Raw genomic sequence first — 72,089 nt, forward strand, 5'->3', positions numbered from 1 at the left:
GAAATTCCCAACCAATTTCATCTTCAGGGAATCAATATGCAAGATTATAAAAGTGTGTGTAAAACTGATCAACAGATTCATCGGGAGATTTTTGTAATTTCAGAATCTCTTGATCAAAGTTTTTCCAATTAAAGTGAGTGAAAGCATGGTCTATCTCTGTGACTAGATGAGTAAGAGAATGAAGACATTTTTCGGCCAGTGTGGCACACCAGTGCGTCGGGTGCCCTCAAAGCGTGTAGAAAAACAATGCACATCTCATGTATTCTTCAAATAATCCATGTCTTTCGCATGAGCCTACAACGCCGACCGCGTGCCTAACCAAGGCTACCTAGCCTCCATGATCAAATGTTTAATGAGACAAATTATCTGAGATCTTTTCCGAGATGATGAAATCGTTTCAATAAGACATACATTCTGGAGGAGAAACTGAGTAGTTAGTCATGATATATGTGTGAGATTCCAAACAGATTTGAGGACTTAGCTTGTCATCTGGCCCTCCTTCTAGCACCAGAATGTTGATAGTGCTGGACCTACCAAAATGTCAAGGGGATCTCCCTGGTAAGAAGTCACAATTAGACCTCAGACCGTTTGGTGTAGGAGTCCCAGCAGTGGGTCATATAGCAGTTCCTTGACTACGATATCACATAGAGGAAAGTAAGATAACTCTGTTGGTAGCAAGGATGTGACCACTGCAGTGAGTCAAGGAAGGTGCATGAGAGGTTCCAACACATGTGGGTTGAGATGAGTGTGCCCCTTGACAACCTGCAACGGTACTCAGATGGGAAGGGAACACACGAGCGAAGATGCATCACAAGCTGGAAAGCAAGTCAGGTGGCAATCCAAAGTGATGTTTAAACCAATCAACACATTTCAGAAAGATTCATACATGCTCATATAGAATAGTCTATACATGCATGCGTAAGAAAGAAAATACATATGTTATTTAGAGTAAACAAGACAGCTAGAATACAATACAACATATTCATGAAATGTGCGGGCTCTTATTATATAAAGAAGTGTAAGTTCCGGTCATATAATACATCCATTTAAACCCTCTAGCTCCAATAGTGGAATGTTACAGCCACATCCACCTGCTCCTCCAAAGAGATATAATGAAGTGTAAGTTCCAGTCATACAATACATCCATTTAAACCCGCTAGCTCCAATAGTGGAATGTTACAACCACATCCACCTGCTCCTCCAAAGAGATGAACTAGCTTCGTGCAGTTGATAAGCCAAGGCATGTTACAATATTGTCCAAGCTTTCTCCAAGATAACCTTATCGGAAGCTTGGCTAACCAAAAGCCTATACAATGAGTTATGAGGTTCTATTTATAGCAAAGGGTGCGGTGACCCTTGACATTCCCCTTTGTGACCATTCATCTACCCTCATGACTCTTCATCTACTCTATGATTGTAACATCCAATTATCGACTCTTGACTTACACTTGACATGACGTTACATTAAAATGCACATGTTCCCATGTGAGACAAAAATAGCTTGAGCAAGCCATGCAAGACATCACTGACACTCGGTCCATTGTGATGAGACCAAATCTTTGACATGCTTGTGATGGTGAAGGTACTGAGCAGATGCTAAGCTTGGTCATCCATGATGGTTTGCATGGACCCCATGGTAACATCTTGCTAAAGCGAACTCTTGCCTCTGTTGCAACCAATGCATTTATTTAGCTCCTTCATCCAGCTCCTCTACTAACATGCGCATGGTCTTCTTGGGTGTGGCTGAACTGGCAACACGTTGATGCATAGTGTTTGTACTGATCTTCAAGTGTGTTCTGATGGTCATGCGCATCAACTCACCGAAGTACATGTTCTGCTCCATTTGGACTTGCTTCTTGTCTTTGCCTTGTTGAGTGAGGTGAATGGATTGGATCGCATATGTGCACACAATAACATGCATGCTGCTGAATCCCTTGCATGCAATCAACAAAAATACTCACCATGTTTGCTCCATGACAGCTGTTGGGATAGATCTATAACTTGTACGAGTGCAATTTCATCTATGAGTGCATGTTGTGCCCACCGTTGTTCTTGTTTTTACTGCAACTCATTCATTTGTCTATGCAGCTTCATGTTCTTCCTTGAGTTGTTGCTTTAGCACATGCAACTCCTTCTTTGTTCCATTCTTTGTCCTTCCGCGATCTTCATGTCATCTCATCACCTCATATCTTGAGTCTCCAAAGCTTCTTTCATCATCAGTGGATCTGCTTGAGCTTGAAACTTTGTTCTGCCTTTGTGTTGTTAACAACATTCCTCTTACATTTGTTGTGTTCGTTACATTCGTTGCACTCATTGCATTCGTTGCATTCGATGCATTTGGTATGCTACCTTCAGCTGCTGTTCATGATGCTTCTCAATTTGATGCTACTATTCTCATATCTTGATGTCCTTGTCTACGAACAACTTGATATCTTGTGAGTAGGTAAGCTCATAGACATTTGATCGACTGCATATCCAGGTGTGCTCTAAACAATGCCTTTGAATCTGCCCTCTTGTAAACCATTTTACTTGCACTGTCAAGAGGCAAATGAACACCTACAATACCTGGAGACATGGAAACACTCATGGAAAAATCTGTCAGTCGAAAACCAAAATGAACTTGAGAACTGACTTGCAACATACCTGTGTGACTGATCATGAAGGTTGCGCAATTTTGGCGAGAGGTCGGGAGACTGATTGCCAAGACTGCACAAGCCACAGTTTGGGTTTATGGGAGACTGACTGACTACTGGAACTTTGTAATGCATAGTCCAGTCTGGCTGCTGACTGCTGGTATTGCGCAATGCACAATCTCAGCTGGAAATGGCTGCAGGCTCAATGACTACATTGTGCAATTTTTTGGGCCAACAGTCATTGTCCTTCAGAAATGAGCAAAATAATCATGGAGGATAGGCACTAGATAGAAATGTGTATTTCCTAAGAGGAAAACAAAGTCTTCCCTCTCAGGATTGCGCAATGCAATCTTGGTGAGGTAGACTCTGGGCCAAGGCTGCCCAGAATCGCTGACAGTGAACTGAAGGCAAATATGAGTGCAACTGCATGGTGATACTGAGTGTAAGGATAAGTGAATGATCATGCATGCAAATGGTGAATGATAGATTCATAAAACAGAACAACATGCATGTGGGTGAGGTGAGTCGCTGAATCAGTGACCATTCGTGGAAAATAGCTTCATGCATGCGACAATAGTGAGACATCAACGAAAACTAAAACGGTGCTAGGACAAGCTAGTATACATGTAAACGAAAACAAGTGTTCAAAGAATTCAAGCAAACAATACTCACACAAACAAAAACACAAAAAGTGACAAAAATGCAACAAAAGGCATGGAAAGTAGGCTTACCCCAAAATAGCCGAGCTGAATGTGCCAACTACTCCTAGATGTGATGTGGGATGTCAGAGCTACAAGGTTGATGTGAGGAATGAGCTCTGGAGTGTCCAATTGATGAGTTGTCATAACATCGAGGTTGTGACATGCATGCCACAAATCTAGGGAAGGCGACACTTGGTGGGAGGTTTATGAAATGATCCTTTCACATAACCTCCAACAGCTAAAAATAGATCCCTGAAACAAGGGATGACTTTGCATGTTGCCTTGGGAGAAGCAGCCCATGCATGCAAGTCTGTTTTTCTCAGTCCGGAGTGAAATGGTCAACTCAGCTGCACATCCGAGAGGTTGTTCGACTACAGGGAGAAAATGCATATTTCTGGCCGGGAGTTGGGCTGGTTGCCTAGGAGATTTGCACAATTTTTGGGCAGAGCAGCTGACTGCTGCCTAGATTTACGCAAATTCTAGACTTAGCATCCCTTTTGGGGAAAATTACTCAATTTTCACTGTGAGTGTTGACTGTCAGAATTGCGCAATTCTGGAGCCCAATAGGCTGCTAGTAAGGGTTTCACAATTTATGGAAGGAAGGTTGGTTTCCATCCAGAATTGTGCAATTTCTTGGGGGCGATGCTCATCTTGCGGCTAGACCAAGTCCAAGTGATCAGCCTATGAGGGGAATGCATCAAGTTGTGATCAACAGGTCACCTTTATGCAAGAAAAACACTGAAGCTTGTGAACTTGACAAAGCAAGGCAAGCTGTTGTGAAAAGTTGGAATGGAGGCTCCAAAACGAAGCTAAGGCAAAATTTTGGAGGGTGGTTGTAGCCACTAAAACAATAAGATAAGTTTTTAAGGTGGACCAATAGACTTCCTTATTCCTGTAATGATTTTGGGCATAAATATTTATAACACAATATTTCACTTTTTTTTTTGTTTTCCAAGTTTTTTTTATCTAGTGCAACTATTTTTTTTGCTGAATGAGCTCCCAATTTTCTGTTTTCCATAGTGTGCATATTCCTCTTGAAGCTCTGGTCGCTAGAATTGAGGTTCCTTAATAATTTTTTGTTTTTTGTATCATTGTTTCAATTTCCTTTTCATTTTTCTTTGTCTCGTGAATCATAAAAATATATGGTTTCTATGAAATTATTAAATCTTTCATTGCATTAATTTTTGACATACTTCCGATTCCTCTGAAATTCTAGGAGACTATATTCATTATCACTTGATGTTATGGGTAGAGGGACATTTCCCTTTGTTGGGGTGGGAATTTTTCTTCTTGTTTTTTCAAGAAAGTATCTAGAGGTTGTTGGGTGCCTAGAGCCATTTCCTTTGCCACAACTTCATCTTTGATTTCTCTATTGGTTTTTCTTCCTGCCCTTTTAGGGTGGTTGAGAGAGGAGAGGAGATATTTGGAGAGGGTACGAGTGATTATTTGGTTGAAGGAGGAGTGATGATGGATTTCAGAGGGGATGGGAAAGGAAGGGGAGGGATTAGAGGGGAAGGGTAGAAGAGAAGGGGAGGAGGGGGGGGAGAGGAGATCAGGGTCTAGAAGGGAGCCAAAGGAATTAGAAACCAAAATACCTAATAAGGGGGGAGGGATAAAAGATGAAGGAGGGGTGTAGAAGGAGAGGGGGTATATTTAAATGGAATAGGCCTGGAAGGAGAGGAGGAGGGGGAGAGGGGGTAGGAGGGTCGAGGGAGGGAGAATGGATACTAAAGAGGGTTGGGAAGATGATTTATTTGTTGTCTTTTTCTTCTTGACTTGCTCCCATTTTGGTTCCTGGTTTTTTGTTTCTTTTGTTTCCTATTTTTTAGCACATCTATTTGAAAAATGACTATATTCGTGACATACCTTGCATTTGAATGGAATTTGTTCATAATCCAACTGTTGGATGTGAACCCAGCTATCAACTTTGATCTTGACTGCTTCGGTAGTCCTTTCCCCAAATCGACTTCCACACATATTCTTGCGCAGGCATGCATGTTTTCCTTTGGCTCACTTCTATCAATATATTTCCCCATTGCATTTCCTATTTCTTTAACAGATTCATCCCCAACAATGTAGAGGAAGATGCAGGAGCCTTACCCACACTCGCACTGTATTTGGTATGTCCAGCTCTGGATCGAAGTTTGGGGTCCATTTATTTAAATAAGGCACTCTTCATTCCATGAAATACGATCCATTTCTAAAGATTAAGTCTCTATCCTCTTTTGATTCAAAATGGAAGGTGAAGTAACCTCTTCCACAAAATCTGATCAAGATTTTCCCCAAGATGGAGGAGGCCTAGTTTCTTTCCACCCATTTGAGAACCGATTGGGGTGAGGGCTAGAGCCCAATAAATTGGCCAACCAATCCACGCTCAGAAAGAGACAAAGCTGCACGTCGAGGGAGGGAAGGGGGGAGGATAATTTCAGGGATTTCATCAATATTCTTCATAAACTTGGAAATTGAAGGCCTGTTTCGAGATGATCCAAGGGAGGAGATCAGAGAGGCAAATTCTTTTGCATTTTCTCCCATATGGGATGAAGATTTAGGAATCATAGTAAGAATCGAACCAACCTGCGAAGGAGATTCCAGAAGGGCCATCATTGGTTGGGTGTGGGATAGCAGGCCCCAGGAACCAAGAGAGGAAGGCACACGCAGGCTTTTAAAATTCCAAGGCGGTAAACTCAGCGCAACACACTCTTTAGGCATACATTTTTTAGCACATATACAATTTTGTCATTTTGATATTGGAAGGCTGTATCCTGAGCTCTATTTGCCAAAGAAAAAGATAATAATTTTTTTTATTATTATTTTAAAAATAAAATTAATAGAAATGCCTTTTTAATATTTTAAAAAAACTAATAATTATATAATTTTTAAAATAAAAAACTAAATTAATTATAAAATTTTTAATAATTATTATATTATTTGTGTGTAGTTTAAAAAGTGAAAAGTTATTTGTGTCTAAAAAATAAGATATAATTTGAAAGAAAAAAAAATTAAAAAAATTAAAAAAATTTAAATATCAATCTTATATCTAACACTTTAAAATATAACCAAATCATAATAAAAACTAAACAAAATAACATAACACTTTAAATTAATTTTTAAGTTATTTATAATAATAACTAGATAAATATCAGAGACAAAGTCCCAAACACGAGTGATAAATAGGGAATAACATCACTTTGGATCCTCTTATGGAATTGTCGTGGTTTTCCATGGTGTAAAGGTCCTATGTTAAGATGGATCCCGAGTGGTATTGATCTTATTATTTTAGTTGAAACTTGGGAGCATGATGAATCTAGGGTGCCTCACCTAGAACGATTCACTTTTTGGTTAGCCTGGAATAAGAAATCCTGCAGGAGAGGTTTTGGTGGTATAGCCTGTTATATTAGGAACTTTGTTTCCTCTCACATCCAACTTCATAAAACTGAACCCATCAATTAGTACATTTGGATCAAGATCTCTGATTCTACAACCAATAGGATCTTTCTTGCAATTTGTTATTTCGCCACTATCAACTCTACTTCCTATAAGAAAAACAACTTGGATAAGAATTTTCCTTTCAATACCTTAGGAAAAGACATCTACAACTTAAGGAATGAAGGAAATATCATTTTTCTTGGGGATTTTAATGCTCGAACTGCTACTAACCAATCTATTATGTTAAGTAACAACTCTAACCCGATCCTTTGTGGCTTGATGAGGATGGTAACTTAGCTACAAGATTAAAGAGAAAATCTAAAGACATAATCAAGAACTTATTTGACATTGAGTTCCTCAGACTTTGTAGTTCCGAGGACCTAGTCATTTGTAATGGTATTAATCAACTGCCTCTCTCCCGTCAAATGACTTGTCTCCATGGGCTGGGTAGTGTTTTCCTTTGAGATAACCTAAGGTCAATTAGTTATGCCAAATCATCTATAATGTTTTTTTGATTTTGATTTAGTTGGAAGACCAATGTATGAAACAAATTACAACAATAATGCTGAACCTTTTGAATAATGCTAACAAGTAAACAAAGAGCTACTATTTAATTCCCACAATGATTCAAGTTTAGTTGATTCAAGCAAAAGATGTAAGAAAATATGATTACTTTAGTTTCAGACAGAAGATTAAATAATCATAAGCTAGAAAACCTCCAATCAATGTTTGATGATTTAGCAAAACATACTTAAGATTATGAAGATACTGATCATTTGATGACACTAACTCTGGTAAACCTTTCTTATTCAACATACTGAATTTAGAATGAAACCTTCATGCTGCAATGTTCAAAGATTCACACTTTATTTTCAGCTGAGTCAATAGATTCTTCTTCATTAGGACTTTCTTAATCTCCAAAATAGTAGCCGTCCTATTTGGAATATTTATCTCTTGTAACTGTTGCTTAGTCTTAGGGTTTAATACTTTGATCATTCTTTCTTCTTCTTTGGTTTTTATCTTCAATGTTTCCCTTTGATTATCTATCTTTGTCCTACATCTGGCAATCAATTATTGTTGCTAAAAAGTAATTCGTATGGATGTCCATATGTCTATTATGGAGTGGCTTATGTCTAACCAGATGTCCTCTTTGGCCTAGGCCAAAGTGACTGCCATTATAGTCTTACTCTCTAATTGTTTAACCTTGAGTTCTAACCTGTGTGACTTTTGTATTTCCTCTACATACAAGGCATCATTCTTTACCTTCTGTGACTCTAGGGTTTGGAACTTCTAGAGTAACTTTTCATTTTGTTGTTTTTGTGCCTAGGGTCATAGGAAGTTGTGCTGCCTCTTTTTCCTGGAGAAGTTGTTCTATTTGCTCTTCCATATTCTTGATCTATATGTTTTTCTCAATAATGAGCTTCAACATCTCCTCCGTGTGTTTTTCATTTTCTGCCATCTCTCTGGTTTGTGAATCCTCAGTTGAAGGCAGTTTCAACTGTTTCTTTAAGGCTACTATCTCTGTATTCTTTTTCTTGAGTGTTTCCTCAATTGTTTTACAGTCTTGGGGATCATATCCAATTTTAACAATAATATCATCTAAATACTTTAATTTGTTATCTTTAGCTAAAGATGACAATTTTCAATCTTAAGTTGTGACTACACATTTGACAAGGCAATTTTGAGCTTAGAAAGAGACATGACAATTGTATTCATATATGAAAATAACATTTCACCTGATTGCCTATGCAAATCCATTTGATCAATAGGATGTATCTTGTTTACATCAAATGAAAATATGGTCTTCTTGTAATCTGTTGTGGATTTGGGAAAGGGAATTTGAGCTTCCAAAATTGCCATTTGCATCCTTCCTCTTTCACTTTCAAAGGTAGAGAGAAGTTTGTGCTGAGAAGTGGATGTCTGTTTCCAAAACTGACTGTACATTTGTGACTTACGATTTTCATTATTTTGTTTAATTTCCATAAATCTTGAGAAGATATTAGTATCTTCTAATGAGTTGATCTCAGTTGAATGAATAATCTCCATAGGTTCAGTTGAAGAAGTACAAGGGGGTTTGGGATCAATGGTCCCTGTTGATGAAATATCTTATAAATCTCCAAGATCAATTATTTATGGTGGCTTGCTTCCTGATGACATTGACAATCCGGTGTTCAATTTCTTTTGTAGTATAAAATACTCTTTAATGGATTATGTAGCTGACTGAGTTTCCTCTCTGGATCTTTTTGTTGAGTACTCTGAGTGACAGGAGTATTTCCCTGTGGAGTGGTTATAACCTGTTCATCTGCTTCTAAAAGAGTTCCTTCAGACCATTGCTCCTGGTTCATAAACTTCTCCAATTCTGGCCAGGGAGTATGGTTGTAAGGTGTTGCCTTCAACTAATCTCTCAGGGCTGAAATGATCCCAAAAGGATCATAAGACCAGGTGAAGCTTGGCTGGAGATTCATGTTCTTCAATAATTTGTATGCCTTTGTACCTGCAGACCTAATATTACAAATGAATGTCCCTACCTTGGGTTTGAGTTTGAACTGTGAATTTTTCTTACATGAGACAAAATGGACTTCATCCATATTTATCATATGTCTGATATATTCCAGTGAGAATATCCTCATGGGCACATACTTAGGCAGTTTGTATGGAGCTAACTCATTGCCATATATCCTAATTTTAGTTTAGTTCTGGTACAAATACTAGTCACCAGTGTTGGTCTATTCAGATAGGTGCAATGTGTTCTTAATTTCTTCTCGAATTCTCGGCATTTCATGGCTATTAAGTAATTGAAGAACTGGATGTACAAAAGAATCGATAAATTGAGAGAATGTAAACTTTGATGATGCTGCTTTAACTAAATTTTTTCAGTGAATCACTAATTGATTCATTCCTTGCTCATTTTTCCTGTCAAGATGAATGTGCAATGAATCTCCCTGTTGAAACAAAATCAAATGAACTATGACTAAGTTATATATGAACACTCCTTGTGTGGTAAAATTCATAATTTTCTCATGTATATTGTCAACCAGGAATTGGCTATAATTATACATGAAAGCAAATTAATATTCTTTATTGAAAATGGAAAAGAATCCAAGGATGGATTCATCAACAAGTTGATCATTTTCATAGCCTAAGAGGTATGAAATTGGGGAGATGATATGTCTAGTGGCTTTAGGGAACATAGAAGAAGAATAAGGTGGGTTTCTCTTAGGTAATTCAGCATCTTCTGGCAGAAAAAGTTCAAAAATAAGGGCTCTCTGTGGGAAGGTGAGTTTATTATAAAGGTTCATGAGAGCTACTGGTGAGAAATAACTAAGGGAGTCAAATGAAGGTATCATTAGCATTTGGTTTATACTCTGAGAAGTAATGGTGATCAATATTTTCCATCCTGAATCATTAATGTTCTCTGCACAGGATCATACCTGGCTTGACACCAAGTGATCAAATCAGGCAAATGATGAGTTTTGGGAAAGGAGAACAAGGGAAAAAGTGTTTTCCAGAAACGAATGGGATCTTATTTATCTGTATATTTTTGCTTCAGCCAAAAATGCAATTTGTGGAAATCGAATTTGCATTCATAGTCTGTGACTTTGAATAGGGAGTCTACAAGGGGAAGGTGATCCAAGTCAAGCAAGGTTATAGATGGATTCTCTTCAGCAGTTTTCTGTGTTTTAATTTTGGGGGCCATCTTGATGCAGGGGGGAAATATGAAAACTGATTTAACTGAAGGATAAATGATAGGGAAAATATACACAGGGTGAATAAAGCTTTTGATGATATGGATGGAAGCAGAAAAGTGGTAAAGGGTAGAGCCATGGGCTATTTATAAGTAGAATTGGACTTAATTTTCGGTTTAACATCTAACTGTAGGCAATTTACAGAGGATCAGGATTAATTGTCCAATGGGAGGGTAAAATGGTTAAATGAGGCTAGCAATGGGATAGGAGCATATAGCGCAATGTCTTTATGATGTGGCAGCTTGAGAGTGTGTGAGGGATAACGGACGGGTAACGGATTTATGACATGGCGGCTTCGTATGGAGAAGGGGATAATAGGCGGATGATATGGCATGGGAGCGAGGTCAATCATTGGAAGGCTGGAAACTGCCAGCGGGATTTTGAGGGGGGCTTGTGAGGTGGTTTATGGTTTTCTGCTTTGGGGGCCCAAAATGCTACGGGAGTGACATGTAGCAAAAATGGGCGGCCATTGAACCAACTTTTCAGAACCCCCCCCCCCCCCCCCCCCCCCCCCCTCCTTGCATTAATGGGAAACGACTGAAGGGAGGCTAAAATGTTGGAAATAATACTGAGATGGGGGGGGGGGAATCAGTATTATCTAGCAATTTAATAAATCTTCCTTATTTGATCTTTGAATTATTTTTGCATGTCAGTACCATAAAATAATGAGCATGAACAAAGAAAACAGATAGTCACACCAAAGAACACAAGATGTAAGGTGGAAACCCAATGTGGGTGAAAACCACCTGCTGCAATATGTCTCTATCTTCTTTCAAATTAGAAACTTCTTTTACAATGATTTTGTACTGGTGCAGTCCTTTACCAGTACGCAGGCTGCAACCTGCAGAGAGCTACAACTCTCTCTCTCTCTCGTTTTCCAGTCTACTCCTGGAAGGGAGCTACAACCCCCTACTTCTTTTCATAAAGCATCAGATGATCAACAAGTACATAACAGTTACAGTCCACTACAGATATCAGATCAGCAATAACAGAAGTAACCTAGAACACCTTATCAACATAGAGATTCAATCAACAAAACATCTTAAGACAGAGACACAGTTTTCCCTTCTGTGGCCTGCGACTAGACGCAGCTAACCTTCTGCTCCCCTGCATCCACACGCAGATATCCTTCTACTGTGCTGCGTCCCCACGCACTGTTCCTTCAACTACTCTGCGTTCTGTTGCTTCAGGGACGCACCCAGAAACACTATCGCGCCGCGTCTTTTTGCTACAGGGACACACCTGAAAACACTATCGCGCCGCGTCTTCTTGCTATAGGGACGCACCCAAAAACACTATCGCGCCGCGTCCTTTTGCTTCAGAGACGCACCTGAACCTTGATCGCTCTGCGTCCCCACGCAGATCTCTAGTCACTCAGCTGCGTCCAGACGCACCTGAACTTCGTTTGCCCTGCGTCCCCACGCAGATCTTCAGATTCTGCACTGCGTCCCGGCGCGCTTTCCTTTCACTTTACCTGCGTCCATTCGGGTATGAATGATTTCAAGACTTTAAGTGTAACCCAAACAGTCAGATCTACAGATCTGATCTTGCGCCAAAGAGATCTCAGTCCTTCAGTAGATTCGCCTTTTTGATCTAGACCAGATCTCACCCAATAAGATATTCAACCAAAGACATACACAAACCAAATGATCTCCTTTGCTTTATATAGATAAGCTCCTCCTCAAAACATGGAACAATACCACGAGCCGACACCATAATAACACAAAAACGTCGGCTAGATACCAAGAGTAAAACACAAGAAACCCCCACGTGGGCTTTTCTCTGCCTAGAAAAGTGTGCACTGGGTGGACGCACCTGCTGAATGGCTGGCCTGCGACTCTGGATGCGGTCCCTGCATGGTGTACCTGCGGGTACGCACCTTCTGAACTGATATCCTGCGTCTTTCTTAATTTTTCATAAATTGAGAGCCTTGTCATGGGAGTTGCCATCAAGTACAACATCTGTAACATATAGCCATACCAGAAAACATAATGCCAACAATCTCCCCCTTTGGACTTGATGGCAACCTTACAAACTTCAGCTTCATTCTCCCCCTTTGACATCAAGGGCAAAGGGGTATGCTCCTCCTAAGATCATGCTCCCCCTGAACCAGATATGTAACAAAGAATCATAATCCTCCATGAAAGAGATAGAGACATATTGCAGCTATTTCCAAGATCTCCTTCTGACCATCCTCCATAATGCCAACAATGCATTATATGCTCCCCCTGAACCTGTACCATCAATCAGAAAAGGTTCAACAATAAGATGATGCATCAACAACCCCCAGCTTTTGCCTGAGGCACTCAAAAGTGTCCCTGGGCAATGGTTTGGTGAGAATATCAGCAACTTGTTCCTTAGAAGGAACATACTCCAACTTAACCTTCTGTTCAAGCACTTGTTCCCGGAGAAAATGATATTTGATTGGTATGTGCTTGGTTTTTGAATGCATAACCGGATTCTTTGAGATGCTGATTGCACTTGTGTTATCACATAAGATGGGGATAGGTGGTGTACAAGTGATTTGAAAATCCTGCAAAGTCTGCATCATCCAAAGAAGTTGGGTGCAACAAGATGCAGCAGCAACATATTCCGCTTCAGCTGTAGACAAGGCAATCGAACTCTGTTTCTTGCTGAACCAAGATACCAGTCTGGAACCCATAAAGAACGCACCACCACTTGTGCTTTTCCTGTCATCCACGCTTCCGGCCCAATCTGCATCTGTATAAGCATGAAGAGTAAGATCTGTATCTCTAGGATACCATAATCCATAATTTTGAGTCCCTTGAAGATATTTGAAAATTCTCTTCACTGCCTGAAGATGAGTCTCCTTCGGATTTGCCTGAAATCTTCCAACTATTCCAACTGCATGCATGATGTCCGGTCGGGTACCTGTCAAATATAGTAAACTTCCAATCATAGATCTGTAGGTTGGTTGATGTACTGCTGCAGATTCATCATTTGCACTAAGACTACATCCTGTGACCATGGGTGTACATACTAGTTTTGCATCTTCCATGCCATATTTCTTTAAAATCTGTTTGAGATACTTGGTTTGAGATAAAAAGATTCCTCCTTCCTTTTGTTGGATTTGTAAACCAAGGAAATATGTCAGTTCTCCTAGCAAGGACATTTCAAATTCTTTCTGCATGACCGAGGCAAAGCTTTGACTCATAGCTTCTTCATTGCTGCCAAAAATAATGTCATCTACATACACAACAAGTATTAACAATTTGTCATTTTCAACTTTTATATAAAGATTGCTATCTGCTGAACCTTTTGAAAAACCTTGTTGATGAAGATATTTGTCCAAGCGGTAGTACCAAGCCCTTGGAGCTTGTTTGAGACCATAGAGAGCCTTTTTCAATCTGCATACAAGATTTGGATCATTTCCAAGAATGAACCCATCTGGTTGTTCAATGTACACTTCTTCTTCTAAGTCTCCATTCAGAAAGGCTGATTTTACGTCCATTTGAAATACTTTGAAGTTTTGAAAACTTGAGAGAGCAAGGAACATTCGGATGGCCTCAAGTATTGCAACAGGAGCAAAGGTTTCATCAAAGTCTATTCCTTCTTGCTGCGCATACCCTTTACAAACAAGTCTGGCTTTGTTTCTAATTACTTCTCCATTTTCATTCAATTTATTTTTGAAGACCCATTTTGTTCCGATAACATTTTTATCCTTTGGTCTAGGAACCAGCTCCCAAGTGTTGTTCTTTTCGATTTGCTCAAGTTCTTCATCCATTGCTTTCACCCAACATTCATCTTTGCATGCTTCTTTCACATTTTGTGGTTCAGTAGAGGAGAGTAATGCCAAATAGCTTTAGGCTTCTGCAACTGTTCTTCTTGTTTGTACACCTGCTTCTTTCTGCCCCACAATCTGAGATTCTGGATGATTCTTCTGAACATATCTGGATGGAGTCTTTTCTTCTATTCTTGTTTGCTCCTCTGGCTCTTCTTGAGGTTCTTCTTCTTCATCATTCTATCTTTGAGGGTAGCCTTCATCTTCTTCGATGTCTTCATGATGGACTTGCCTAGGAATGTATCCCTTCTCATCAACCACTACATCAATGTTGTCAACAATTCTGCCAAGTCTTTTATTGTAGCACTTGTATGCTTTGCTATATGGGGAGTAACCAAGAAGAATGCCTTCATCTGCTCTAGGTTCAAGTTTGCCAAGCTGCTCATCAGTATTCTTGATATAGCATTTGCTCCCAAAGAGTTTGAAGTGCTTTACTGAAGGAGTCCCGCCACTCCAAAGCTCATGAGGAGTTTGAGTGCTGTTCACCCGGACATTTTTTTTGTTGAGTATAACAACCGCAGCATGTGCAGCTTCACCCCAGAAAGTTGCAGGAGTTCCTGATTCATCAAGCATAGCACGAGCCATTTGTTGGATTGTTCTGTTCATTCTTTCAACAACTCCATTTTGCTGAGGAGTTCTAGCTGTAGAGAATTCTCTCCTTATCCCATGTTCATCACAGAAATCGAAAAATTCATTTGAAGTAAATTCCCCACCTCTGTCGGATCTGAGGCACTTAATTTTGTGACCTGATTCATTTTCAACCAAGGCTTTGAAGGATTTGAATTTTTTGAATGCTTCATCTTTGTGCTTCATAAGTCCTAACCAGACAAACCTGGAGAAATCGTCAATGAATAATATCAAGTATTCCTCTCCTCTAGGTGTTCTTTTCCTGAATGGACCACATGTATCTGTATGTACTAGCTTAAGAGGCATGCTAGCTGATCCTTCTTTCTCTGGAAAGTTAGTTCTGGTTTGCTTTCCAAACTGACATGATCTGCATATGGTGTTGTCAGGAATTTTGATATCTGGAAGATCGCGAACTGCCTGATATTTGCATGCTTTCCTTATTTGTGAGAAGCTTAGATGTCCCAACCTTCGATGCCATAACCAGTGTTCTTCATCCTTGCTCAGATAGCATTGTTGTTGTCCTTCTTCAAATATGTACAGATTATTTGGAGTTCTTTTGCCTTTGAGTACTGTTTTACCTGTATCAAGATCACGAACAAGACATCCATTCGATCTGAAAATAACCTGGGTTCTTTGATCACACATCTGGCTGACACTTAGAAGATTATGCTTCAATCCATCAACATACAAAACATTTCCAGCTTTGACCTTTTCTTTTAACTGAGCAATGCATTTTCCTTTTATAGTTGCAGGAGTATCATTTCCAAAAGAGACTTTCTTTCCCTTTTCTAGAGCAGAATAAGATTCAAGTTTTTCTTTATCACCTGTCATATGCTTCGAACATCCACTGTCAATGTACCATAGATTTTCCTGTCCCTCTGCATAAAATTCTATTCCACATCTTTCTGTTTGAGGTTCCTTTATTCTCCATGTTTTGGTGCTTGAGGCTTGCTCCTTTTTCTGCTGAAACCTGCTCCTGCATTCAGATTCTTCATGACCAAAGTTATTGCAAATAGAACATTTGACTTCATTTTCAAGAACCGAAAAGTTGTTATAGGTTCTTTTTGTAATCCCTGTCATACTTCTTTGTTTTTGAGCTTCCCTAGTCATGATTGTTTTATATGCAACACATTGAGCTGCTTTGTGACCAAAGTTATGACAAGAAAAGCATTGTCCATTGAAGAAACTTCTGCGGTTATCGAATCTACCAGCCAACTGATTGTAATTTCTATTTTCATCTATTCTTGGACCAAATTGAGAAGATTTTACCTGTGGCTGGTTCACCCTTAAGATGGAATTCCCTTGATAGTTTCTGTTTGTAATTCGTCCCTGCTTTACCTGATGATCTTCATTGTTCTTTTGCTCATTTCTTCTTGTTGCATCAAGATAACTCTTTGAGGTGGATGCTTGAGAGGTTTCTCCATTGTAGCCCAGACCTGTCTTGTTTAGAGGAGACCGCTGCACATTGATAATCTTATCCAAAGTTTCAGATCCTTTGACAAACTTAAGATTAATAGCTTTTGTTTTCTCAATCTCTTTTCTAAGACCAAAAATTTCTCCTTCTAGTTTTTCAAGTTTTTTTTCCTTTTCATCAATTTGAAATTGTAGAGTATCAATGATCACATTCTTTTCTTCTATACATCTCTTGAGTCTAGTGATTTCATCATAAAGGTTATCCACATTTATAGCATCCATATAATCATCATCTTCAAATGCCATTAATAACTTATATTCATTACCTCGTTCATCTTCATCACTGTTTGATAGACCATCACTATCTTCATGGGTGTAGTAGCTTTTCTTATTTGCACTTTGTTTCTTATTCCATCTAGCAGGTTCCTTTCCTTTATCCTTATAAGGACATTTTGCAGCATAATGACCTACTCTTCCACAAGCAAAGCATTTGAAAGGTAGCTTACCTCTGAACCTTCCAGAACCCCTTTGAAGATTTCTGACAAAATTTGATTCTTCTTCCTCTTCTTCTGGAACATGGCTTGCTTCATAGTAATCTTCTTTGCCTGATGCCTTGAAAGCAGCTTCCCTTCTGTCTGATGGACCTCCCTTTCTCATTTCATAAGCAGTTAGAATTCCATGTAGCTGAGACATAGTGAGAATTCGGAGATTTTCCTTTTCTTCTATTGCAGATACTTTAGATTCGAACTTGGGGGATAATGATCTTAGAATCTTTTCAACTACTATAGCCTCTTTTATTTCTTCACCCAAATTTTTCATACAATTAACAATCTCATCTACCCGAAGAAAATAATTAGCCACACTTTCATCATTATACATCTTGAGAGTCTCATACTGAATCCTGAGAGTTTGAAGTTTAGCTCGCTTTACCTGTTCATCTCCTTCATAGCTCGTGACCATTTTGTCCCATATCTCTTTTCCTGATTTGAAGTGCATTACCTTCATGAATTCCATTTGGGATATACTTCCTAATAGAGTACTGACTGCTTTTGCATTTGTTTCATACTTCTTTTTCTCAGCTGGATCTGTAGGAGTAGCTGAAGGAAAAGCATAGCCTGTTTCTACAATGTCCCAAACTTCTGTACCAAGAGATTGAAGATATGCAGTAACTCTTAGCTTCCAATAATTGAAGTTTGTCCCATCAAAAACCGGTGGCCTGATTGATGCTTCTCTCTCGTAGTTGCTCATGATGAACGATCTACCTTCAAGCGATCAAGCTTCTCTGAAGGTCCTGCTCTGATACCAATTGTTGGAAATAATACTGAGAGGGGGGGGGGTGAATCAGTATTATCTAGCAATTTAATAAATCTTCCTTATTTGATCTTTGAATTATTTTTGCATGTCAGTACCATAAAATAATGAGCATGAACAAAGAAAACAGATAGTCACACCAAAGAACACAAGATGTAAGGTGGAAACCCAATGTGGGTGAAAACCACCTGCTGCAATATGTCTCTATCTTCTTTCAAATTAGAAACTTCTTTTACAATGATTTTGTACTGGTGCAGTCCTTTACCAGTACGCAGGCTGCAACCTGCAGAGAGCTACAACTCTCTCTCTCTCTCGTTTTCCAGTCTACTCCTGGAAGGGAGCTACAACCCCCTACTTCTTTTCATAAAGCATCAGATGATCAACAAGTACATAACAGTTACAGTCCACTACAGATATCAGATCAGCAATAACAGAAGTAACCCAGAACACCTTATCAACAGAGAGATTCAATCAACAAAACATCTTAAGACAGAGACGCAGTTTTCCCTTCTGTGGCCTGCGACCAGACGCAGCTAACCTTCTGCTCCCCTGCGTCCACACGCAGATATCCTTCTACTGTGCTGCGTGCCCATGCACTGTTCCTTCAACTGCTCTGCGTTCTGTTGCTTCAGGGACGCACCCAGAAACACTATCGCGCCGCGTCTTTTTGCTACAGGGACGCACCTGAAAACACTATCGCGCCGCGTCTTCTTGCTACAGGGATGCACCCAAAAACACTATCGCGCCGCGTCCTTTTGCTTCAGAGACGCACCTGAACCTTGATCGCTCTGCGTCCCCACGCAGATCTCTAGTCACTCAGCTGCGTCCAGACGCACCTGAACTTCGTCTGCCCTGCGTCCCCACGCAGATCTTCAGATTCTGCACTGCGTCCCGGCGCGCTTTCCTTTCACTGTACCTGCGTCCATTCGGGTATGAATGATTTCAAGACTTTAAGTGTAACCCAAACAGTCAGATCTACAGATCTGATCTTGCGCCAAAGAGATCTCAGTCCTTCAGTAGATTCGCCTTTTTGATCTAGACCAGATCTCACCCAATAAGATATTCAACCAAAGACATACACAAACCAAATGATCTCCTTTGCTTTATATAGGCAAGCTCCTCCTCAAAACATGGAACAATACCACGAGCCGACACCATAATAACACAATACCGTCGGCTAGATACCAAGAGTAAAACACAAGAAACCCCCACGTGGGCTTTTCTCTGCCTAGAAAAGTGTGCACTGGGTGGACGCACCTGCTGAATGGCTGGCCTGCGACTCTGGACGCGGTCCCTGCATGGTGTACCTGCGGGTACGCACCTTCTGAACTGATATCCTGCGTCTTTCTTAATTTTTCATAAATTGAGAGCCTTGTCATGGGAGTTGCCATCAAGTACACCATCTGTAACATATAGCCATACCAGAAAACATAATGCCAACATAAAATGCTACCTCTGTCGTAGATCTGGGGGATGTTGATCGTACCTGTTGAAAAGTGCTAGGAGTTTATTTGGCACTGATTTAACGTTTTGTTGTTTTGTGACTTTAGACAATTTAGCGCCCTTTGCTTTTAATAACCTTATGTTAAAAGAAATTAAACTTAAAAATGAAAGCTTAACTTTATAATAAATTAAAACACATTTTTGATGGCGCATTTAAATTGGCTCCCTCAAATTTATTTGGTTTTCAACTAAAGCAATGTTTTTTTATTTTGTTTGCTTGTCTAACATTTTATTTGATTTTGCCTTCCTTTCTTAGGGAAATCTAACCTATCATTTTTTCTGATGTGGACATGAAATAAAGTATTCCTAAGATTTTGTTTTGAATTTTTATTTTTTTCCATATCCTAACTTAACATTTTATCATATTTTATCTTTTATTTTTCTAATATGCTAACTTATCAAAACCAAAATTATTACAGCATTGGCTCCAGCTGGGGAATGCTTCCCCCTGTGGCATACAGAGAGTAAGCAGATCCAAGTGCCTTGTCCTCGGGCTATGGAGTCTTTGCTGAAACAGATACTCACTTGCAATTTTCAAAAATGAGTAACTCTCTGAATATTTATAGATGATGCATGACCAAATGAAGAACTAGTACTGAATGTAATGTTTCAAGTATTTCCCATTGACTGGAAATGAGGAATACTCTCCTTCCAAGTTCTGTAGGATAAATGTATTGTTCCCTTTGACTTCTGCAATACTTAATGGAGCAAACCAAAGGTTGTCAAATTTTGCATGCTTTCCTTTATCTTCTCTCCTAGTATCCCATCTAAGCACTAGGTCACCTTTCTTGAAATTCCTTTCTCTAGCCTTTTTGTGAAAAAGTTCCTTCATTTTATTCTGATATTTCTTTAGCTTATAATGAATTTCATATTTGTATTCATTTCACTCAATAATTTGATTAATCCTTCTTTATAAATTATCGTTTTCTTCATAATATTCTTGGAGGAATTTCATAACATGTAAAGCTAAATGAGTAGGAAAAACTGCTTCCTTACCATAAACTAATTGGAAAGGAGACTTGCCTGTTGATCGCTTAGGAGAAACTTTGTTTGCCCAAATGGCATGAATAAGATGGTTGTCCCAACTCTTTTTATGGTCTTCAAGAGTCTTCTTAATGACCTTAACTAAGGTCTTGTTGGAGGACTCTGCTAGCCCATTACCATGTGGATAGTATGGTGTAGAATGGTGTAAAAGGATTGCATATTTTTGGAAGAACTCAATCATTTTAAGACTGTTGAAAGATGTTGCATTATCTGTAACGATCTATTGAGGACATCCAAATCTTGATAGGATGTTTTCTTCAAGAAACTTAATGACATTAGCATCAATTGCATTTTTCACAGGTATGACTTCTACCCATTTAGTAAAGTAGTTTGTAGCAGTTAAAATCCATTTGTGTTGATTGCTTGATTGTGGATGAATTTCCCCTATAAGTTCTAATCCCAATTGTAAAAAAGGAGCATTAAATGATACTAGGACCAATGTAAGTGCTGACAGTTTTTGTTTTCCTACAAACAATTGGCATGGTTTGCAAATTCTTACACTTGCTCCAACCTCTCTGAAAAGTGTGGGCCAATAGAAACCTGCTTTTAAAATTTTGTAGGTTGTTGCTCTCCAAGCATAATGTCCACCACAAAACCATGTATGAAATTGATCTACTATAACTTCTATTTCATTCTCAGTTAAAAAAAGAAGAAGGATATTAATAGGGTCCTTCCAATACAAATTAGCATTGATAATGCAATATTTTATGGATTTAAGATTCAGAGATTTGCACCACTTTAAATCAAGATCAGGTGGACATTGAAAATCCCTCAGAAACTACACAATATCATAATACCAATCAGAGAGTAGATATTTTTGATATATATGAACAAGAATTTATTAGTGTGGAGGAGGAGGTTCTTATGGATTTTCCCCTTCTCTAAGAGGATGAGGTTCTTGTGGATTCTCCCCTTCTCTAAGAGGAGGAGGTTCTTGTGGATTCTCCCCTGATATTTAGGAAAAAAAAATTATCCCCAATACTTTACAGTTGGATTCAACTAACAATTTGGCCAAGCCTTGGCCTTTCACTAGCTTTTTGGTTTTAATTTCAAGGTCAAATTCAAGAATCTTTGCAATCCATCTCCCTCTTCTCCCATCAGTGTCAGGCTGGGTCAAAATAGTTTTTACAGCATGATTGGGAACATAGGTTGTAATGTGGGAATGTAAGACATAGTTATAAAGGATTTAAGAGCTTGGATCAAGGCATAAGCTTGATTTTCAATAATATCATACCTGAGTTCAGCATCTCTCATGACTTTGGAAAAGAAAGCTATAGGCTGGTCATCAGAGTCTTCATTCTTTTGTAATAGGACAACAACAAGAGTGGTTTCTGAGGCAAACGAGAAAATACTGAAAGGTTAGCATAATTAGGGCTAGCAAGAGTTGGGGCTTCTGAAATGGATTTCTTAATTTGATCAAATGAAAATATAGAAGAGACAATCCATTTAGCTTCATGATCCTCTTTTAGCATATCAGTTATGTCCTTGACAATTTCAGCATAGTTTGGGATAAATCTTCTAAGAAAATTAGTTTTTCCTAGAAACATTTGGACTTCCTTTTTGTTACTAGGTAATGTCAAAGTTTGAATTTAAGATACTCTTTTGGGATCAATCACTACCCCTTGCTCTAAGATGATATGTCTCAATACTTTTCCTTCTTTAATAGCAAAAAGTGGCTTATTAGGGTTCAGGGATATTCCAAATTTTCTGCACTTGTCAAAAACTTTCATCAAGTGCTTTAGATGTTTCTAATCAGAATTAAAAAAAACTGTAAGATCGTCAAGATAAATAACAACAAATTTCTTTACCTTCCCAACAAACACTATATCCATAGCTATTTGGAATGGTGCTCCTACAATTGATAAGCCAAAAGGAATCCTAGCATACATGAATGTACCCCAGGGTGTAGTAAAGGTTGTCTTTTCTCTATCTGCTTAATCTACCATAATTTGATTATAACCAAAAAAGACATCAAGCAGGGAAAGTCTATTTGTTCCTGAGACCTTTTGAAGTAGCTGGTCCATATTTGGTAATGGATAGTTGTCTTTTAATGATGCTTTGTTTAAGTTTTTAAAGTCTACACAAAGTCTAATCTCTCCATTCTTTTTTCTAATAGGAACTAAATTGGAAATCCAACTGGAATACCTTAAAGGAAGAATTATCTGAGCATCTAACATTTTCTTAAACTCTTTTTCTATAGTAGGTAGAAGAACTGGATTAATCCTCCTACGTTTTTGCTGATGAGGTTTTTCTTTAGGTTTTAATGGTATTTTATATTCAATGAGAATAGTATCATAAGTGTTCAAATCTGCATAGGGCCAAGAAAAAGCATCTTTATATTTTCTGAGCAACTTAAGATATTCAATTTTAACTTCAGGGGTTAAAGACACACATATTTTTATATTCTTAACTTCTTCATTGGTTCCAATATTAGCTTCCTCAATGTCATCTTGTGGAGAAATATATTTTGGAATTTAGGTCTGAATTATCATTTTCCTTGGAGGTTTCGTTTGCATCCATCTTATCCTCATCAATTTGCAGAATAGAAAATTGATCTATACGTTGGAAAAAAGATTATATCTTTTCATCATCTTCAAATCCAATGCTTGAGATTGTCTAGAATGGATGGCCTATATTTGACTTGGATTTGGTACTACAGATGTGTTTGACTTGGGACCTTAAATGAGCTTATAGAAACAACTAAGGAGTCTTCATGAATATTCTCGTTTCTAGGAACATAAGTTATGTTAAATGCATTAAAGAAATTTTCTATTGAATCCCAAACTTCATTTATGTAAGGCCTAAGCCTGGGATGCTTTGTCTGGCAAAGATTCCTAACATGTCTCACAATGAGTTTGGAATCAATGAAGACACTTAAATTTTGTACCTTTAAGCTTCTAGATAACTCTAATCCTAGAAGGAAAGCTTCATACACTTCTACATTGTTGGTAACTTCAAAATAAAGCTTGCATGATTCAGTGATATTTTCCTTTTCTAGTGAAATCAAAATTACCCCAGTGCCAGCTCCATCTTTTGTGCAGGAACCATTAAAGAAAAGTTTCCATACATCATCTTGAAAAGGCTTAGGGTTTTCGATTATATCTTCAATTTTAACTTGAGAATCTTGTATTGTATTTGAGGATAACTAAAAAAAACCAAAGTATTGATCAATTGCATTAATGGGATGGTTTCTTGGTTGTCCTGTTTTACACACAGTATGAACAAATCTAACTTCTCTATACAACCTCAGTTGTTCCCCTCCATAAACAGGAATAGTAGCATAAGACATGTCCGTTTGAAGGGTCCCTCCTAACTTGGCACAACAGGACCTAGAAAGGAGCATCCCAAATTTTGGAGGAATATTAGTCACAACTATGTCTAACACTATGATTTTCACTGGTATATCGGCAAGGGTAACAACTAAGTCTTTTATCAATCCTAGGTAGGTAAAAATTTTAGAATCGAAAGTGTAAAGGTCATGATAAGATATGGTAATATCAAGATGTATATGTTCCATGATAATTTTGGGCATTAGGTTATGTGATGCTCTAGAATCAAGCATACAATTGTACAACATGGAATCATGGGCTTTCAAGGTTACATAGAAAGGAGGGACAATCTCATCAATCATATCTACACTAGGACCAAAGACTACTGATGGTTTCTCATCCTAAAGGCTAATTACATCTCCCTCAGCATCTACACTTGTGTTTTGAATCCATTTTGTGACTTGATTCTTGTATCCAGGGTTCTTGGAAAGTTCAAAAACTGGAATAGGGATTTTTACTCTCTTAAGCTCCCTTTCAACATTGAAGGTGGTCAAAAGTGTTTTATCCATGAGAGGAATTTCACTTGACTGGTCCATGATTTGAATTGGAATAGTTTGGGTTTTAATAGATTTTACTTGAGGTTCAATGGTAACATGATCTTTTGGAGCTCTTCCAAGCCCTGCCCTAGGCCTTAAGTCATATCTCCTATTTAGCTCAGCAATTAGAAATTTTGAGAAGGCTTGATATTTGGAGATTTGTGAATTTTTAGCATCTTGTTGAGATATTGAATATTGTGTAAGGGGGACAATGGAATTATATACAAAAGAGTGATCTAATTTATTAATGTTGGCATTATGACACAGGCTTGGCACTATGACACAGGTTTTGTCCTTTATGGCAACTCACTCAAATGGCAGATCACTGTTCAGGCTCTCAGAATGAAAGATGTCCTTTGATGAAGTCGCGTTTACATGTGGGATTGCCGATCAAAAGTCGCGTATGTGTATTCATGCACTTTCATGCACGAAAAAGCGCGTACGTGTGGGAAAACTTATTTTTGGTCCATGGTATTTAGTCCTTGGTATTTGACTGTATGGTTTTGGACCATAGTATCTCGTCTGAAGTGTTGAACCCAGGTATTTGGTCCAAGGTATTGATTCTTTATGGTTTTGGACCATGGTATTGTAAGGCCTAAGACTATAAAAGGGAAGGAGATCATTAGGCATATATATTGACTTAAGCATTGAATATCTGATGAAGAGCTAAATTTGAAATACTAGTCATTAGGTTATGGTGCATAGCTCAATTTGAATCAAGGAGGAACTTGAGCACAAGAAGAAGGATAAGTACTATGGATGGGTCAAGATGTTAAGGCTTAAATAGTAGTATCTTTGTGTGATTTTGATCTGTTATTTTTGGCACATGACCTGATCTATAAATCTGATAATTTGGGTATAATTGATCTCTAAATAAATGAAAATGATGAATTATCTTTTATATATCTGTACATAGGTTAAGCGAAGCAAAGGCGTGTATACATGCTGGTTTTGTAATTCAAGATAGTGTATACGCAGGTTGGCCTTAATTCAGAAGCGTATGCACGCAGGTTGTACACATTGAAGTAGCGTATGTCTCTTGTTTTAGCTACTTCTGTTTGTTGCTGTAGTGGTCTAGGTTCAGAATTGGTGTCTGGTTAATATTAATATTTTCTGGGTACATCATTCAAAGAAGTGACTATTTGATTCAGTTTTGTTTGGTGCAAAGGAGATTGGTTGATGCAGATATAAATGATGTTTGATTGATGTTATTCATGGATCCAGTCTGAAAATTTATGAAACGGGGTCCATGGAATAAAATAGAAGGTTGTAGCCTTCTGTAGGTCAGCACCTACGTACTAGTACCTCGGCTAGTACAAGAGCTAAGGGGGTTGTATCTCCCTTCCAAGAGAAGCTGGAGAATGAGAGAAGGTTGTAGCCTTCTACAAGTAGCAACCTGCGTACTGGTATAAGACTGCACCAGTACAAAATCATTGTAAAAAGAAGTTTCTAACTAAAAGAAGATAGAGACGAATTGCAGCAGGTGGTTTTCACCCACATTAGGTTTCCACCTTATATATTTGTGTCCATGTGTGTGATGATCTATTCTGTTTTACTGCTCCTATTTACTGTTCTTATGATTAATGAAGTCCTGATGTACTGATTAAAGATCAACAGTTAATGAATCTTAAGTTTTTTGATATACACTAGTTTCTTTAGACACATTAGCGTATATATGCCGTTTCCCATAGTTGAAGTAGCATATGAAAATCTGATTGTAAAATGAAAATAATTGATTTGATAATATTGGTTCACCCCCCCCCCCCCTTAGTATTATTTCCAACAATTGGTATCAGAGAAAGTCCTTCAGAAGAGGCTTCATCGCTTGAAGTATGATCTATCATCATGAGCAACTACGAAAAGGAGGCATATATGAGGCCACCAATCTTTGATGGAAGCAATTTCATCTATTGGAAGGTAAGAATCACAGCCTATCTTCAATCTCTTGGTATAGAAGTTTGGGATATCGTGGAAACAGGATACACATTTCCATCAGCAACTCCTACAGATACGGCTGGTAAGACGCAATATGAAACAAATGCAAAGGTTGTCAATACCCTATTAGGGAGTTTATTTCAATTAGAATTTTTCAAGGTTATGTAGCTCAAAACCACAAAAGAAATATGGGAAAAGATCGTTCTGAGCTACGAAGGAGATGATCAGGTAAAACGTGCAAAACTACAAACTCTCAGAATCCAATATGAAAATCTCAGAATGCACAATGATGAAAGTGTGGCTAATTATTTCTTACATATAGATGAGATTATTAATTGTATGAAAACCTTGGGTGAAGAGATAAAAGAAGCTACTTTGGTTGAAAAGGTTCTAAGATCTTTGTCTTCTAAGTTTGAATCAAAAGTTTCGGCTATAGAAGAAAAGCAGAATCTTCAAAGCATTACCATGTCACAGCTGCACGGAATCCTAACTACTTTCGAAATGAGAAAAGGGGGACCATTAGACATGAGAGAATCTGCATTCAAAGCCTCAGGAAAATGAGGATACAATGAGTCAGGACATATTTCAGAAGGAGAGGAAGAATCAAACTTTATCATGAACCTTCAACGGGGTTCTGGAAGATTCAAAGGTAAGCTACCTTTTAAATGCTTTTCTTGTGGAAGAGTTGGTCACTATGCAACCAAGTGTCCTCATAAAGATAAGCTTGACAAAGGTAAGGAACCAGTTAGATGGAACAGAAAACAGAATGTAAGTAAGAAGAGCTATTATACACATGAAGACAATGATGGATTTTCAAATAGTGATGAAGATGAACAAGGTAATGATTATAGACTTTTGATGGCTTTTGAAGATGATGATTTCTTGGATGCTATAGATGAAGAAGGTCTTTATGAAGAAATTTATAAACTTAAAATTTGTTTAGAAGAAAAGAATATGATTATAGATACTCTAACATTCCAGCTTGCTGAAAAGGAAAAACACAACGAAAAGTTAGAATGTGAAATTGTGGGACTTAGAAAAGATATTGAGAAAAGAAAAGCTCTTAATCTTAGATTTGCTAAAGGATCTGAAATTTTAGATGAGATTATCAAAGTGCAGCGTTCTCCTCTAATCAAGATAGGTCTTGGGTATATTTAAGAAGAATCTCAAGCACAGAAGCCATCTACCTCCAAAAGTTATCTTGAAGCAGCAAGGAGAAGTGAACAGGTTGACAATCGACAGCAAAGGCCCAATTCAGATCACCAAGTAAATCAGGGACAATTTACTTCAAGAATGAACAGAGATCACCAAGTAAATCGAGAGCAATCTGCTTCAAGGATGAACAGAAGCTACAACCAACCACAACTAAATCATTCTCAAATTACCTCAAGAATGAATGGCTGTGGAAATTACAATCACCTGGACAGAAGGCTTGATAATCGTAGGAATTTCTTCAATGTCCAATGTTTCTCTTGTCATAACTTTGGACACAAAGCAGCTCAATGTGTTTCCTACAATACCATCATGACCAGAGAAGCACGAAATCAAAGGAGTGTGACTGGAATCATGAAAAAAACCTACAATAACTTTTTTGCTCTTGAAAATGAAATAGAATGTTCTATTTGTAACAACTTCGATCATGAAGATTCTGAATGTAGGAGTAGGTTTCGGCAAACAACTCAGAAGGAGCAAGCTTCATTGAGTTCCAAAACATGGAGGAAGAAAGAACCGCAACCAGAAAGATGTGGTATAGCCTTATATGCAGAAGGGCAAGAAAATTAGTGGTACATCGATAGTGGATGCTTGAAACATATGACAGGTGATAAAGAAAAACTTCAATCATATAGTGCCTTAGAAAAGGAAAAGAAGGTCTCATTTGGAAATGACACCCCTGCATTCATAAAAGGTAACGGTTCTGTTCTTTTGAAAGAAAAAGTCAAAGATGGAAATGTTATGTATGTTGATGGCTTAAAGCATAATCTATTGAGTGTCAGTCAAATGTGTGATCAAGGAAATGAGGTAATATTTCGATCAAATGGATGTATTGTTCGTGAGCTTGATACAGAAGAAATAGTGATCAAAGGCATAAGAACACCAAATAATTTATACATACTCAAGGGAGGACAACAACAATGCTATCTAAGCAAGAATGATGAACACTGGCTATGGCACAAAAGGTTGGGGCATCTAAGCTTCTCTCAGATAAGGAAAGAATGAAAATATCAGGCAGTTCGTGATCTCCCTGACATCAGAATTCCAGACAATACAATATGAAAATCATGTCGGTTTGGGAAGCAAACTAGAACTAATTTCCCTGAGAAGGAAGGATCAACTAGTAGGCCACTTGAACTTGTCCATACTAATGTATGTGGTCCAACTAGGAAGAGGTCACCTCGAGGAGAAGAATAATTCATATTGTTCATTGATGACTTTTCAAGGATGTGTTGGATAGGACTTCTGAAGCATAAAGACGAAGCTTTCGAAAAGTTCAGAGCATTCAAAGCCTTGGTTGAAAACGAATCAGATCATAGAATCAAATGCCTCAGGTCTGATCGAGGAGGGGAATTTACCTCGGATGATTTTTTTGATCTTTGTGAAGAACACAGAATAAGAAGGGAATTCTCTACTGCAAGGACTCCTCAGAAAAATGGAGTAGTGGAAAGGATGAACATAACGGTTCAACAAATGGCTCGTGCTATGCTTGATGAGTCTGGAACTCCCGCAACCTTCTGTGGTGAAGCTGCATTTGCTGTGGTTACTATTCTCAACAAGAGAAACATCCGGGTGAACAGCACTCAAACTCCTCATGAACTTTGGTATGGTAAGACTCCCACAGTTAAATACTTCAAAATTTTTGGAAGCAAATGTTACATCAAAAGGACTGATGAAAACCTTGGCAAGTTTGAACCTAGAGCAGATGAAGGCATTCTCCTTAGTTACTCTCCCCACAGCAAAGGATATAAGTGTTACAATAAAAGACTTGGAAAAATTGTTGAAAGTATTGATGTAGTGATTGATGAAGAAGGAAACATTCCTAGGCAGGTGAAATCCGAAGTTTTCGAAGATGATGAGGACTACCCTTCAACATCAAATCAGACTTATGATGAAGAAGAAACCCATGAGGCACCAGAAAAATAGATAAGGATAGAAGAAAAGACTCCATCCAGGTACGTTCAAAAGAATCATCTAGAAACTCAAATTTTGGGGCAGAAAGAGGCGGGTGTACAAACAAGAAGAACTATTTCAGAAGCTTCAAGCTACCTAGCATTGCTCTCCTCCACTGAACCACAAAATGTAAGAGAAGCATGCAAAGATGAATGTTGGGTCAAGGCCATGAATGAAGAACTTGAGCAGATTGAAAAGAATAACACTTGGGAGTTGGTTCCCAGACCAAACGATAAGAATGTCATAGGGACAAAATGGATATTCAAAAACAAGCTGAATGAAAATGGAGATGTTATTAGAAACAAGGCAAAAATTGTTTGTAAAGGGTATGCTCAACAAGAAGGTATAGACTTTGAAGAAACTTTTGCACCGTTTGCTAGAATTGAAGCCATAAGAATGTTCCTTGCTCTTTCTAGCTTTCAGAAGTTCAAAGTTTTTGAGATGGATGTGAAATCTTCCTTTTTAAATGGAGACTTGGAAGAAGAAGTGTATATTGAGCAACCAGATGGATTCATCCTTGGAAATGATCCAAAACTTGTATGCAGACTTAAGAAGGCACTCTATGGTCTTAAACAGGCTCCAAGGGCTTGGTATTATTGTCTGGACAAATACCTCCATCAACAAGGTTTTTCAAAAGGATCAGCAGATAGCAATCTATATGTAAAAATTGATAATGATAAATTGCTAATACTTGTTGTGTATGTTGATGATATCATCTTTGGTAGCAATGAAGAAGCCATGAGTCAAAATTTTGCTTTGCTGATGCAGAAAGAGTTTGAAATGTCCTTGCTTGGTGAGCTGACATATTTTCTTGGTTTACAAGTCCAACAAAATAAAGACGATATCTTTTTGTCAAAACCAAGTACTTCAAGGAGATCTTGAAGAAATATGGAATGGAAAATTCAAAACTAGTATGTACCCCTATGGTAACAGGATGCAGCCTCAGTGCCAATGATGATTTAGTAGCAGTACATCAACCAACCTATAGATCCATGATTGGTAGTCTGCTCTATCTGACAGGTACCCGACCAGAAATCATGCATGCAGTGGGAATAGTTGGAAGATTCCAAGCAAATTTGAAAGAAGCACACCTTCAGGCAGTTAAAATAATTTTCAAATATATTCAAGGGACACAAAACTATGGATTATGGTATCCTAGAGATACAAATCTCACACTTCATGCATATATAGATGCGGATTCGGCAGGAAGCGTGGATGACAGAAAAGCACTAGTGGTGGTGCATTCTTTGTGGGTTCTAGATTAGTCTCTTGGTTCAGAAAGAAGCAAAGTTCAATTTCTTTATCTATAGCTGAAGTAGAATATGTGTCTGCTGCATCTTGCTGCACACAACTCCTTTGGATGATGCAGATTTTGCAAGATTTTCAAATCACTTATACTCCACCTATCTCTATTTTATGTGATAATACAAGTGCCATCAGAATTTCAAAAAATCCGGTCATGCATTCAAAGACCAAGCACATACCTATCAAATATCATTTTCTCCGAGAACAAGTGCTTCAACAAAAGGTCAAATTGGAATATGTTCCCTCCAAGAAACAGGTTGCTGATATACTCACCAAACCACTACCCAGGGAGACATTTGAATACCTCAGACAGAAGCTGGGAGTAGTTGATGCATCATCTTGCTGTTGAAACCCGTCTGTTTCAGAGAAAAGTGGTTGTACGTGAGTTTAATGAGGAGAATCCACGTACATATATTGGTTTATGTGGATACAGTCGCGTATATGTTGGTTTGAAGACAAATAGTGGGCCTGGCTCAGGATGAATGGAGTCTGATATGGGTCTGACAAAGACCATCTGGCACAGGTTCAAGGGGAGCATATATATTCTTCTAATAATGCATTGTTGGCATTATCCTAGAAGATCTTGGTTCAAGATCACAATGTTTTGGTTTCAGGAGGAACAGGTGCAAAAGGAGCACATGGTTGCTGGTCTGAATGATGATTGACAGATGCTGCTGATGATAGTTGTTGATAACTATCATAGTCTGGTTATAGATATTTCGTCTCTATGTCATGTATTTCTTTTCTTATCAAGGTCATGTAATGGCCTACTTTGGTTTCCCCACTATGCCTGGGATGGATAATGTAATGTTATTGTTTTATCTTGTGTAAACTTTTGGTGTATCCCCACTTGGTTGGGTGAATGAGTCAATCCCCATTTGGTTGGGAGATGGATGTATATATGAGTCCTTGGTGGTAGGAAGGTCATTTATGATGTATAAAGTTATGTATCTTCTTATAGAACATCTTCTTGCAGACCTTGCCTACAGTCAGGGGGAGCATGGACAGCACAGCAGAGCAGAGATTTCAGCATGAACTTAGGGGGACCATAACCCTTTGCCTTTGATGTCAAAGGGGGAGATTGTTGGCATTATGACACAGGTTTGGCACTATGACACATATGTTTTCCTTGATGGCAACTCACTCAGATGGCAGATCACTGTTCAGGATCTCAGAATGAAAGAAAAAGATATATATGCAGGGGTCCTTTGACAAAGTGGTGTATAAACGTGGGATTGCTGATCAAAAGTCGCGTATGTGTATGCACGCACATTCATGCATGAAAAAGCACGTACGTGTGGGAAAACTTATTTTTGGTTCATGATATTTAGTCCTTGGTATTTGGACCTATGGTTTTGGACCATAGTATCTCGTCTGAAGTGTTGAACCCAGGTATTTGGTCCAAGGTATTCATTCTTTATGGTTTTGGACCATGGTATTCTAAGGCCTAAGATTATAAAAGGGGAAGGAGATCATTAGGCATATATATTGACTTAAGCATTGAATATCTGATGAAGAGCTAAATCTGAAATACTGGTCATTGGGTTATGGTGCATAGCTGGATCTGAATCAAGGAGGAACCTGAGCGCAAGAAGAAGGATAAGTACTATTGATGGGTCAATATCTTAAGTCTTGAATAGTAGTATCTTTGTGTGATTTTGATCTATTATTTTTGGCACATGACTTGATCTATAAATCTGATAATCTGGGTATAACTGATGTCTGAATAAGTGAAAAGGATGAATTATATTTTATAGATCTATAAGCAGGTTAAGCGAACCAAAGGCGCGTATACACGTTGGTTCTGTAATTCAAGATAACGTATGTGCAGGTTGGCCTTAGTTCAAAAGTGTATGCACGCATGTTGTACACATTGAGGTAGCGTACGTCTCTTGTTTTAGCTACTTCTATTTCTTGCTGCAGTGGTCTGGGTTCAAAATTGGTGTCTGGTTAATATTATTGTTTTCTGGGTACAACATTTAGAGAAGTGACTATTTGATTCAGTTTTGTTTGGTGCAAAGGAGATTGGTTGATGCAGATATAATTGATGTTTGATTGATGTTATTCATGGATCCAGTCTGAAAATTTATGAAACGTGGTCCCTGGAATAAAAGAGAAGGTTGTAGCCTTCTATAGGTCAGCACCTACGTAGTAGTACCTCAGCTAGTACAAGAGCTAAGGGGGTTGTAGCTCCCTTCCAGGAGAAGCTGGAGAACAAGAGAAGGTTGTAGCCTTCTGCAGGTAGTAGCCTGCGTACTGGTATAAGACTGCACCAATACAAAATCATTGTAAAAAGAAGTTTCTAATTAAAAGAAGATAGAGACGAATTGCAATAGGTGGTTTTCACCCACATTGCGTTTCCACCTTATATCTTTGTGTCCATGTGTGTGACGATTTGTTATGTTTTACTGCTCCTGTTTACTGTTCTTATGATTAATGAAGTCTTGATGCACTGATTAAAGATCAACAATTAATGAATCTTAAGTTTTCTGATATACGTTGGTTTATTTAGACACATTAGCATATATACGCCATTTCCCATAGCTGAAGTAGCGTATACAAATCTGATTATAAAATGGAAAATAATTGATTTGATAATACTGATTCACCCCCCCTCTCAGTATTATTTCTAACAATTAATATCTTTAGTTATGGTCACGGTATTGTTATTAGACTATTGATCATCAATTAATAAAGGTGTAGGAACCTGCTGATCATTATCGGGTCTTTGAAGAACTTGCAATTAAAGGGTTCTTTTGTATTAACCTTGGTTTTGAGCTGGGGTCCTAACAAAAGTTTGTGGGATTGTTCTAGGTTGTGTTTCAATTTTTGAAATCCCTTTAGAAAGGTTCCTAAGAAAAAAAGTAATTTCATCAATTTTCTGATCTTCAAGTTTATATTTAGAGGAGGATGAGTCATCTATCTTAGCTGTCAGTTTTCTTTCTTCCTTTTCAGCCTCAGCCTTAATTTTACCAGAAGCCAACCTGTTGGCTTCTACCTCTATGGCATTTTTCGACGTATATTCTAAAGTATTAGAAAATCTTTCTCTTAGCATGACCACAAAGTCATCATCAAATGCTTTTGAAAATCAAACCTTTGCAGCTGCTAGTGGTGGTTTAAAATTAGTAGGAATTTTATGATATATTTTGTTAAGCCTTTTAATGAATTCAGATACTGCTTCACCAGGGTTTCTTTTAGTTCCTCAAATTCAGTAATAAAGTAAACATGATCTTTATTTACCCCCCATTGGTTTTTTAAAAATAATTATAAGCTCATTCCAAGTTCTGATAGAGTCAGCTCTGAGTTGCCTAAACCAGATTCTAACATTTCCTTTTAGAGATTGTACAAATAATCTCATATAAACATTTTCCTCTTCAATGTTCATATTGTTAGCAAAATGTAAGAAGGCTGATACATGATCTTTTGCCGAGGGACCTTGTTCTCCATTAAATCTTGGCAAGTGTTTTAGGTATCCATCAAGAAAATTTCCTAATTTTGCAGGAAGTACTAGAGCAGCATACCTTTCTTGCACAATGGGCTGAAAATTACAGCTGGAGGAGTTGGAGGTGATTGAGTGGATGTTGATGAGGAAGAGGAAGATGATGAGGTTGAAATTGAATCGATAGGAGTATTAAAATGTGGAGGAGAGAAAGAGGGGGGAGACCTTTTTAAGGATATGAAAGGGGTCTTTATAACCAACTTATGAACTCCTGGTGGTAACTCTCCTTTACTATCAAATAAAGGATTTGAATAGACAGAAAATGTATCTTCAAAATTAGTTGAGGTTGGTGGAATTGAATAAGGAGTTGAAGTGATGAAGTCTTAAGGTTTGAATTCAAGTAAATTCAAAACTAATTCTTCCTCATATAAAGGTGATTTGGAAGGGATGGAGGGGACTTGATATGATTCAAGTGACTGTATTAAAAAGGCTAATTGAAGATCTACCCTTTTAGAATGAAGTTCAGAAACCCTAGGAGGTAGTTCAGTCCAATCAGGATGGGATGGTATTGATGAGAAAGGATCTACAAATGAGGAATCTTCAAGGTGTAAAGTTGAAGAAGAAGAAGAAGAAGAAATTCTATGCCTTCTCCTTAAAATGGCTCCCCTAATGAGTCTTTCTGGGTCTAGTAAGGGGTTAACAATCTCAGGATCAGAATGTGATCTAGTGTGCTTAAAATGAGTCATCTTTGACTAGTGAAACCTCTAGGTGAAATATTTTGACCTATACCTTATCATTTATTCACCTTAAAGGAAAGGGAAAATTGTTGCCCCAGGGAAAATCTGGTTTTCAATCCTTCTTTCCCTGGTAACGACGCCAATTTGATGTTTTCCTTTGAGATAACCTAAGGTCAATTGGTTATGCCAAAGCATCTATAATGTTTTGTTGATTTTGATTTAGTTGGAAGACCAATGTATGAAACAAATTATAACAATAATGCTCAACCTTTTGAATAATACTAACAAGTAAACAAAGGGTTGCTATTTAATTCCCACAATGATTCAAGTTTTGTTGATGTCAAGTAGAAGATGTAAGAAAATATGATTACTTTAGTTTCAGATAGAAGATTAAATAATCATAAGCTAGAAAACCTTCAATCAATGTTTGAAGATTTAACAAAATATACTTAAGATTATAAAGATACTGATAATTTTATGATTTAGAGGGAGATACTTAAACAAATAGTTCAGTAACCCATTCTCTTTTAATGATTATAACTTTAGAAAGGAAATAAGAATAACTGAAACACAATCAGACTTACCAAATTACCTTTATAAAACTTAAACATATGCAGAATACATAATGAAAGATGTACTGGAAAAACTTACAAGAGAAACAAACTGTGTGGAACAAAATTCAGAATCCTCTGCTTTATTATTAATGATCCAGAAAAGCTGTGTACATGGAATGCTTACAAGATGCTTATGCAAGGGTGCAACCCTTAATAACTCATAAAAGAGAGTTATTTATACTAGCTTGGATAGTAAACAAAATATCCTAAACTGATTATAAAAATAGCCTGAAAGAAAATAAGAAAAGAAAATTGTTAAATGATGTGTCCCTATTAGGCAGGAAGTTGTTCATGATTGTTCCTTCAAAAATTGTTGTGTTGTCTTCTTGTTGGGATGGAAATTTAATCAATTGCTTCACACAATTGATCCCACCTCACCTCGCTTGGTATCCCCAGATTTACCATTCTTCTAAATATCTCATCAACTTTGGTGTATCTTTCAAAATTGGGTTTAGTGAGAAAAATATGTCCAACTTCATATTTGATTGTGAGGTCAAGGCTCAAAGCTTACAGAAACTCTTTGCCACTAATCTGTCTTTTATCCTTGCAAATTGACTGTTGTTTGCTGCAATAGTATATAATTTTTCACAGTAATCGTCCAATTTGACTAACTGATCATTTGATGACACTAACTCTAGTAAACTTTTCTTATTCAACATACTTAATTTAGAATGAAACCTTCAGACCGCAATGTTCAAAGCTTCACACTTTGTTTTCAGCTAAGTCAGTAGATTCTTCTTCATTAGGACTTCCTTCATCTCCATAATAGTAGTTGTCCTATCTGGAATATTTATCTCTTGTAATTGTTGCTTAATCTTAGAGTTTAATACTTTGATCATTCATGCTGCTTCTTTGGGTTTTCTCTTCAATGCTTCCCTCTGATTATCTATCTCTATTCTTCATCTGACAGTCAATTCTTGCTGCTCAAAAATAATTTTTATGGATGGTCATACCTCTATTATGGAGTGGTTGATGTCTAACTAGATGTCCTCTTTGGCCTGGGCCAAATTGTCTGCCATTAGAGTCTTACTCTCTAATTGTTTAACCTTGAGTTCTAACCTGTGTGACTTTTGCATTTCCTCTACGTACAAGGTATCACTCTTTACCTTCTGTGACTCTAGGCTTTGGAACTTCTTGAGTAACTTTTCATTATGTTGTTATTGGTGCCTCTAACTCCTATGATAACCTTGCTTTTTCAACTGTTGCTGATGATGAAGCAATTTTAGTGGGGGATGAACTTGGCTTTTTACTTGCTATGGGAATTGTTGTTACTAGGGTCACAGGAAGTTGTGCTGTCTCTTTTTCCTTGAGCAGTTGTTCTATTTTCTCTTCCATATTCTTGATAAGTATGTTTTGCTCAATAATGAGCTTCAACACCTCCTCCCTATGCTGTTCATTTTCCGCCATCTCTCTGGTTTGTGGATCATCAGCTGAAGGCAGTTTCAATTGTTTCTTCAAGGCTGCTATCTATGTATTCTTTTTTTGATTATTTCTTCAATTGATTTACAGTCTTGGGGATCATATCCAATTTTAACAATAAGATCTTCTAGAGACTTTAATTTGTTATCTTTAGCTAAAGACGATAGTTTTTCAATCTTAAGCTGTGACTACACATTTGACAAGGAAGTTATGAGCTTAGAAAGAGACATGGCAGTTGTAGTCATTGTTGAAAATAACATTTCACCTTATTGCCTATGCAAATCCATTTGATCAATAAGATGTATCTGGTTTACATCAAATGAAAATATGGTCTTCTTGTATTTTTCTATGGATTTGGGTAATGGAATTTGAGCCTGAAAAATGCCATTTGCATCCTTCCTCTTTCACTTTCAAAGGCAGAGAGAAGTCTGTGCTGAGAAGTGGATGGCTGTTTCCAAAACTGACTATACGTTTGTGACTTAAGATTTTCATTCTTTTATTTAATTTCCAGAAACCTTGAGAAGATATTAGTATCTTCTGATGAGTTGATCTCAGTTGACTGAATAATCTCCATAGGTTTAGTTGAAGAAGTAGAAGGGGGTTTGGGATCAGTGGTCCCTGCTGATGAAATATCTTCTAAATATCCAAGATCAATTATTTATGATGGCTTTCTTCCTAATGAAATTGACAATCCAGTGTTCAATTTCTTTTTTAGTATAGAATACTCTTTAATGGATTTTGTAGCTGACTGAGTTTCCTCTATGGCTCTTTTGTGTTGAGTACTCTGAGTGACTAGAGTATTTACCTGTGGAGTGGTTATAACCTATTCATCTCCTTCTAAGAGAGTTCCTTCAAACCATTTCTCTCGGTTCATAAACTTCTCTGATTCTGGCCTCGGAGTATGGTTGTAGGGTGTTGCCTTCAATTGAACTCTTAGGGCTGAAATGATCCCAAAAGGATCATAAGACTAGGTGAAGCTTGGCTAGAGATTCATGTTCTTCAATAATTTGTCTGCCTTTGTACCTGCAGACCTAGTATTACAGATGAATGTCCCTACCTTGGCTTTGAGTTTGAACTGTGACTTTTTCTTACCTGAGACAAAATGGACTTCATCCATATTTATCATCTTCCTGATGTATTCCAGTGAGAATATCCTCATTGGCACATACTTAGGCAGTTTGTATGGAGCTAACTCACTGCCATATATCCTAATTTCAGTGTAGTTCTGGTACAGATACCAGTCACCAGTCTTGGTCTGTTCAGATAGGTGCAATGTTTTCTTAATTTCTTCTCCAATTCTGGGCTCTGCTTGGCTATTGAGTAATTGAAGAACTGGATGTACAAAAGAATCTATAAACTAAGAGAATGTAAACTTTGATGATGCTGCTTTAACTAACTCTATCTAGTGAATCACTGATTTATTCACTCCCTACTCATCTTTCTTGTGAAGCTCAATGTGCAATGAATCTCCCTATTGAAACAAAACCAAATGAATTCTGACAAAGCTATATCTGAACACTCCTTGTGTGGTAAAATTCATAAATTGTTCATGTATATTATCAGCGAGGAATTGGCTATAATAATTATACATGAAAGTCGGTTTATATTACTTACTGAAAATGGAAAAGAATCCAAGGATGGATTCATCAACAAGCTGATCATTTTCATAGCCTAGGAGGTATGATAGCAGGGAGATGATATGTCTAGTGGCTTCAAGGAACATAGAAGATGGATAATGTGGGTTTCTCTTAGGTAATTCAAAATCTTCTAGCAAAAAAAGTTCAAAAATAAGGGCTCTCTGTGGGAAGGTGAGTTTATTATAAAGGTCCATGAGAGATTCTGGTGAGAAATAGTTGAGGGAATCAGATGAAGGCACCATCAACATTTGGTTTATACTCTGAGCAGTAATGGTGATCAAGATTTCTTCATCTTGAGTCATCACTATTCTCTGCATAGGATCATACCTGGCTCCACACCAAGTGCTCAAATTATGGAAATGGTGAGTTTTGCGAAAGGAGAACAAGGGAAAAAGTGTCTCCCAAAGACGAATGGGATCTTCTTTATCTATATATTTCTGTTTTAGCCACAAATTCAATTTGCAGAAATCAAATTTGCATTCACAGTCAATGACTTTGAATAGGGAGTCGGCAAGGGGAAAGTGATCCAAGTTGAGAAAGGCTGTAGATGGATTCTCTTCTTCGGCAGTTTTTAGTGTATTAATTTTGGGGGCCATCTTGTTGCAGGGGGGAAATATGAGAACTGATTTAACTGAAGGGCGAATGATAGGGAAAATATACACAGGGAAAATAAAGCTTTCGATGATATGGATGGAAGTAGAAATGTGGTAAACGGTAGAGCCATGGGCTATTTATAAGTAGAATTGGGCTTAAATTTTGGTTTAACATCTAACCGTAGGAAATTTATTACAGAGGAGTGGGATTAATTGTCCAACGGGAGGGTAAAATGGTTAAATGAGGCTGGCAACGAGATAGGAGCATATAGTACAATGACTTTATTACGTGGCGGCTTGTGAGTGGGTGAGGGATAACAGACGGGTAACAAATATATGACGTGGTGGATTTTGTATGGAGAAGGGGATAACAGGCAGATGATATGGTGCGAGAGCGAGGTCAACTACTGGAAGGCTGGAAACTGCCGACAAGATTTCAGGGGGGTGGTGAGGTGGTTTATGGTTTTGGGTTTTGGGGGCCCGAAATGCTACGGGAGTGACATGTAACAAAAATGTGCAGCCATTGAAAGAAATTTTCGGACCCCCCCTCGCATTAACGGGAAATGGCTGAAGTGGGGCCGAAATGCTACCTCCATCGTTTATATGGGCGGCGTTGATCGTGTCCGTTGAAAAGTGCCAGGAGTTAATTTGGCATTGATTTAACATTTTGTCATTTTGTGACTCTAGACTATTTAGCACGCTTTTCTTTTTATAACCTTATGTTAAAAGAAATTAAACATCAAAATGAAAGCTTAACTTTATAATCAAGAAAAACACATTTTTGATGGCGCATTTAAACTGGCTACCTCAAATTTATTTGATTTTCAACTAAAGCAATGTTTTTTCTTTTGTTTGCTTGTCTAACATTTTATTTGATTTTGCCTTCGTTTTTTAGGGCAATCTAACCTATCATTTTTTTTGATATGGACATGAAATAAAATATTCCTAACATTTTGTTTTGTATTTTTCTTTTTGTCCATATCCTAACTTAACATCTTATCATATTTTGTTTTATTTTTTTCTAATATGCAAATTTATCAAAACCAAAATTGTTACAAAAGGTAGGAACATCATGGATTATGTGATTTCTGACATCCATGTCCTCAACCATATTACAAAATTTGAGCTTTTTAATGGGTACGAGCCTGACTCTGACCATGGACCTTTATCTTTAACCCCAATATTGTTATGCATACCACCCACATGCAGGATAACAGTGAAAGGAAAGGTCACATCCACTTCAATAGAAGTCATGTAGACCTTTTCTTAAAGGATTTGGAAAAGGATTTGGGCTTCCTAACTTGTAATAACATCATTGATAAAATCTATTACCATTTTACTACTACCCTCTCCACCACCATTAAAAAAATCTCTACTAAGAATTCGTATAAGAAAAATAATAGAACTTCCAATCCTTGGTATGACAAAGACTGTAAAACTACCAAGAAAGAAATCAAAGATGCCCCTAATGATATCATTGAGATCCAGAATATAAGTATATACAAAGCTTTCATTAAGAGGAAGAAGAGGTCATATATTAATAAGAAAAAATACCATCTTCTCCACCTTTATAAAGTTGCACCCATAAAGTTTTGGTGGAATGTGCTTGTTCATAAAACTAAGGATAATCATTCTACCCCCCTACAAAATTGGGATGGATATCTTAAGAAGTTGTATGACTCTCTGGACACCATGAGCACCATCTTAAACACTCCTATTAAGCATGATATTTTTTTTTGAAGACGTTGAGTCTGGGATTAATAAGCTTGCTAATGGGAAAGACAAAGATATTGAAGGTTACCAAGCTTATATCTTTAAAATGGGAAAATCTATCATCATTCCTCATCTCCACAAGCTTCTCAATTTGGCTGTAAAGCATGGCTTCGCTAAGTTTTCGATGCAAAGCCTTATTGTGTGTATCTTCAAAAATGGGTACAAAACCGTTCCCTCTAACTATAAGACCATTATGGTTAGCCACATCCTAACCAACCTTTATGGGCTCATTCTGGAAAAAAAGCTTAGCCTTTGGCTTGAGAACCAGGGTAAAAGAGCTAAAGGGAAAGCTAGTTTTAGGAGACATCACTTGACCATCAACCACCTTATCACCCTGTTGTGCTCTACAACAACCCCCCATTTCATATCATTTTTATTCTCAAAACTATAATATGAAATGGGTCCCTTTTTATTTTAATTGGTATCAACTTAGTATTATTCAAAAAGGTCCGAAAACAAAATGAAAACATTACAAAACCTTTTTGATAAACCAATTATTCGGTCTTATAATATATAAATGATTAATCTTTTATCAATGGGATAAAGCGATCGCAAGATCGCATGTCGCAATGACAAAGGAGGCATAACTTAAAGACCCATTGGTTTTCCCCGACGCGACAACATGCAAAAGGCTATCGTTCCAATGTGATGCGATATCGCCATCGGAGATCGGGGATATACCATGCATGCTTTTCAAAGTGCTTAGTTAATAGTCCCGATGCGATATGATATTGCTATCGGTGATCGGGGATTCCAAAAGGAACCAATATAACGATTTAAGTTTTCCCCGACGCCCAATTGCGATAAAGCCAAAAGCGCGAATTTTAAAGAATTGTAAAAACAGGGATATTACGATTAATTCGTATTAAAGGCCTTATCTTCCCAACAGCGATTCACCTGCACTCAACCGCCAAAACTTTCAAGGCACGCTTAAACAAATCATTCGGCCAATAAACGATATGATGAGCATTTAAAGGATTGGCAAGTTTTAACGGCCATTTAATGAAATAGTAAGTCTAAAAATCTTTTCATAGATTGTATGCGCGGCCACATTAAGTTAATCCTTCACCGTGCATTTATCAATATATCTCGCTCATATTTGGTTTGCGCTACCAATTCTCTGTATTACGTTCATTTTCACTCCTGTGCAGAACTCTTCCAAAGCAATAGATTCAAGCAGAATGGGGAAGAAGTCTAAGAAAACTGCAATCGCTTCCGCTTCGCCAGCCACAGGACAACTCATCGCTGATCTAGGAACTAAGAAGAAAGGATTGATATCCGACACTACATGTCTAGGACTCGGCAAAACTACTTGGCAAAGTACCTATAATTTGATTGAGGCCGAAGAACCCGAGGTGACAGCAGTACAAGCCACAATAGATACCACTCGAAAATCTGATGCTACTCTAAAGGATTTAGCCGACTCTTTCCTTCATCGGATAGCAGCTCGGGAACAAATTCTCCCATATACGGATGTAGTGAGGTGGGCAATTGAGGAAATCCCAATCACAGACAGAACCTTTTGCACCAGAGATGGGAGAATCTTCGGTTCATTTCAATCTAATGATTTGAGGCAAATGTATCATTTTACTGTACCAGAGAAGAAGTACAACAAGGCATTTCTGGAGAAATTTTGAGATAAGAACGAAATTGAATCCGAACCCATTCGAGATTCGAGGCAAAATCCGACAAAACACAAGCATGAATCTTCGGGTAAGTACTCTGTTGATTCTCTATGTTCTCCTTATTGTTATGCTGGGATAATGATGTGTAGATTGTGGGGGTTGCACGATTCCGCTAATTTCACTATAGAAATGGTTCCCTTGATGGAAGCGGCATGTAATAGTGAAATAATGGATTGGGCAACTATACTGTCAGATAAGCTAGCAACCGCAGTTCTTGATTTTAGAAGCAAAACCCGCATCACTGAAAGGCTTATTCCCCCATTCTACTACAGTGCTTATATATTAGACACCCTGTGTTTTAATTCCGAATTTCCCGTGCTCGGATGGAGGTGGACTTCAGAAGACCCCATGCCCATTCACATATACCATAAGAAGTTGTGGAAAACTTACTACAAACACCATTTATACCAAGTCTGCAATGGCTTTATGTTACCCATTCATTATTCTATTTTTGATAAACCTGCTCCTAAGATTTCCTACCAAGCAGGGGTTGATTTGACATCAATAGGAAGATGGTTCGGAGAGGAAAAGTTTACTTATATAAGAATTTTCAGCAGCCAAGCTAAACCTCATGTCCTTCCTTTGTACATACCTGATAAACTGCTGGCTAGGGAGATAGCCTATCAGATTATCTCCGAAGGAGTTACACAAACGCTAAAGAAAAATAAGAAGCATGTCTGGCCCTCTTTTCCTCTGAGATGTGGTGTCTACACTTTGCATGATTTCAAACATGCAGAGAAATAATCTGAAAAGATGAAGTCATTAACTCTAGCAACTCTCCCTAATAGGCGATTTGATCCAAACAAAGTCACCTATAATGCACTTGAACAGGCCAAATTGACAAAGTTTGATCATAAAGAAGATAAGTTTGATGACCTGTTCTCCTTAGCCGATTCGATGTCCCAGGTTAAATCGCTGGCCAGAATGGAATACAAAGATGATGGGTTAGTTGAATTCAACAGACTTAGAGAACAGAGGTTGCAAACTCTGCCTCTAGATCTGTTAGCAACAACCCCAACGACAGAATCAAGCGAGCCTGAGCAGCGACTCACTAAGGAACCTCTTGTTACATCAAAAGAACAGGAGGAAGTGCATATGAAAAAACAAGAGGAAACCCAGACGAAAGAGCAGGAACAGAGCAGCATAGAGGTGAATGTAGATACTCAAATTGACCCGAAATTGCTCCAGGAATGGCAGCAATTCGACTCAATCATCAACAATCTTGAGTGCTCTAAGGAAGCCGAGACATCAAAAGCGGCTAATACATAGGAGACAACTTCAAAACAGGTTCCAAGTGGAACCAGCGGCCTACCCAGTTCGAAAAGAAGTAGACATAATCCCAAAGGATCCCTCCGATCAGATTATTTTGCAAATAGAAGAAATTCTTCCCTTAGATGTCTTCTATAGCCGAAGACATAAGGATTTGGTAAAACGATAGAGGAAGAGGAGAAGGACTGATCAACCTTCCCTATTCCCAGAACAAACAGTGACGGGCAACGTGGTTTGGAAAGAGGAATTTCACCCCTCTTATGACCTCACAAAACTATCCCAATATGCTGGAGCCTATTCGGTAGCAACAATAGACAAGGCATCAGAGGAGAGAAATTTATTAAAAACGAAAGACCAGGAGATCTTTTCACTACAAGCACAACTATCAGAGGCACAGCAGAAGGCGGAGCAAGCAGAGCGGCAATTCTTTACACAACAACAAATAAATAATCAATTGACAAAACAATTGTAGGAAGAGAAACAGAGGATTGATTACAGTGCAGTTCAAAATCAGAAAGAGTTGTCTGAGGCATTGGCGCAACTAAAAGCAGCGAATGAACAAATGTTGAAGTCAAAAGATGAGCAAATTGCTCAACTATCAGCCCAGCTAGAGAAAACAAAGAATTTTCCACAGATAGCTAGATTCAAAGCAGAGGCATTAAAGATAAACAAGGCACTGATAAGACAGATAAAGCTTTTATGTCAACAAATTGCCCAGGCGGAACTGTTATGCGATTTGACGACATCAATAAGTGAAAAATCGGAAAAAACTAGAACAGAGTTGGATCAAGCCGATGAAACATTAACTAATTTTCTTGAGTGGAAAGATACCGATCAGGGACAGGCGGCTAATTTACCAAAGATTTTAGAATCACATAAGGAGATATTATTTACAGAATGGAAGTCCCAGTTAATGAAAGCAGAGAGAGCAATTTCAAGATGCAAATCAACCACAAGTAATTTGGTTGAATTGGTTAATAATACTCTCTACTTGTCTAACATGATTTCTCAATGTACTCCAGGTAAATTAACAGCGGCTACAACATTGGAGCAGTCATGTTATCTGGAACTAGAGAAAAATGGGAGATTAATCACAGGAATTAACAGTTTGACATGGGACACCTATTGGTTCTTCTTAGTCAAACCATACAGCCAGAGGGCCGCCCTCAAATGCCTTACAGATGCAATCGGGTATATTATTCCCGATATTCAGGATGCCACCTATGCCGCCCAACTCAATTCTCGCCTCAATAGACCACCCGAAGTGGAGCCAATGCTTGCGATATGCTAGCTCAGGTTTAAAGGCAAACAACCTAAATGATGATTCATGCCGCCGACTGCCAGATTGCTGTGAAGGAGATATTCAAAATCAATTGATACCAATTAAGTAGGATTTTAGTTTCATAGGTAGTTAGCTTAATTAAGTATTTATAGACCCTTTCATGTATTTGGAAAGGGTCGTAAGTTTTGTATATGACTTAAAACCTGAAGTTGCACTATTGTACTTCAGGTATATTCTTTTATAAAACTGGACCAATCATTCTGATTTTGACAAAGAAGCTTTTATGCGAATGTGCACTATTGTCTTTGTTTGAAAGTATTTTTGTGTTGGAAGAAGAATTTCAAATAGCGATTGATATTGGGAGTGATAAGAAGCTCATATGGTACTATTATCTATGTCTAAATTCATTCTTCTTATATGAATTGTCATTTGATCACTTTTGCCATTATTGGATATATGTATGTGTTTTTAACAGGATTCTTTATTCCTTCCACTATTGGATGTTTACAGTATGCTTTCCTTTTGATCATATATGTATTGATAATATAAATGATAAGTGTAGAAATATTGTGTTAATCACTTTGTTTAACTATTTAAACAAAGTAATCATTGAATGAATAAATGTCTATGTTTATTAGATAGAGTCATCTATATGCCTGTCAATAGACAAAGATCATCAAGCGCTACATTTCAAAGAACAATACTTCTCAGGATTAGTAGTAGTTCTTTTATTTTACTGATAGATTAAATTATTCTCCTATCATTAGATTAGATAATCAATGATTCATCCACCCCTTTTATTCATTACTGGGAAACTGGTCCCATTATCCCTAGTCGGAGCCACCATTCCAAACGGAAAAGGAGCTGTATTAAGGTATGGACTGGGTGGTTATCCCCTAATGTTGATACAATGATTTTCGGGGCATCAACATTTTTGGCGCTAGAAGGAGGGCTTCAACTGTGAATGGCAAGCAAACCTAAATCTACAGACCATTCTAAGAGTAATTCTCCCTCCACATCACTTCGTACTTCCCAATTGCATGCTGGTTTTCCAGTATCCAAACAAGAAGAAGAGGAATCAACTACCACTGCTCAAACCCACCATACTTCAGAACAATTAAGTCTTGAATCTCCTGAAGTTCAGTCTCTTATCCATAAAATTCAGAGCTTCTCGATATCACCACAGAAATCTGAGGTATCTCAAAGCAGTGCGACTTCACAATTCAATTTACCTCACCCTCTCACCAGACTTCATAGTGGAAAGCTCGGTATTGAACCTACTGAGTTCCCTTTACCCAAAAGGAAAAAGGTGAAGAAAAACACTGAAGGATCTGACAGTGAAACACTTTCACCCACATCCTCCATCTCATCTTCCCCAGTGCGAAGTCAACCATCCACTCCCTCATCACACATTGTTGTTAATCAGGGATTAGCAACTTCAACATCCCAACTTGTGCAATCCTCAATATCAACTCCTTCCCAGACATCTGGAAGTTCAACAGTAGTATCATCCACTACTGCGGTTACAATGGTAGATCCATGGACCAAGCCTGGTGCAGTAAACATGCCTGCACCATTGCATGCATTACCTGATGCTCCTGAGAAATGGCTACCAAAATTTAATCCAGATGATGGAACACAAGCTGAGGAACACATTAATAACTTCATGTTAGCGATTAATTTGAAAGGTGTAACGGAGCAAGATGTTGTCGTTAGGCTTTTCCCTTATACTTTGCAATGATCAGCAGGATCCTGGTATTTTTCCTTGCCTTCTGGTTCAATTACCAGTTGGACGACTTGCCAAGAACAGTTTCTTACTAAGTATGGCGATGATAGGTCCTTAGCTACATTAATAAATGATCTCTCCAATCTTAGGATAGAGCATAGGGAACCAATTAAAGGATTTAATGCACGATTCAATAAACTCTTGAATAAAATCCCAACGGCCTCCAAACCAAGTGAGCAATCCGAAGTGAGTGGTATATAACTGCCCTACCTGCCAATATAGCTATTTTTGTAGACAGGGCTGGAAAACCAACTTTAGCTGAAAACATGAAAGAAGCACTTGCTGTGGAGAAACGTATTAATGCTCTAGAGAAGAAAGCTGCTCTTGAAGATAGAAAAACCAAAAAAAATTTCTTTTAAAGATGATTCAAAGAAGAAAACCCCTAAAGATCCATATGACATGGAGGGTCTACAAAAGGTCCTCAAGACTATGTCAAATGAAATGGTTGAAATCAAAAAACAAGTAGCTGAAACCTCAACCAAAAGGCCCTTTAAGAATTACAAGAAAACTAAATCAAAACCACCGAATGTTATATCTAATGCAAATTCAGATCTTGAAGAAGGAGAAGAAGAAATAGTTTCACTAACTGATGAAGAAGAGGAAGTTGTTGAATGTCATGAGATGTGGGATTTTATATTTCCTAACTCCGATACAGAAAATGAAGAAGAAGCGTTTCCTGTCACTACTAGGAGTAAAAGTACCTCCGAACCTGTCCAAACAACTTCAAAGAAAAGGAGTGCAGGTGCTACTACAACAAAGGAAAAGGTACCCCGAAAGAAGCCACCTGTAACAGTTCCACAAAACCAACCTTCAACCTCAAATATTCCGTCAACATCTAAGACATTGGTAGTATCCAATTCAATGGATTACAATATTTTTGATGACATGAAAAAGACTAAGCCAAACATTACCATGTTTGAACTTAGTAAACTGAAACATCAGCAAAAATTGCTTCTCAAAGAATTGAATGTTGTTCCTACTTCACCCCTTCCCAGTGCTAAAGCTGCAAATGATGCAGGTCAACTACCTTATGGTATGGTCGAAGCTACTGATGCAGTTATGATTGGAGATAGATCAAATTCTCATACTCCACCTTTCCTTCTAACCTACGAGATCTACAATAGAAACCTGCACAATTGTTTGATTGACTCAGGGGCATCCTCTAACATAATGCCAGCTTTAGTTTGTTCCAAACTGAACATTGAACCCCAAAAGTCCGCTATTCATATTGTGCAGTTGGACAGGACTAAAGTACAGGATTTTGGGGGAAATCAACTCAGTAACTATTAGGCTATCAGCTGATCCTAGAGTAGTTCAAAGAATTGATATCTTAATTGCTGATATACTTGAATTTTATGGTTTGATCTTGAGTAGGGATTGGTCTGAAAACCTCCATGGGTATATTTCTACCGATTGGTCCCATATGTGGCTTCCCTACAAGGGAAAGCCAAATCAAATAAGAATCGATCGGGAGAAACACATGACCCATACAGTTACAGAATTTGAACAAGAAAACCAACCAATAGCATTTAATAACAACATTTTGGGGAATTATTCATCTGAGTCATTCTTTGGCAACTTCACTGCCCAACCATCTCCTTTCTCAATAAACAATTCTACATCTCAGATCGAAAATTATTCACAAACAGATAGGTCAAGATGTTTTAATGATATTGAGGAAACTGTAAATAAAATTGTTAATACTTCTTTATTTTGGTCACTTTATTTCGATGGGTCTAATTTTAGTGAGGGCTCAGGAGCAGGATGTATTTTGGTTAGCCCTCGGGGAGAAAAAACAATGCTGTCCTGTAGGCTAGAGTTTGAATGCACGAATAATACAACTGAGTATGAAGCCTTAGTCCAAGGACTATATAAAGCGATTGGCCTCAAGGTTCAATATTTGAAAGTGTTTAGAGATTCTGAAATTATTATTAAACAGGTAAGGAATACAATTCATTGTCTTTATAGCCATGTTAAACATTATTAGTCACTGGTAGAAGAACTCACCTCCCACTTTTCAGCATTCAATATTTCTTCCATTCCCAGGTCTCCAAATTCAGCAGCCGACTTGCTAGCCAATGTTGCTTCCAAGCTCCTACCTTCCGAAGATTATAGCCCAGATAGATTTTTAGTAGAATTAGTTTTTAGGCCATCTGTTCCTGACAATGTCACTAATTGGAGAGTATTCAATCACGATGAAGAAATTTTACAATTTTTAACTTTTGAAAAGTCCTATGATAATAAAATCATTGGGGAAAATGAGCATGACCTTCAAATGCGAGGTAAACACGAGGAAAATTCAATCCTAAAGCCTGTGGTGAAGCTTGAGGATCTTTATGATATTAAAGACAGGTTTAAACCTGTGACCAATACAAAGCTCCAAAGTTCTACCTTAAGGTTTGAATTGATAAACCTTGGCACTGAGCAAACTCCTCAAAACATAATTTAGGATTAGGACTTTCCGTGGAAGAGAAGGAAGCATTCATTAGACTGTTACGGAAAAATAAACATGTTTTTGCTTGGAAATATGACGATTTAAAGACATATGATACATCCATCATCCAGCATACCATTCCAATGCTTCCTGAACAGAAACCAATTCAACAGAAGTTGAGAAAAATACATCCGAACTTAGAGAGTCAAATAAAATCTGAACTCAATAAACTCTTGAAAGCTAAGATTATTTTTCCCGTTCGGCACTCAAACTGGGTCTCCAATATGGTGCCTGTCAGAAAGAAAAATGGCGACATTAGGATTTGTATAGATTTCAGAAATTTGAATAAAGCGAGCCTAAAAGATAATTTCCCATTACCTACTATGGAGCAGATACTCCAATCAATGGCAGGCTCTGAGTTGATGTCCTTTTTAGACAGTTTTTCAGGATATAACCATGTTTTGGTCTATCCTGATGACCGACTCAAAACCACATTCAGAACACAATGGGGAACTTATGCTTATCAGAAAATGCCTTTTGGACTTATTAATGCAGGAGCCACATTCCAAAGAGCAATGGATATTGCTTTTAAAGGGTTGATTAGCAAAACAGTAGTTGTCTACTTAGATGATATTACTGTATTTTCTAAAAAGAAATCCAATCATTTGCATGATTTAAATCAAATATTTCAACGCTGCAAAAGGTACGGTATTTCACTTAATCCTAAAAAATCCTTCTTCTCTCTTGACCAAGGAAAGCTCTTAGGCTTTATTGTTTCTAAATATGGCATTTATATTGATCCGGACAGGATCAAAGAAATCTCTGAAATCCGTTTCCCTCATAATAAAAAATCCATGCAGTCATTTTTAGGCCAAATCAATTTTGTCAAAAGATTCTTTCCAGACTTTTCTCAAATCATTTTGCCACTTCAAACTATGATTAAGAAAAATTCAGTCTTTAGATGGGGATCAGCAGAAAAGGAAGCGTTTGATTTAATCAAACAATCCATAATCAATGCCCCCACTTTAAATACTCCTAATTTTTCTAATCATTTCACATTGTATACTATTGCATCCGATTTGTCTTATGCAGCAGTACTCACACAGATTAACAATCACAACTTAGAAGCACCCATTTCATTCTATAGTTCAAATCTTCAGGGTGCTGAATTGAATTACTCCGAAGTAGAAAAACAAGCCTTTGCTGTATATAAAGTTGTCAAACATTACAGACCCTTCCTTTTAAAAGCCCATACAAAAGTTATAGTCCCTTTCCCTGTGGTAAGGCAACTATTAATCCAAAGGGAATTAGGTGAAAAAAGGGAAAATTGGGTTACAACACTTCAAGAATATGACTTAGAAATTAAACGAGCAAAGATTGTTAGAGGCCAAGGTTTTTGTTGGTTATTGGCAGGAGCATCCAACATTCAAGAATCAGGTGATACAGATCAAACCGAAGAAATCGACGAGATAAGTATTACTGATTATGAATCACAATATGTTGACTTAATCTTTTACTTGAAAAATGGATATGCACCTCCTAACCTGTCTTACAAAAACAAAAGGGCCATTAGATTAAAATCAAAAAATTTCACAATTATTGATGATGTGCTTTTTAGGCAAAATTATGATTCAATCTTATTAAGATGCCTAGAAAAACCTGAAGCACAAAAGGTTTTGCAGGAATTACATGATGGACCAGCAGGAGGACATTTTGGAGCTGACACAACAACCCACAAAATCATTCTTGCTGGAAATTATTGGCCCACTCTGTTTAGAGATGCTCATGAATATGTAAGGAAATGCCGAAATTGTCAAATTTCTAGTGGAAGACAAAGAAAGCCAGCTTTCCCTTTGCAACCAGTCAACATTGAACAACCATTTGAGCAATGGGGATTGGACATCATTGGAGAAATTACTCCACATTCTTCCAAACAGCATAAGTATATCCTTACCGCCACTGATTATTTTACTAAGTGGGTTGAAGCAATTCCTTTAAAGACAACAAATTTTGAGGCAATTATAGAATTCATAGATCAATTCATCATTACCAAGTTTCGTGTCCCAAATTCTCTTGTTTTTTATAATGCATCTTACTTCTCAGGAAATGCTATGTTTGATTTCGCTATTAAAAGAGGATTTAAATTGAAATATTCTGCTAATTACTATCCCCAAGGTAATGGTTTAGTAGAGTCTACAAATAAAAATCTGATTAAAATTATTAAGCGAACTATCAAATAGAATCATAAAAAATGGCACAAATCCTTAATATTTGCACTATGGGCTGATAGGATAACGTAGAAGGCTTCCGTAGGTTCTTCCCCGTTCAATCTCGTGTATGGAAAAAAAGCAGTGCTACCAACAAATCTTGTCCTTCCTTCTCTAGCCCTAGTTCAGTTTATTGAGGTAAGCCCTTCCTCTTCTATTCAACTTAGACATGATCAAATACTAAGATTAGAAGAGGAAAGAGAAAAAGCCAAGGTTATTCATGCAAAACATCAGCAAATTATCAAGTCATCCTTTGATTCAATCTCATCCGGTTCAAAACAATTTCAAGTCGATGATTTAGTTCTGAAATGGGACAAAGCCCATGAAGATAAGGGAAAACTCACCAAGTTCCAGAAGATGTGGCTTGGGCCATTTCAGATCTGTGAGAAGATAGGCCATTCGACCTTCATATTACAAGATTTATCAGGTTTGAGATATTCTCTCCCTGTTAATGGCCTTATCTTAAAAAAATTCTTCAATTGAGGAGGTAACCCCTTCTCCTTTTTAGTTTAATAGAATTTTGTAGTTTGTAGGACCATTAGAAAATAAAGTTGTAAGGTATCTTCCATTGACCTTTGTTGTATTTAAAAGTTGTTCAAAAGAAGTAGTGTTGATATTTTCTTTTAAACTAATAGAAGTCTTAAACAAAAGGGATAATTTCTAGGAAACCAAGTATAATTGCATTCTGAAACCACACTTCAATTTTTGTGAACTCTTCTCAAAGTTTAGAAGTATTGTAAATCATTTTATGTTTTCAAATTGGTCACAGAAAGGTTATCAATATCAAAATAGGAACTAATCCAACTTCAACATCTTTAACTCTTACCTTGTCATCCATTTACTCTTAAGGAGAAAATTGTCCATCCCACTCACCAAAGCTTATGATTACTCAGAGTGTAATTCTAAAATATTTGATATAAAAGATAAGAGGTCTTATTACAAGCCTGCTTACCATGATCATAGGGAAATAGTTTAACCGACATTACCAACACTGCATACCAAAACAGGGTAATGGCTTAGAATTATAAGACAAGGGGTCTCATCACAAGTCAGCTTGTTCAGTTAAATTACTACCATTGAATGGCATTGTCACTCAGTTGATCACCAAACCAGGACAATGGCTTTTTATCTTACAAAATAACAGGAAAGTAGAAAAGAAATGCAAAATGTGAAAAGCATGTTTTGAATTCATTCTGTTAATCATACTCTAAAATGAATGGGGCAATGGACAATAACATGGTTAAATGGTATCCCTGTCGAAACTATGAACGTTTGCTTGCAGCAGAGGCTCTACCTATGACAAAGGAGTCAATTCTAAAAGCTTATTTGGAAAGGTTTTCTATTTTATCATTATCAACCAATAGAGGCCAATTTAAAACTTAGAATGTATCTAATTTTAAACAAGAGAGGAAATTAGCAAAGAAAATTTCATTTTATTTGGAATGCATATATACCTAGTTATATTAAAATTTTCCCCTTTAATGAGATTTCTATTTTGAAAAAGTTTCAGTATTTCCATAGTTTCCAGAGATAACTGCCTCTTCCAGTGAATCGCCAATTGTTGTGCTCTACAACAACCCCCCATTTCATATCATTTTTATTTTCAAAACTATAATATGAAATGGGTCCCTTTTTATTTTAATTGGTATCAACTTAGTATTATTCAAAAAGGTCCGAAAACAAAATGAAAACATTACAAAACCTTTTTGATAAACCAATTATTCGGTCTTATAATATATAAATGATTAATCTTTTATCATTGCGATAAAGCGATCGCAAGATCGCATGTCACAATGACAAAGGAGGCATAACTTAAAGACCCATTGGTTTTCCCCGACGCGACAACACGCAAAAGGCTATCAGATATCGGCAATAACGAGTTATCATAACAAATGCCATTTCGCTCTGATGCGATGCAATAAAGTCCCTTTCGTTCCGATGTGATGAGATATCGCCATTGGCGATCGGGGATATACCATGCATGCTTTTCAAAGTGCTCAGTTAATACTCCCGATGCGATGGGATATCGCTATCGGCGATCGGGGATTCCAAAAGGAACCAATATAACGATTTAAGTTTTCCCCAACACCCGATTGCGATAAAGCCAAAAGCGCAAATTTCAAAGAATTGTTAAAGCAGGGATATTACGATTAATTCATATTAAAGGCCTTATCTTCCCAACAGCGATTCACCTACGCTCAACCGCCAAAACTTTCAAGGCATGCTTAAACAAATCATTCGGCCAATAAACGATATGATGGGCATTTAAAGGATTGGTAGGTTTTAATGGCCATTTAATGAAATAGTAAGTCTAAAAATCTTTTCACAGATTGTATCCATGGCCACTTTAAGTTAATCCTTCACTGTGCATTTATCAATATATCTCGCTCATATTTGGTTTTCTCTACCAATTCTCTGTATTACGTTCATTTTCACTCCTGTGCAGAACTCTTCTGAAGCAATAGATTCAAGCAGAATGGGGAAGAAGTCTAAGAAAACTGCAATCGCTTCCGCTTCGCCAACCACAGGACAACTCATCGCTGATCCAGGAACTAAGAAGAAAGGATTGATATCTGACACTACATGTCTAGGACTTGGCAAAACTACTTGGCAAAGTACCTATAATTTGATTGAGGCCGAAGAACCCGAGGTGACAGCAGTACAAGCCATAGTAAATACCACTTGAAAATCTGATGCTACTCTAAAGGATTTAGCCGACTCTTTCCTTCATCGGATAGCAGCTCGGGAACAAATTCTCCCATATACGGATGTAGTGAGGTGGGCAATTGAGGAAATCCCAATCACAGACAGAACCTTTTGCACCAGAGATGTGAGAATCTTCGGTTCATTTCAATCTAATGATTTGAGGCAAATGTATCATTTGCCTGTACCAAAGAAGAAGTACAACAAGGCATTTATGGAGAGATTCCGAGATGAGAATGAAATTGAATCCGAACCCATTCGGGATTGGAGGCAAAATCGGGCAAAACACAAGCATGAATCTTCGAGTAAGTACTCTGTTGATTCTATATGTTCTCCTTATTGTTATGATGGGATAATGATGTGTAGATTGTGGGGGTTGCACGATTCCGCTAATTTCACTATAGAAATGGTTCCCTTGATGGAAGTGGCATGTAATAGTGAAATAATGGATTGGGCAACTATACTGTCAGATAAGCTAGCAACCGCAGTTCTTGATTTTAGAAGCAAAACCCGCGTCACTGAAAGGATTATTCCCCCATTCTACTACAGTGCTTATATATTAGACACCCTGTGTTTTAATTCTGAATTTCCCGTGCTCGGATAGAGGTGGACTTCACAAGACCCCATTCCCATTCACATATACCATCAAAAGTTGTGGAAAACTTACTACAAACACCATTTATACCAAGTCTGCAATGGCTTTATGTTACCCATTCATTATTCTATTTTTGATAAACCTGCTCCTAAGATTTCCTACCAAGCAGGGGTTGATTTGACATCAATAGGAAGATGGTTCGAAGAGGAAAAGTTTACTTATATAAGAATTTTCGGCAGCCAAGCTAAACCTCATGTCCTTCCTTTGTACATACCTGATAAACTGCTGGCTAGGGAGATAGCCTATGAGATTATCTCCAAAGGAGTTACACAAACGCTAAAGAAAAATAAGAAGCAGGTTTGGCCCTCTTTTCCTCTGAGAGGTGGTGTCTACACTTTGCATGATTTCAAACATGCAGAGAAAGAATCTGAAAAGATGAAGTCATTAACTCTAGCAACTCTCCCTAATAGGCGATTTGATCCAAACAAAGTCGCCTGTAATGCACTTGAACAGGCCAAATTGACAAAGTTTGATCATAAAGAAGATAAGTTTGATGACCTGTTCTCCTCAGCCGAGTCGAAGTGCCAAGTTAAATCGCTGGTCAGAATTGAATACAAAGATGACGGGTTAGTTGAATTCAACAGACTTAGAGAACAGAGGTTGCAAACTCTGCCTCTAGATCTGTTAGCAACAACCCCAACGACAGAATCAAGCGAGCCTGAGCAACGACTCACTAAGGAACCTCCTGTTACATCAAAAGAACAGGAGGAAGTGCATATGAAAAAACAAGAGGAAACCCAGACGAAAGAGCAGGAACAAAGCAGCATAGAGGTGAATGTAGATACTCAAATTGAATTGAAATTACTCCAGGAATGGCAACAGTTCGACTCAATCATAAGCAATCTTGAGTGCTCTAAGGAAGCCGAGACATCAAAAGCGGCTGATACATAGGAGACAACTTCAAAACAGGTTCCAAGTGGAACCAGCAGCCTACCCAGTTTGAAAAGAAGTAGAGATAATCCCAAAGGATCCCTCCGATTATATTATTTTGCAAATAGAAGAAATTCCTCCCTTAGATGTCTTCTATAGCCCAAGACATAAGGCTGTGGTAAAACGACAGAGGAAGAGGAGAAGGACTAATCAACCTTCCCTATTCCCAGAACAAACAGTGATGGGCAACGTGGTTTGGAAAGAGGAATTTCACCCCTCTGATGACCTCACAAAACTTTTCCAATATGTTGGAGCCTATTCGACAGCAACAATAGACAAGGCATCAGAGGTGAGTAATTTATTAAAAACAAAAGACCAGGAGATCTTTTCACTACAAGTACAACTATCGAAGGCATAACAGAAGGCGGAGCAAGTAGAGCGGCAATTCTTTACACAACAACAAATAAATAATCAATTGACAAAACAATTGCAGGAAGAGAAATAGAGGATTGCTTACAGCGCATTTTAAAAGCAGAAAGAGTTGTCTGAGGCATTGGTGCAACTAAAAGAAGCGAATGAACAATTGCTGAAGTCAAAAGATGAGCAAATTTCTCAACTATCAGCCCAACTAGAGAAAACAAAGAATCTTCCACAGATAGCTGAATTCAGAGCAAAGGCATTACAGATAAACAAGGCATTGATAACACAGATAAAGCTTTTATGTCATCAAATCGCCCAGGCGGAACTGTTATGCGATTTGACGACATCAATAAGTGAAAAATCGGAAAAAACTAGAACAGACTTGGATCAAGTCGATGAAACATTAACTAATTTTCTTGAGTGGCAAGATATCGATCAGGGACAGGCAGCTAATTTACCAAAGATTTTAGAATCACATAAGGAGATATTATTTACAAAATGGCAGTCACAGTTAATGAAAGCAGAGAGAGAAATTTCAAGATGCAAATCACCCACAAGTAATTTGGTTGAATTGGTTAATAATACTCTCTACTTGTCTAACATGATTTCTCAATGTACTCCAGGTAAATTGACAGTGGCTAAAACATTGGAGCAGTCATGTTATCTGGAACTAGAGAAAAATGGGAGATTAATCGTAGGAATTAACAGTTTGACATGGGACACCTATTGGTTCTTCCTAGTCAAACCATACAGCTAGAGATCCGCCCTCAAATGCCTTACAGATGCAATCGGGTATATTATTCCCGATATTTAGGATGCCACCTATGCCACCTAACTCAATTCTCGCCTCAACAGACCACCCGAAGTGGAGCCAATGCTTGCGATATGCCAGCTCAGGTTTAAAGGCAAACAGCCTAAATGATGATTCATGCCGCTGACTGCCAGATTGCTGTGAAGGAGATATTCAAAATCAATTGATACCAATTAAGTAGGATTTCAGTTTCATAGGTAGTTAGCTTAATTAAGTATTTATAGACCCTTTCATGTATTTGGAAAGGGTCGTAAGTTTTGTATATGACTTAAAACCTAAAGTTGCACTATTGTACTCCAGGTATATTCTTTTATAAAACTGGACCAATCATTCTGATTTTGACAAAGAAGCTTTTATGCGAATGTGCACTACTGTCTTTGTTTGAAAATATTTCTGCGTTGGAGGAAGAATTTCAAATAGCGATTGATATTGAGAGTGATAAGCAGCTCATATGGTACTATTATCTATGTTTGAATTAATTCTTCTTATATGAATTGTCATTTGATCGCTTTTGCTATTATTGGATATATGTATGTGTTTTTAACAGCATTCTTTATTCCTTCCACTATTGGATGTTTACAGTATGCTTTCCTTTTGATCATATATGTATCGATAATATAAATGATAAGTGTAGCAATATTGTGTTAATCACATTGTTTAACTATTTAAACAAAGTAATCATTGAATGAATAAATGTCTATGTTTATTAGATAGAGTCATCTATATGCCTGTCAATAGACAAAGATCATCAAGTGCCACATTTCAAAGAACAATAGTTCCTGGGATTAGTAGTAGTTCTTTTATTTTGCTGATATATTAAATTATTCACCTATCGTTAGATTAGATAATCAATCAATCATCCACCCCTTTTATTCATTACTCAGAAACTGGTCCCATTATCCCCAGTCGGAGCCACCATTCCAAACGGAAAAGGAGCTGTATTAAGGTCTGGACCGGGTGGTTATCCCCCAATGTTGATACAACGATTTTCGGGGCATCAACAAACCCTTAGAATTGTTGCAAAGGAGTGTTGCAACAGTAAAATTGATCTCTTCTGTTGTGTTGTGGACTTTAGAAAATATTTCGACACTGTCCCCTAAGATAAGCTTTGGGAGAGGCTTGAAGAGAATGGTTACTTCTGAACTAAGTATTGTTGTGATCTACCTCTACGAGACTATCATTGCCAAGCTTAAGATCAACAAAGGATGGTCTAAAGATATTAAATGTAATATTTGGGTTAAGCAAAGGTTGTCCCCTTTCCCCTACCCTTTTTGGTATTTACATTGGTAAATTAGAGGAGTGTTGGAAACTGCGGGCTGCAAAGGCACTGAGCTCGCTAGTATTATCATTACTCTTCTCCTTTACGCTGATGATATCATTCTTCTTGCAAGGAACCATGATGGCCTAGATTAGTAGCTTAAGACTCTTCATCTATACTGCTCCAAGATGGGTATCACTGGTAATACCGACAAGACTAAAGCCATGATCATTAAATCCAAAAAGATTACCCATGGTAGTTTTGTCTATGATAACCATTGTCTAGAGTAGGTTTCTTCTTATAAATAGTTGGGTAAGTCAGTCAACCTGTACATTTGGAGTAAGAAAAGGTTCCTCTTTGAGACTCTCGTCGCCCCTATTATATTGTACGAATGTGAAGTTTGGGGGCGCAGTATATCTAGGGAGTTGTGGAGAAATATTGAGATGATCCAAAAGAAATTCATAACCTATAACCTTAAGATCAAGGGAAACACTCCCTATCATATCCTCTTAATCAAAGCTGGCATGTCCCCCATTGAAAGTGCGGACATGTTTAGATATATGATGTATAAGAAGAAGTTTCACAATATGGAATCCATGAGGCTCCCAAAAATTGCTTCTAATTTTAGTCAAAACCCTCGCCTGTGCCTCAAGCATGGGTGACATCAGGATGTTCAGTCTTGGCTCAAAATTTGGGGGATTAAGGAGGAGATCATCATGTGAAGCAAGGACACTATTAGAGATACTATTACCTCCAGTTTAAAGGACAAGATGTGGGATGCTAAGGAGTTGGAGGGTAAAAGGAAGCTAAGGTACTACAAGGAGGTGATCAACCCCATCCTTGATAACCAAAATTATCTCTCTACGTTGACGAGCACTATGAAGAAAATGAACATCACTAGGATTAGAACTAACTCTCATGAGCTTCGGAGTGAGACCAAGTGGTTGTCTACTCGCAAGATTCCCTGGGACGATAGAATTTGTCAAATTTGTGATACTAAAAAGGTGGAAGATGAAAATAACTTCCTTTTAGAATTCCTGTCTCTTGCCCACATCCACTCTCATTTCCCTATCATCAGCCACACCTCAAATATTCTTGACTTATTAGCAATCTTGGAACACTTCTTTCCCTGCTCCTTGATCAGAGAAACAAGATTTTGAAGAATCACAATTAGACTCTCTTTTCTTGAGGTCTGATAGACCGTATCAGTCTTATTGGACATTAATCATCACCATCACCATCATCATTAAAATGTTGAAATTTAATATTCATAAAAATAAATCATTTAAAAAAACAAATATGATTTTTATAATTTTATATATATTATTTACATTTTCTGGGAGTTTAAAATATTACACAACTTTTAAAATTTCTTATTGCCTTAAATTCTGTATTGTGGGTGCATTGACTTAACCCATTTAAAATATTTATAATTTATTTTTCCATTTTGCATTCATATACTTCTTTTTCCTCTTTTTTATTTTCCATTAATGATATTTGAATGAGATAGATTGGGGAATTTGGAGAATGAAGATTGAAACCAAAAGTAATAGGATACCTGTTGGCTAACCAGATCTAAATGCACCAAATCAAATTTTTGAAAATAAAAAAAACTTAATATTTTACTTTTAATGAACTTATTTTACTTCAAATTTCATTTAAAAAAAAAACAACTTCATTAAATGTAAAAGAAATTTGGAAAAATTTGAAACCAAAATAAATTTGGAAAATTTTGAAACCAAAATAATAAGATTTTATAGCCCAACTCCTATTTATAAATTAATAATATTACAATAATGAAAGCTTCCAATTACTTTATGGTTGTGTGCATATGACTCACGCTCTATATCTATGTCATTGATTGCTTGATTGAAAGACACCATATAAATTAATTAATGTAGGAGCCCTAATTAAAATTTGTTTCATTTAAGCAACAGATTTAACATGATCTGGGTACCATGTGAGAAAAACATCAATGTTAGATGCAGGAGCCGGAGGAGTGTGAGCGGATCACATAGAAGAACGTGACATCGTAGAAGAAAATGTGTTTGCAGAGGCATGTGACAACACAGAGTCAGATTTGGTGGACTTCGTGTTTTCGGAATCATGGAACTCAAAGAACCTATTGCATTTAACTATATTAAAAAATGACTGAACTTTTGCGAAGCTTGCAACAACAACACAGGATGACTGGCCTTGCTAAGTTTCTTCCTTGTGTTTATTCACCCATACATGAATCCATACACGAACCTACATGGATATTTCACACTCTGACGGCCTTTCTCTACAACTTCCTTCGCCTTTATGGCCTTGGTGTGCCTTCTACCCTTTGGCGAACCTCTGGTGAACTTCTAGTTTGAATAACAGAAATACTACCTCAACAAACTTTTTGAATAATTTTAGAGTTTCAGTACTCAAAATATGCGAAAAATCTCACTCTATTAATCAAAAGATTTCAGATTTACAGAAAGTTGTAATACAAACTCTGTTATTCTTTCCTGAGATAGACTGTGATGGTTTTTACCAGTATTTGCTTCTTAATAAACAAGATAGCTTTATGGAGGCTACCTAGCCAACTCACAGATCATTCTCTAAAAAAAAATACATAAATGCTTATAGATCTGGCCACTTTAGGTTCTTATCAATGTCGAGCACACTGATACGCAGGCTTCTCAGATCCAACTAAAAGATACCGATTTGAATTTCGTGATGCAAGAAGATCAGGCTCTCAGCCCGCAGATGCAGAGCAGGAAATAAATCAGACTCTTCTGACTCTAAAAAACATGGAAGACTCTAAGACTCTAAACTCTGATCCCTCATGAATGATCCTTACTCTCTATTTATAGCAAAAGAGAGGGGACAAACATTCTTGTAGGAGATGTGACAAGGGAATGCAATCATTTCTTTCGAGTAACACTGAGGTGACATCCGCACAAGGATTCCAAGTCTGGAAAAGACATATGGGGACTAAGAAAAAACATAGTGTATAATTTTTCGTACAAAAATCCCACGTGAAAACTGAAAAGACTACACAGAGGAGACTTTTTACCAGAAAGTCCTCGAGAAAACCGGTCACAATATACCCATGACTAGGTATTACATACAGTGTGGATACTTTTAGATGGAGTCCACAAGAACCATTTCATGATGGATTTTCAAGAATAGTAATACCAAGAAATCGGTATTTTTTATATAAATGTTCATCCCATGCTTTAGTATAAATTATTCTGACTATCGTGGGTTTGTTTAATACAATTTGATGTTTAATCTTAGTCATGACCAACCATTCATAATGATGAGTCATATACTGGTGTAGAATTTGACTTTCCGTGAGTTGGAGTTCACTAAAAGTTTTACAAGGAGTATGAAAGCACTCAGGAATATTATTTTCTACACACCAGTCACAATGCAGCTGATAATATGATTCATAATTAACGGGATGAATGGATGTTTTGTTGATGCCGTAATCATTCCACCAGTCTTGTAGCCATTCACACTGTTGATTCTGTTGCATGATCCAAGTTGAACCAAACTTCAGTTTTGTATAATGGGTTTCATTTTTCCCATCTACCTTTAACAGATCCCACCAGAGTTTTTTGTATCCTGCAAAATTGTAAAAATAAGATTTGTATCTCCCCCTGGCCACTGGGCAAATTTTATTTCTATGTGTCCATGCAGGATTTTTGGTTCTATTTAGAAAAAAGTATTTGTGATAGACTATGTGCCTATCACCTCCTTCAGACCATATCACGGTGATATCATGGAAGTCACTTCTTAGTGCTTATTCTACTTGATGAGCTGTTGTCATGCTTCTGGAATATACCATGTCATGAATCCATCTACTTCCTTTGGGATACACCTTTCTTTCGGGAATTATGTGTAGAATATCTGTGTGATTTTGCATATTGGCATCCAGAAATTTAGTGTTTCTAAGTTGCTAGGTTGGTTTCCACTGGTTACAGTATTCCTTCCAACTCTTATCTTCAGGAATAAACCTAGGGATTTCTTTTTGCTGACTAGGGTCCCATTCTATTACAATTACCATTATATGCTCAGGTTGTTGTATATGCTCTTTGCTAAGAAAATCTGGTAAACAATTTTCAGACCCTTTAATGTGTTCTACATCAAAGTCAAAGTTTGCAAATAAGGCTTGCCATCTGGTGAATTTTGCTTCACCAGGTTTTTTCATATATTTTGTTATAACTTCTTTAAAGCAGAGGCATCAGATCTTAATAAGAATTTTTTATTGACCAAATGGATTTCAAATTTGTCAATAGAATTCCAGGCAGCTTTTACCTCCCTTTCAATGACAGAATAATTTCTTTCTACCGGGTTCCATGTTCCAGAGGCAAATTGGATTATTTGTTCTTCATCATCCTTCCTTTGCTTGAGTATTCCTCCCCATCCTAAATCGCTGGCATCTGATTCAACAATTTTAGGAGAATTGTCATCAACAACATACAAAATTGGAAGAGATTTTACCTTGGCCTTTATATTTTTTACAGCATTTGTATGAGCAATATTCCAAGATGGAGGACTCTTTCTCAATCTTTGGTTCAAAATATTTATGTCTTTTGCACAATCCTGATAAAAATTGCTGACATAATTTAGGCATCCCAGAAATCTCTGAAGTTGAGTTTTATCTATAATAACATCAGGAAATTTTTCTGCAAACTCAAGGGCATGTTTTTGGAGAGATATCTGGCCATTCTGGATTGTGTGACCGAGGAATTTGATAGAAGTTTGAAATAGCTCAATCTTCTTCTTACTCAAAACAAGAACATTTCTTTTGACCACTTGCAGGCAGGTTTGTATATGTTTGAAGTGGTAATTAACATTCTTAGAAAATATAAGAATATCATTTATATACACCATTAACCAATCAAAATAAGGCTTAAAAATTGAGTCCATTACTTTCTGAAACTTTGAAGGAGCGTGTTTCAGATCGAAAGGCATAACATTCCATTCGTAATGTCCTCCGGGAATACTGAAAGTAGTTGAATTTATCTTTTTTCAAGCAATAGCTACTTGCTAGAATCCTGATTTGAGATCAAAATTTGAAAATATTTTTGCTCTGGTGATTCTAGTTAGCAACTCGCCCTTGTGAGGTATTGGATAGGTATTATCAGCTAAAAGAGAGTTTAGAGGTTTGTAATTTATGACTAATCTTGGGATACCTCTAATCTGTTCAGATCTTTTAGTCACATAGAATCCATAACAGTTCCATGGACTATAAGATTCTCTTATCAATTTTCTATCCAATAGTTGTTTGATCTTTTTTTTGCAGAGATCTTTGTATTCCTTCCTCATAGGTATAGCTCTGCTTTTGCAAGGCCTACCTTCATATCCTGGTTTGTATGGAAGATCAATACTGTGTTGCTTTATGTGCCAAAAAGCATTAGGTTCCTCAAAACATCATTCTTCTTCAATTCTTCTTTTCGATTCAGAAACTTTATTACCGACAGTGGGAGTTTTTAATTGTTCTCCTATTTGGATGGTAGATTTCAAATCTTTTAATTCAATCAACTTTGTTTAAGCTTTGTATAATTCTTTTGTAACCTAAACCATTTTAGATACTCTCAGATTTGAAATATATGGCATTTCAATCCATTTTTGACTTCCATCAGAAGTGGGTACAGTAAGAAAATATCCAACTCTATTCCCTTTTAGTCTGATTGAACCATGTGGTTCCACAGCTGCAAGAAAGACATTTCCTAATATACAATCAATAGGAATGTTTGCTACTGCAAATTTTAGCTTTATGCAATGTTGATCAAAACATATGGCAGCTTAGGGTACTTCATATCTAAGAGTTTTATCTCCCAACCCTACTACTTTTCTAGTAGCTGCAACCCAAAATTTGGCTGGAATTACCTTTGTATTGAAAAAATTGATATATGCACCAGAATCAATTAAAGCTCTTAGAGAAAACATTTCTCCTTTAATACAAACGTTTATGAGGACATGATGCTGCTGGTATTCAATTGCCAGTATCCTCATTTCCCTGAAACCCACTGTAGGATCTCTTTTTCCTTCAATTATTTCAACTTGAGACTCAGCAGATTTTGGTGAAAAATATAGAGTTTATGCATTTGTGCATGCAGAAATATTTTGTGTCAAAGATTGCTTGCCTTTTTCTAACTGAGCTATTTGATGCTTAAGAGTATAGATTTCTTTTTTAAGATTATGGATTTCTCTACTTACCTCCCCGAAAGTGAGTATGCGAACTTTAGATGGCAATTGACCACGCTGGAAGGCTTTAGTGTTTCTCTCATAGGAGGCATCTACAAAGAGAGACTTTCTGGAAAATCCTTTGTTGGGGTTGGAGGAATGAAATTGATTTATAAAAGTTTCTAGGAGCTTGTCTTTCATTTCTCCTTCTTCCATGGCATGAGTTTGTGACAAAATTTTTAGTTCTTCTTCATCTGCAGTCTGAGCCATCAGTATTTTTTCTTTCTGATAATTCTGTTCTTTAGAAGTATAACTGGAAGAATCAAAATCAGTAGAATAGTTGCAATTAAAACCATTTGAATCAGAACAAAAACATTGTTGCATATGAGTATTTAACTCTTCTATTGATGAATCAAAAGAAAAGGAATTGTAAGAATCAGAAGATGATTCTTCAAGCTGTTGTTGTTAAATCTGTTCACGAATCACAACATTCGGACAATGATCAGTGTTGTGATTCCTAGACCCACATCTCATGCATAACATTTGGGTCTCTATTTTAACAGCTTTATTTTGTTTATTCTAAGGCATGGATTCCTTGCCTCTATTTTTTCTGGATTCTTCACCAACTGGGCACCTATTTTAAATGTGGCCTGTTGTTCCACATAACCAATAGGTTAGTTTATTCCATCTATCTTGTTTGTGACACTGGAGATGGATGTTGGATGGCTTGTAATAATGTGTTTTAGGGATATATTTGTAGTATTCCTTTCTGTGTCCAGAGGTGGCCCTTATTTTCTTGCTGGTTGGCTTATTTCTAAATTGTTTGTTAGCTTTATTTTCCTTTATTTTATCTTTCTTTCTTTTGATAAGAGGATCTTCAATATTTAGGCCATATTTGTTGCAGATTGACTTACTTTCAGGCAATCTAGAAAGCTTTTCTAAAGATTTGTTAACTTTAGAACTTGTGCACAAACCAACCAATGTTTTGGTAATAATGGAATATATTTCTCCCCAGGTATATGATTCAAAGGGAAATTGGAAAGCCTCTTGTAGACATAATAAGTCTACAAATCTAGATGAAGGGCTACTAGATATACCTATTTCTAGAGAAGATTTTTGGAATCTTTTACCTCATAGATGCACTGCAGCCAATCTCTATGGAAGTCTTCATATTGAGATAATTTATTGCACTTAAGATTCATCAAAATCATTTCGTGCTTATCTGCTATTTCTGTGTCAGAACCACACCATTGTTCTTGAATCATGGAGGTGATAGCTCCAATCATATTTCTCTTAGGTGTCCCGTCATCATTATGAATTATGTCTCCTCTTTCATCCTTTAAAATTTCACTTTCCATCTTTGTCATTAAAGTTGGAGATGTTTCAGTTTCCCAACATCTTAAGAGAGTACCAGTAAAACATTGGATAAGGGTTTTACAAGCTTCAATTTCATTTTTCCCTCTTAGGAACATAAGCTTGTATTCTGTAAACATCATGTCAATCATTTGTCTTATCTGACCTGTACTTAGATTGTCAATATTCCATTCTCGATGAGAGTCTGGAAAGAAAGTATGAATTTCTGGAAGTTTTCATTTTCCACTAAGATCAGGTGCAGGGTATCTGGTAAACTAGTTCTCTAGAGGCTCATAGATGGGGAATATTTGAGATTTTGAATCTTTTTCAGGTTCTTTTAATAAAGAGCCAATGGAAATTTTTCCTGAAGACTCTTCCTGAGAAGGTTGGACATCTTCTCTTGGCAATAAATGGGGAAATCTGTCCACTGGCTTGACAAGATTCTGAATATGTATATTTCTCTTATGCAAGAATGAAACAGAAACATGCTTGTCAGCTTTGGATATACTCATGTTTGGAAATTTCTCAGACAAATCTGTTATGAGTCCTTTAGTAGAACATATTTCTTGTATAACCTTTTCTTCTACATTGTCAAGTTTGTTTAAGGACTCTCTTGCATAGCCTTTTAGAACAGAGGAAGAAAACTGAATATCATTTAAACAATTAATTACACTATTGACTGAAACCTTTAAACTGTCATATTGTTCCTTCACAATAGATACTTTAACAAAGTTTATTTCCAATCCTTTAATGACAATATTAGTCTAGTTCAATTGTTCGTTGGTTTTTTGGATTCTGCCATCAATACCTAAAGCATTGTCATCCTTTAAAACTAGAGGAATAGCTTTTGCTGAGTTTTGGGCTTCTCAAGGAATGATTCCTTTGTAAGGAGGAAACATAGATGAGGTTTCAATCTTACTGCCATCTAAAGCGAACCAAGAGTGCTGAGTTGAAGGAGATACAATGTCAGTCATCAAAACATTCTCAGAATGTTTCTTATTTTTCCAGAGATAAAAGGATATCCAAGAATGAGATTTATCCATGAATTTTTTCCATTCTTGAGATAGACTGAGCTTTTCTTCACTAGAATGAGTAAGGCCAAAAGATTCAGCCTCTGGATGGGTATAAATATCCCACTTTAACATTTCCTTCATCCACTGGGCATCCACTCTATATTTCTTACAGCGATCCATCAAGGTGGAGAATTTGTGCATTTATATGACTAACGGCTTTTTGCAGTCTTCTGGTAAAATACCAAATCTAGATTCTAGAATTAAATCATTCATTTGTTCCAAATAGCCTAAACCATATCTTGGCTTTGGAGTCCTCATTCGACTGAACATCTCTGTTAGCCTAGGATCTTCTTTTTCCAAAGATGGTAACAAATGCATCAACAAAACATGATTAGATTCATGTGGGAAGGGGATATCTGAACATTTAGGGTTTGGAAAAAGATTTATAGATGTAGAGGTTGGGGCTTCACCTGTCCTGGGATGATGGTTGGCATGAATGACAAATTCTGCAAGTTGACTCAAATTTACAGGTATTTTGCACTATGGGCAAATAACTTCAATAGAGGAAAAGTTAACAATTTGGGCAACTCAAACAAAGAAATATGTTTACAGGAATTTATAACAAGACTAGAACAAGCAGTGTCAACTTCAAGGGGATCTTTATATAAAGGGGAATTTTTGCATGCTAGGTCAATTCTTCTTCTGTCTATGGTAGATCTTCGAGGAAAAGACAGAATAGTAGAGGACTGTTCTTCGTAGATATTTGCAGAAGTACTAGGGAGTTTCCATCTAGCAGATTGTTGTGACTCTTCATATTCTAATTCAACAGAATTTATCACATGACTAGAAGCAGATGCAAACATATCCCTACGGGGATCTTCTTCAGCCTTATCTTTCTAATCTAGTTCATAGAAAGAAACATATCTTCTGGATGGATCCATTTATTTATAAAGAGTGATGTATTAGAGTACTAACCTTCACGAACCAGACGATTTTTCTAGCGCAGGGGCTTTTCTGAAGCTTGCAATAACAACACAGGTTGACTGGCCTTGTTGAGTTTCTTCATTGTGTCTATTCACCCTTACATGAACCCATACACGAACCTACTTGGATATTTCACACTCTAACGGCCTTTCTCTGTGGCTTCCTTCACCTTTTATGGCCTTGGTGTCCCTTCTACCTTTGGCGAGCCTCTAGCACCATACATCAAATTAACATTGTAATTAATTTATTGGACAGTGGTTAGTGTGAATATTTTTTTTGTTTTTTTTGTTTTTAATTTAAAATAAATTTTCAAATCCTATAAAATTAGTTGCAGCAATGTCTTTAAATAGTTTTTATAAAATAAAAAATTATTTTTTCAATTAACAAATAATTAATTTAATATTTAAATATTTCACAATAATATAAAAAATTAAAAATTAAAAATAAATTTGACAAAGTGATTACAATATACTCTATTCTATGTAAAGATAAAAATATATATTTATCCTTTCAAAATAATTAATAAATAAATAATTTTAAATAACTTATTAATAATAATAATAAGATATAATCAGTTGGAAACGGTCACGTTAATTTGCAAATCGCCACACATGCCAGCACATGCCAACAACTGTTTGGCAAACATTTTATATCATTATTAATAATTATCCTTGACAAAACCAGTTTAACCTACCTTATTCATTACGCTTCCATTATTTTATATGACGTGATTACTCTTTCACGTGATCGGAGGTCCTCTCGATTGATTTAAATAAGGTGTCTTCACATCCAGAGATCAGTTTTCGTTCCAGCATATGTTCACTGGCACGTTCAACGCAACCATAGGATGCATTCAGTCTCTCTCCGATTCTGGGATAATCCAGGCGACTCATCCGTCCCCGCCGTCCCTAGGCTCCTGCTGCTCCTCATTTTTCTTTTGGCAATGTTCAGGGGTTTCGCCAATTGGTTTCTCACCCCTCTTCGTAATTTTTGGATTTTGGAAGGACCGTCCCAACAATATCCTCCTCATCATCTCTTCGCACTTTGGCCAATCACCCCTTTGAACGCTGACAGTACTCGTAATTCTTCTCTTTCTTATAATTCTCGCCTCATCTCCTCTTCTTCTTCGTCCTCCATTGACAATCCCCTAGAGACAGTCCATGCGAATCTGCCGGCCGTCGTTGAATACGGAAGTTTAGGAGAAGATTGCCGGGGAGATATTACATGCGCTGTTTGTCTCACTGATTTCCGGGCGACTGATCGAATTCGCCGCCTTGCTAAATGTGGGCACCATTTTCATATGGAATGTTTGGACAAGTGGATCGATTATCAGAGGCACACTTGTCCTCTCTGTAGGTCTCCCAACTTCTAAATGTAGCTTGATGGAGATCATCGACATCAATAATTTCGAGTCTGATTTTTTTATGGTAATTTCCACCGTGGCTCTATCCTGTCACATTTGATTTACAAACATTTTATGTTTGATCCGTACAGTCTTCTCCGTTGCAGTTTTCCACTTTTCGGTCGATCGATCTTCTCTGTTACCATGCTATTATCTATACATTGTTTCTTGATTCTCATGTTTTACAAGTTACTTTTTCTGTTTTCTCATGCCCATTCATTCGGGTTTTTAAGTACGGTTATTCTTCTGGTAATGGATTGAAGGTGGGTTTTATTAAAAATCCAATACCGGATGGAAAAATGTGCACATTATTTTATGTTGGGTTGGTTTTTCTATTTTTGTTTTGTCACATATTTGTTTTCGTGGCAGTGGTTTAAAAATAATCAACTCTGTCCAAATATCAACTATGTTTCAGACAAAAACTACTTTTGATGTTATGTTCACATTGCAAATCATATTCGTATTATTCTCACCTTTTTCTTTTTACTAGAACGCAAAGGACTAACAGTAACCTTATTTTTATCTGTGAATAACACACAGCGTTGCACTATATACAGTTTTATTAATTTGTAAAGCCGTCGTCATGCAAGATTATCGTCCATTGCATGTCTTCTTACTACAACAATAATATCTCAAAATAACTCTGTTTTATAGGTTAGCAATGGCTCTGTTTTATATATAAGGAATTGCCCAGAAAGTGTAAAGAGATTAGATAAGATTGCCAAATTGAAAACGTAGTAGTTTTACGAGCGCCAAGACCCTCCAAGTTACAGGTATAATTTTATGTTTGCTAATTGGTAGAAATTTTATTATATATTTATTTTCTAGTGATATTTTACAGTTATCTCTGGGATTTGTTTCAAATACTCACTCCTTTGCTCAAAATGTTGCGCAACAAGTAAATACTCACTCCTTTGCTCAAAATGTTGCGCAACAAGTATGCAGCTACCGCGTCAGTTTGAGATTTCTAATCATCCAAGTAATTTTTAATGCTAATTTTTGTATAAATATTTTTATATGTTTGTCTCATCTTATTTTTTATGGATTCTCTTTCCTCATTCCGTGAGACTGTTAACAGAATTTTATGTATACCATCCAAATCTAAACACATAAAGACACAACACTCAAAGTATCTATATATATATATATATATATATATATATATATATACAAACCATTTAAGGTAAACAACAAAGACAAAATTAGAGAAGAGAGTGATATGGTCATGCCAACGAATGAAAACATAATGTAAATTTGAAGTTTATTTCAAACATATATATAATAATGATAATCTAAAAATGTGATATTTGTTGGACGTAGAGCTTTTTCATCTTCTTGATTCATAGGTCTTTGTTTTAGACCCTTCCACTACCAGGTGTGGGGGGCTTGTAAAAATAGATATAGAATTGTCTTGTAACATATTGTAATTTCGTAGTCAATCTAAGTTGCTCATTAGGCCGATCATCTTATGATAGAAATTATGTTTAAGTTAGGGTTTTTCCCCTAAAAGGAAACCCCTTGCTATATATGAGGGAATTGTATTGCGGATAGAAGTTATCTTTAATTTAGGGCTTTTTCTTCTAGAAAGAAACCCCTCGCTGTATATGAGGGAATTGTCTAATTTAGGGCTTTTTCCTCTAGAAAGAAACCCCTCGCTATATATGAGGGAATTGTATTGTTGCTGTGTATATGTGTATTCTGAGCCGGAAAGACAGAGGAGACTGTGTGAGAGAGGAAATTAAATTATATGGGATATGTTGTAGGTTGTATCTCTTCATTTTGTTGAATAATATAAAGAGAGGAGACTGTGTGAGAGAGGAAATTAAATTATATGGGATATGTTGTAGGTTGTATCTCTTCATTTTGTTGAATAATATAAGAGAGAGGAGACTCTGTGAGAGAGAAAATTAAATTATATGGGATATGTTGTAGGTTGCATCTCTTCATTTTGTTGGATAATATAAAGGAATGACTAGTTGTTTCTCCGTGAACTTAGCCCAAACTGGTGAACCACGTATATTTGTGTCTCTCTTGTTTTACCAATTTTTTGTGTTTGCGTTTATGCAATAATTTATGTGTTCCATTTCTCTGTAATATATAATTTTCTAACAATATCGTTTCCCTCAACTCATTAGCTTAGATCCATCTAACATCGAATCTAGCATCGGCCAAACGGGCTCAAATCGCTAAGGTGCAAACATTTCCTCAAGTTCTAAACTCCAAAAGGACCATGCCAACACATTGACATCATGCACATACTCTACTTTATTCTCACCATCCACACAACCACCCATAACCGGAAACCACAAATGAAGAAACCAAACAACCACCTAGCATATGTACCAAATTTCACTCATCTCTAAACTCTAAAGCCTCAGTCAATAATTATCATTGTCGCGTACCATATGCATGCCCATTATCATATGTAAGGGTCACATCCACACCTTACCACATAAATTAAACCATGTTCCTTCATACCCATATAAAAGATTATAATTTTTTATCAAATCAATAGAAAAGACCATCATTATTGTCTATTATTTATGAATACAAAGTAACTCATCCCTATTTCAAATTAATTGACCATCAAAATTTCACCCTCTGAAAATAATTTTAAAAAAATATAAAAAACTTATATATATATATTATATTATATTATATTATATTTTATTTAAAAGAAAATATGTCACCCTTATAAAAATTGAAAACTTTTCAATGGAGAATCAAACCTACTTTCGTCTCATAGTTCAAAGCAAACATCTCCCACTAATCTCTTTCGTGTTCATAGTAATTTGTTGGAGTTTTTAATCCTCAATTGTATTGATTCTGAAATATTAACCAACAATTTGATTTTAATTATATCGATTTGATTTTAAAAACATTTCAAATTTTATAATTAACCTAAACATTTTTCAACATAAACGATAATTTTCAAAATATTAAATTAATTTTATTTTCCATCTATGATGTTATACTTTTTATAATTTTTATTTAAAAACGTCCTATGCCTACCATCAAATACTTTTACCTTCTTTGAT

Source organism: Pinus tabuliformis, chromosome 7 (genome assembly GCF_031772625.1).
Source record: "Pinus tabuliformis cultivar Carrire ecotype Pingquan chromosome 7, CPIR1, whole genome shotgun sequence".
Classification (NCBI taxonomy): Eukaryota; Viridiplantae; Streptophyta; class Pinopsida; order Pinales; family Pinaceae; genus Pinus; species Pinus tabuliformis.